At 46.7% G+C, this 70,839-nt stretch overlaps 1 protein-coding gene across 1 annotated transcript; it reads left to right on the top strand.

Moving 5' to 3' along the window:
- Window positions 1-36,643: 36,643 nt before the first annotated feature.
- DUSP10 (dual specificity phosphatase 10) lies at window positions 36,644-62,114 on the top strand. Its single transcript, XM_048298717.1, has 4 exons — window positions 36,644-36,746; window positions 38,326-39,171; window positions 56,421-56,798; window positions 59,879-62,114. The coding sequence occupies exons 2-4, from the start codon at window positions 38,370-38,372 to the stop codon at window positions 60,142-60,144; spliced, it is 1,446 nt and encodes a 481-aa protein (XP_048154674.1). The 5' UTR covers window positions 36,644-36,746; window positions 38,326-38,369; the 3' UTR covers window positions 60,145-62,114.
- The last annotated feature ends 8,725 nt before the right edge of the window (window positions 62,115-70,839 follow it).

Raw genomic sequence — 70,839 nt, 5'->3', positions numbered from 1 at the left:
CTCTTGAATGATTCCTGTGTGTGGAGAAAAAGTTGTCCAGAGTGTGATGAACTCATCACACTTGTCAAAATATAAGATCAGGAGGTGCCTTGGTTATTATGTAGTAGCCAAATAAATGTGGAATATAGCAGGTATTGAATCTAAACAGATACTGATTTTAGTGGGAAAAAGCCTATAATACAAACCATTGAATGAGGGCAGAGCTCAACCAAAAGTTGAGAAAATGTTTTTACTGACCTGTGTTGATCAGTCACTGGGAAAGATGTTAATGGCAGCAGTGGATCCTCATCTCTGGGTGTCCTTGTAACAAGACAGGCTCTCTTTTAGGAAACAAATACATAGAAATTGTTCACGTGGATTAATGGATTCAGCAGAAGAATAAATATCTGAGGCAGCAGCGACAGTTTATAAGCTGGTTTAAATGATCAGTGGTTTCATTAGTCTTCAGATCTGACAATGAGGAGCTAGGACCGTGAACAGTAGAGGACCAAGGCACCATTCTAGCTTGTCATGACATTACTTGTCATTACAACATCCGATGGCCAGCACACTGGAAAATAGAGCAATAGAAAAATATATTAAATATTTGCCTAAGACCAAAGATCAGGGATCAGTCCCCTGACTTTGGAGTCCTGTTTCCTTTGAAGGCTGGTAGAAGATGGGACCCAAGCTCTCATGTGGGAATGGGGTGCTGGCACCTGAGAGGTTGCAGGGGTGTCCCTGTGATCCAGAGCCTGATGTTGCCTGGTGCTGAGCAGTTTCATGTCAGTGTCACAGCAGGAAGTGCCATTTGCAGAGCACTGGGATCATACCTTGATTTTGTGTAGCCTCAGTGCACACCAGACATGCTTTTGCTGGTGAGCCTCCACAGTCTGATCACCTGCTTCCACCCCTGCTGGTTAAACAGCAGGTAGAAAAGCAGTCAAGGATAGACAGCAATGGGTGATGGAGATCTACCCACCGTGACCTTGAGACTTGCAGATGAGCTACTGCAAAGAGTCAGGGAAAGTGCTTCTGCCTCTTGGGGAAAGGGCAGAGATGGCATTGTTCTATGCCTCTTGATAACTTGCCAGTGAGTTTTATTAACATCAGTCTCACAATGAGGTCAATCAATCAATCAATTTCCATATTTGCAGCATATTTGCCAGAAATGCCTTAAAGCACTTTCCAAAATTACAGATGTCCCTGTGAAATCTTTACATAAACAAGAGGGCTTGTGAGGGGGGAATCAATGCAATTTTTATGTATGTATTGATATTTCATACTATACATTATCTAAATGGGTAGACAGATTTTATGTAATATATGTGACCTTATAAAAAGCATGCAGCTGTGATGCAGCCTTCTACTTGCCCTTTCTTTTCCACCTGCTGAAAGGTCATTGTGTAGTTGCTGAACTGCACAAATCACACTTCCTCCTGGCTGGAGAAAGCAGCGAAGCTCTTACCTCTCAAATGTCCTACTAATGATGCAGTAATACCACTATTAAGTCTTAAAAAATGCTCGTCAAATGGACAGACTGAGGCCTCAGATAATATGCCAAAGAAACCTCTATATTCAAATTATCTGTAGAGTGGTACCATGGTGGGTCTTTAACCAAGGCAACAGTATTTAGGGAAATAAGCCAACTGGGACTTGAAATAATTCAGATTTGTAAAAAATGGTGGACTCTCATACAGGAGTGAAACAAGCAACTAAAGAGCACTGGATTTGGGCACAGGATGATCCTGTTTCTTGTGAGGTCTCAGTAATATTTATCATTGTGCATATCCAGATTTCTGAAAGAGGAAGGAGATGATAACTGAGCCATATATAATAGTAACAGAGAGTTGCACAGTAAATTCTATGCTCAGTCAAGCATGGCTTAGTTTCTGTCTGAGTTTCATTTTCAGCAATTGCTAGACAGTCAAGATTGAACTCCAGACAACCAGAGGTAGGGCCTGGATTGCATCAAAAATTATGTGTTAGTCATGAGAATTACGGGGTGATCTATTATTAGAGCAACAGAAAATAGCCCTGTGAAGTAAAGGAGAGGCAGAGAAACAAGACCTGAGAGGGTCTCACTGTGTCAAAATTAAAGGAAAATAGAAAATTTTCCCTTGTGGCAAACATATTTTTAGGGACATGGCTTACTGGTGTACTTGGCAGTGTTAGGTTTATAGTTGGACTCGGTGATCTCAAAGGTCTTTTCCAGCCTAACTGATTCCATGATTTTATTCTGCAAAATGCCTCACAAATAGGAAGGCTCTGCTATATCCAGATATCTCTGGATTTCCTGCCTCCTCCTCTGGGTGGATGGCCCTGACCTTCCCCCTCTCCAGGTAGGTGAGCATGGATTTCTTCCCTACCCTTAGAGGCATCAACTCCCTTTGTTTGAGAGTACCTCCATAGCCTGCTGTTGCACCTGGCCTGGTGCCCTACTGATTTGGGGTCAGACCTTTACCTCTGGACTCGACTTTCCAGTTTGACCTCAGAACTGCCTTGTCACTTTGGACTGACTTGGTGGTCTGGACTTTCTGCAGATCCTGGTTACAACTCCTGAGTAGTTGCTCTCAGGGCTGGAGTGCCAGACATGTTTTCCTGTTGGCCTCAGAGGATGCATGGCTCACTGTGTGTGCAGGACCCTCCAGCACCATGCATGGACAACAGGAACAATGCATCAGGACGTGCTGGACTCACTCTCAAATCACCAGCTCTGCCAGCACTTGTGCTCTCACAGCTCAGCACAGGCTGCCCCCAGAGCTCCTTCCCAATCTATCTGTACCTCTCTGAAACTCCTCCCACTTACTAAAGTGAAACGTTTTGTTGGGATCTAGTTCAGGCCTGCAGCTCCACTGTTAAGTTCATTTTCATTGGAGGCCAGATAGAAAACCTTACCTTTGAGTTAAGCAGTCTAAGTGTGTAATCACACATTTGTGCTGCCAGGCATGACATTCCAAAACTGAAGGTTGACCTGGCACTATGAACTTCTCCAGTGTACCTTTGTAATGGGAAAGAGTGCACTCAGTTGGGGAGTTGCATGTTTGTGGTTTTTGGGGTGTTGTTTTTTGTTTTTCTTAAGTAGAAACAACTACAAAAATATTGTCCTTTCTTACTTGTGGAGACTTGTAAATAGATTTTTGACACCTTTTACCTTGGAGTGGGCCAGGAGTTGGCAGTCTGATATGGGTGCTGTTGTAATGGGTATCTGCTATGGACCTCCTGATTAGGAAGAAGTAATAGATAAGGCCTTCAGACAAATGAAAGCAGCCTCATGTTCACAGGCCCACATCCTCATGGGGGACCCACACAATAGCTGGTGGAAGGATAATACAGCAGGGCACAAGCAATCTAGGAAGCTTCTGTCCTGATGACAACCTTTCCAGCACAAGTAGTCAAGGACCCAACAGGGAAAGGTGATTTCCTGGACCTGCTGCAGACAAGGAAGAACTGGACTGGGATATAAGTCAAAGTCAGCCTTGGCTGCAGAACTATGAGATGGTGGAGTTCAGGACTCTGAGAGAAGGGAGCAGGGCAACAAGAAGCCCTGGATTTCTGGATAGCAGACTTCCACCTAAGAGACCTGCTTAGAAGAATCCCATAGGACATGGCCTGGAGAGACAAGGGGTTCAGAAGAGCTGGGCCATATTCAAGGATCACCTCCTCCAAGCTCAAGAAAGGACCATCCTGAAAAGTAGGAAAATGAGCAAAGGGCAGCAGATGTTGTCTTTGCTTCAGACTTGACCAGTAAATTAGCCTTTGGGAATCCCAGGCCCCTGAGGCTAGAAGAAAAGTCTGGAACAAGGAGGACTTGCCCTCAGTGAAGGAGGCTCCGGCTAGGGAGCACTGAACCACACTGGGCATGCACCCCTGAGACCTGAGGGAGCTGGCTGATGTCATTGCAAGGCCATTGATTATCTTTGACTATGTCAAATGGTCATTCTGACTGGGAGAGGTTCCTGAAGACTCTTTGGAGCTTCTGTATCAAGAAAGGCAGGAAGGACATCTGAGGGACTGCAGGCTGATCATCCTCACCTTGATGCCTGGGAAGGTGAAGGAGAAAGGCATTTCCTAACACATGAAGGGACAAGAAGGTCATTTGGAGCTGTCAGCATGGATTGATTTATAAAGATGAAATCACCCTTGAGCAACCACTTTGCCTTCTACAAGGTATCACTATGTTGGTGGACAAGGGGAAAGCAGTAAATGCTTGGGTTTCTTTTTTAACTGTGAGGGTACTTAAACACTGAGACAGGTTGCCCAGAAAGTTTATGGAGTCTCCATCCCTCAAGATATTCCAAACCTAACTGGACACAGTCTCAGGTAATCTGCTGTATCTGGCCCTGTTTGAGCTGGGGCCTTGGACTAGATGATCTCAAGAGGTCTCTTTTAGCTTTACCAATTCTGTGTGAATTTTTTCACCCTATGTAGATTTTGTAGCTGAAAAATATCTCAATCCGTATTGTGGCAGTCAGCAGCAACAATGAATTAAATAAAATAGGTTATTTTCTAAAGCTATGATACAAATTGCATTGAAGTCATTAAAAAAATCCCATTGATTTCAAAGGGCTTTGGCTTAGTTCCAATACTCCTTATTTAAATAACTATCTAAATGGCCTGATTTTCACAAATATAGGGAATGCAGCTGCTCCAGAGGGCTTCACTTGGCTTTGATCAGACTCTAATTAGTTGTACTTGTTTAAAATGTTTTTAAAAAGTTTGAAAATTTGGGGTTTTTTTTTTTTCTCCTCACAGTCAACAAATTCAGTAATTCCTGTAGGGGTATAGCTTAAACTTTCCCCAGAGCTCAACCTTTTATATAAAATAACTTCATACAAAATATTGCTACAAAATACAACCATGAGTATGAAAAATCAGCAGCATGGTAGAGTGACTGTTCTGTAATCATAGAAACAGGCCAAGTATTCTGGTGTATCAGGCTTGCAAGGGCAAAATTCTGGGGCAAAGAGTGTTGGAGGGGGTCATCCAACAATGTGTTCAGTGTCAGCTATCAAGAGATGGGAATGACTGGAGATTGGGAAAGAAGCATTGGATCCCTGTTTCTTACAAGTGACAACTGTGTGGGAGACTAATTCCAGTGACGGATGGTTTTGCCTTCTACTTAGTCAGGAGGTGCAGGATGTGTGAATGATGGTGTTTCTGAAAAAGATTGGTAATATAATATTCTAGACTGACTAGAGAGCTGAGATTTGTTATTGAAAAACTCAGATGGGAATGCTGAAACTGTTTTCTGAACACCGGGAAGTTGAGGTGCCAGAGGGAAAGTGATAGCAGTGACATTCTGCTGCAATGTTCATCAGCTACTGTCATGCTTTATTAAAACCAATGAATTAAATACCCTTAACAATTACACCAGTTATTAACAGCTTAGGAATGTGAAAATCTCATCCTTAAAGGTCACCTGGCCAGTGTTTCCTGTTCTGCTACCAAAATGGGTGTAATTTCTGTATAAATTACTTTATCTTTTCTACAGCTGAAATTATTTATCGGTTAAGTGATTATAATAAAAACCAGGCCTTTAGCTCACAGGGATATATTGTTATGAGCCATACTGTAGTTCCTAGTAAGAGGTCAACATTTTTCTTACATAACTACAAGATGTTATTACTTGGAGGTTTTTTTAATACGTTATAGACCTGTATTCTATTTCAAATTATTACCACACCTTAAGGTTGATACAGCCAGAGCCTCTTGTGCGGTGTTGATTCCTTCTTTGGAAGCAGGGGTAAGCATGGTTCCATCAATATTTCCTCCCTATCTGCTGCAAAAAGAATAAAAAAAGCTCTGATTGATGCATATGACTATGGGGAAAGACAAAGGAGGAATAATCCAGCCTGGTTAAGTGCAAACTAGAAATATCAAACCAGACAGCTAGCTAAGCAGACAGGCAGATAAAAAAGTTATGGATGACCACAGAAATACACTGAGAATTACACTTAGCTTAGCTGAGGAAAGACACTAAAGAAGTAATGTCCCTCTTGAAGATACCTGAATGTCTAGGCATGAGATAAAGGACAGAAAATGCATCTGCCCACTGCCAACCTTTTTTATTCTCCTCGTGAAAATTCAGGGTGTAAAGATAACCTTAAAATAGATACTTGTGGGTTTCTGCTGTAATAACAAGAAGTGGAAGTAATAGCAAATGCCAGAAGGGGAAAAGGTTTGTTCTTTAAATGGTCAAAGCAGACTGTGGTGTGACTGGAAGGGATCAGCCAGAAGGGTGGTGAGCAACAGTGAGTGCTTCCTTTTCCCCAGCCACCCCTGTCACTACAGAGCCATGCTGTTATCCCACAGCAGATAACTCATCTGAAACCCACCCTGAATCCATGTGCAGCAGTACATTGAAAATCCACGTGGTTTGTTGGTATAGCTTGAGAAATAACTTCTGAGCCTTCTCAAGAGAAAGCATATTATTCTGTGAAACAATTTGTTCTCGTTGAATTAAAAAAAAAAAATTCCAGCATTCATCATTTTTACCATTGTAAACTCCAATGAAGCTATACATGTTTCAAATTTACATGAATGTCAAAGAGGGAAAGATACATTTTTGGCTCACAGACTTTAAACTTGTTAAGAAGGCACAGATGCAATGACTGATAAAACCGAAGCCTACGCTTTCTTGCTTTGCTGTGGAAGAGAGGAAGTGGTTTTTCATCTAAAATGTGATACCACAAAGAACTAACTTTTTCCATGCCTGAATTGTACAGTGTTCTTTGTAGCTAGAGTCTTGGCACCTATGAAAATATGACTAATAAAAAGACTGCAGTTGAAGAGATATGTGCAAGATCCAGCTACTAAAATGAAGTAACCTTCATCTCGGTGTGGGCATTCCTCATCAGAGTGCTTCTAGGTTTCTTAAGATGGAGAAGATGGAGTGCTGTTCTGCCTCTCTACCTGGTTTAGCTGCTGCTGAGGGGCAGCTGCAGGATATGACTACATAAGGCAGCTGTCAATACCTTCAGCTGCCATGAACACCTGAATCCATGGGGTACCTGTCTGCTGCCGTAAATTTCCGTGCTTCCATTGTACCCACTCACCCCAATGGAACAGTTGGTTCTATGTGCTGGCCTCTCTTTTCAGGAGCACCTGGGATGTTTTATGGGATAAAGCTCTTGGATTTAAGGAGAAAGAGGATGCTGTGCCAGAAGTTTTTGCTATGATCCTGTACCTGAAGATAGTAGCTTATAGAGGAAAGTTTTCCAGAGAGGATGGACTCTCAGACGTGGCCTTCTTTCTGCCCTTTGGCTTTGGGAAGGGGTGGGGGTGCGTGTGATTTAGGGAGGGAACCACAGAGCTTGGGGTTGGGGGCTCTCTCTTAATTCCCAGAACCAGCAGGATTCACCTTGATTGCTTATAGCAATCCCCACCTGCTGTGTGCTCTTGCTTCTGATCCTCCTTGAGTGATACCTTCTTGCCACATGCTGTGATGGTCTGGAGAAGCTGAGCTTCTGCTCTGGCACAACCACTCAGAGGGCCTTGGCTGAAGAGGGGAGCAGAAATGCTCTGCAGGTGCCCCATGAGCCTGTCTGGAGCATCCTGCAGCTGCCTTTGGCCTCTGTGATTGGTTTTCTTTCACACAGAAACTAGGCTGTTGAGAGGGGAAAGGAGAGAAAATCGTACGTACCTGGGCCAATTCTAGCATGGAGGTGGGTGATATAGCAAAGCCTTGCAGTTTAGATGAGGCCAAAGGGTAGGTGATATTGAAGTCTTTTATTTAGTTACCGAAAACCTATTAAGTCTAATTTTAATTGTAGTAAGGCCTCATTCCACCAATTTGAAGGGATAAAAAGGTGCCTTTTAATGGCAGAAATTAGTTTCAATTTTAAAGCACTACTTTAATTTATGCTCCAGTGTTGAAGAGTGAAGAAGAATTATACTGGCTTCTTGTTACCTCTGCTTGATCTATTCAGACCATCTATGTTCATGTTATCATAACTGGGCAATGGCTGGAGAGCATTAGTGGATGCAGCATAACTATGGAGCTCACTTGAGGTTTCCAGAAGGTACCGGGGCTAGGATTTTGTCTCAGAACATAATTTAATTATTTTCTAATTGATGTTTTGAAAGAGAAAGTTTTGAAGATGCAAATGGAAACTTTCTAGAAGCAAAAATTCCCTGAAACCCCACACACCGTTTCTCAGGTTACCTATGTGGTTGCTTGTTCTTACACCAGCCTGCTGAAACAAGGCATGGTAAGAGCTCCCTCCCAGTTTCCCTTCACTACCCCAGCCCTTACAGGGGTCTGGTGATGGTTGGTATTTCAAAGTGCTTTAAGATCCTTGAAGAAAGGTGCCATAGAAATGATAGAACTCCGTGTATATTTATAGAGAGATCTTATTCCCAAGCCCCAGCTGCCCATCTAGAATGTAACAAAAAGTGATTTTCCCTCTGTGCCACTGGGCAGGGCTGGGAGAGCAGATAGAGTCATATTGCCACAGCTGTCTGTATGATTCAAAGAGCAATAAACCTCTTTACAAACAGCACAAAACCCCACCCCACCTCCTCCAGGTGCAGGGTTTGTGTGTGTAGGTGACTTGCTATGCTAGAGCCAGGTGGGAATGAAGGACTGCTGGCAGCTGGGTTGCAGCAGCCAGGTGTGTGATCTGTTCCTTAGTGATGTGCTGCAGTCTGCTTTGGCTTTGTCTCAGTGCTGGGGTGACCCCCACCTGGTGTGGTGGCATCTCTGGGTGTCACTAGCTGACACTGTAGCTGGCCTGCCAGATACTCAGGGGGTTCTTCCAGATGGGCAAAAATCCACATGGAGGTGCCACATACCCAAGATGTACCATGCTAGCTGGAAACAACCCACAGGAATGACCACTCTGGCCACAGAGTGAGCATGTGCATCAGACCTTTGTGTGCCAGAGAATGATCCTGAGGTGATGGGGAAAGACAAAACAGTGGGGGACAGCTTAATTGTATGGGTGCCTTTATTAGCCCTTCATCCCCATAATCAAGAGACCCAAGGGTATCTGCTGGTATTTGGCTTTGAGGAAGTTGGGGTAGTGGGATGCATAAACTGAGGACTAGGTTTCTTTCCACCAAACAGCCATGGAAAATGCGTGCTCCAAGGGCATAAAGGCTGTAAAATACAGTGATTTACATGCAGGAGGTTTCACATATCTCTGTCTCCCAGATTTCAGCTGACTATGTAATAGATAAGAGTGTAGGAAAGAGTCATCAGGCCTGGATTATCTTCAGGAAAGCATGAGCACAGATTTCGGAGATGGACTACACCCTGCACTATGGTTAACCACATCAACGAGCAAAAAGTCCCCTTGCTTATACTAACAGCAAGATCATGCTTAGCATCCTACTTGATAAAAGCATGTTTTGCTAAGCCTGTTTTCTGTTTCAGTTTTTTACAAAGGATGTCGGGCCTTGCATACATAGCTAAAGAAGTCCTGTACTGCTGCTGCTGTAGTCCTTGGCCCTTTCAAACCAGGGTAAAAAGCACAGTATGAACCCAAGTATCCTGGCGGGGGGGGGGCAGCTGCTGGGTCATGGTTTCTTCAAAGTGGGTGGCTCTGGGTGCTCTGATAATTTTTCTGTTTGCTGATTTTTGTGCCCTTGAACTTAAACATAATAGTCATTATAACATCTGGCATGTGTAATGTGCTGTACATAGAATGCAGGAATCATTTGGTTTTCTGCACTGGCAAGCAGCCTTCCCTTAGGATGGAGGGACTGTTATTTAACAGCCCATAGAAATACATATGGAAGCTGGAAAGGAAGTAAATATGAAACAGGAAGAAAAGCTTTTTCAAGAACTGAAGATGGAGGACTATTATTTAACACTCAGGGATGCTCTCTATCCCTCATGATGCTCCCGTGGGGTCTTCTGAATCTGGGCTAGCCTTTCTCTTCACTTAACAAAGGCTGGATGGGTTCTGATGCAGTGAGTCCCCGAGAGAGCTGACAAAGGCTTCCCAGGAGCGTCAAGGGGGAGATCGCAAAGCGGCGTTTTTAGTCTTGGCGCCTGATTTCATTCAAGCTGGCACCACACCTGTACAAGGGAAAGAAAATCAGCCAGGCAGCTAAACTTGTACTTCCTTCTGATAGAGCAATACATTTTGTTAGAAACAATCAGTCACTTATAATCCTTATACAACAGCTGCAGTTTCTCCTCTCAGCCTCACACACTGTGCCATTATAAATAGATTGTCATATTCCTTGCAGCACTAAATTGCTTTCTACATTCCCAGTCCCTGGGAGAACTGATTGACTTGGGAAACCTGCCATTTTGGTAGCCCTCCAGAAAAAGCGATTACTTATTTTTGCATCTGTTGCCAAACTCCTATAAGTATGTTACCATTAAAAAGTCGGTATTTAACCACAATTACCATAAGGGGGTATTTGATATGACAGTTGTTTCCTGCTGTGTTATGTTTCTCTGTACACAAAAAGTAAATGGGTGGTTTTAATTAGAGGAGGGGGCCTGCCTAGCTATATCTACACTGCTTTGAACACACAATACATTCTTGCTTCTTTAACCAATGCAGATTAAGGATTTAGAAGTGCGGCCCACAAAAAAACCCAAACAAAAATACACCTGTTGTAGGGAGCACACAAGCAAATAAATGTGAAGTGCTTAAGGGCGGTGCTTTAAGTGGAGTGGTCGTGTGGCTGTGGGATGCCAGAAGAATAACAATATTCCCAGCACTTGCCTGTCCTGTGGCCCAGTGCAGAAATGTAAGCACGGCAGTGTGCTGGGCACTCTGGAATCAGGGATGTGTCTCTGTGTTTAGCAAGATCTATTGCCATAACGACCTGATCCTACTTTGGTGAGTCAGTGAAAACCTCCCCACTGAAGTGAGTATGATACCATAACCCTTTAAAAGCCTTCCAAGACAAGACAAGGTGTCTCATGCTTAGCTCTGCAAAATAGGACATTTTGTGCTGCGTGGTTCTTAATGAGGCAATGTCTGTTGCATTTTAATAGCATTCTCTTAGGCATTGGCCCAGATTGGAGCTCCTTCAGTGGCTGTTTATACACTTAAAGTTGAGTGCTTATTGATTAAAACCCAAACACAGCCTCAGAAGCAGGGACCAGTCCAGCCTGACTAGGCTCCAGACTGATGCCCTCTCCATGCTTGTTTTCTCCCTCTTCCTGTCTAGTCCCATGAGCAGTGGATTTTTTACTGTGTGGTGACAGAGCTCCAGAGGGAGAGGTGCAGAGCTGTTCTTGTCTCTGTTTTGTTCTTCACCAACTCTCTTTCTAATCTGACTGCATTTGGCAATTAAATGCCCCATGATAAGGTATTAGGTGGGCTGAGGAAAGAGCTGAATCTCCCCTTCTAGGCCAGCTGCTATAAAAATACAATTCATACTCAAAGGCTTGGGGAGGAGGTGACATCCCCAAAGTGTCATTTTAAGAGTTGATGAGGATAGGAGAGGGCCCGCTGGACTCATCTTTCAAGAGACATGGAAGATGGAGGAGATATCTAGTTTACAGCTGAGGCTTAGGGTGGATATTAGCAGGTTCCTCTAGGGCAGCTGTCATCATGCAGAGACTTTCTGGTGAACCTGATGAGCTCATGATCCGACAGGGATTGGTGGCAGGTACAGACTCTGGTTTGGGTCATGGCTTTACACTTAGATGCTTCTCGTCTTCTGAAATGCTTTAATAAAGTGAAACCTAAGCCCAGAGACCTCAAAGTGCTTTTTTGCAATAGGTAAATGTAGCAATTTCATGATTTTGGATGAGGGCAGGATTTCTAAAGACAGCCATATGTCTACAATCATCTGCTGTCTGTTCTTCTGTGAGGGGTCCTGTTTGACATGTATTTTAATATTGGATTATAGACAACTGACTATTTCTTGATTGATGGTAGAGAAACATGGGGCAGAAATAATTTGCAATAGATACTCACAAAAAGGTACAGATATACAAAATTCTATTGCTTTGAATTGAGTAAGAATTTGAAGTTACTTACTAGGCTGCCTGAATACCATTTTACATCTGGTCTGTGGAGTGTTCTAGTAAGCTCAGCCTATTTAGACTGAGCAGATACTTATTGCATACTAATCAGAATACCTACTGATTTAGCACATCTAATGTTTTTCATCTAGCTAATAGGAATCTCTTCAGTTGTTCTTTTCCTCCATAAATCCTTCTAATGTCCAGTGATCTTTTTTAATATGCAAGTCCTTTCTCCTGAATGTGAAGAGCAAGATTAAATAGGATGCTTACAGTATCACTTATAAAGAAGTAGCTCTGTACTACTGAAAGCAGCTGGCTAGTAAATACTGTAAAATCAGCATCCTTTTGTACTTTCAACTAGAGCATCAGTGAGCTTCATGCCTTGCTGCACCATCAAATCCAGGTCTGGGATAATAAAAATGCAAAGATCCTAGAGTTTTTTTCCTAAAGCAAGGAAAAGAAGAGATCACAAACCATTATGGATCTACTGTACTTTCCCTGTACTACCTTATTGCTGAGCTGCAGTGCCTTATCAGCACTTCCTTCTGTCATTCCCTGTTGCCAGACCTCTACAAAATGCCTGCAAAGCCTTCAACGTGAAGTAGGAAAGATGATGCCTGTCTCCAAGTTATGAAGGTTGTTTACAATCCAAATATTTGAAGATGTTGCTAGTTATACGGTAACCAGAACCCGTGTAACTCAATGCTTTAATTAAAGGTTTCTGTTGACTGAAGCACAGATGATAGCTGATTTAAAAGCTGTTGCTGCAGCTAGGTTTTATCTACCTCTAAAGCTGACACCAGAAAACATGTAATTCAAAGCAAATTAAAAAAAAAAAAGTTGCTGGCTGGTTGCTGTGCAAATGTAGTCAGCTACGAGTAGTCTGGCAAAACAGGAAGAATATCTCTGATGGGGAAAACTGCACTCTCTGAGAAAGCCTCCAGTTTGCATTTTCTTCTATTTTGTGACTCTCTGGTTTTAATCTCTCGCAGGACCCTCTGCCCGCAGAAAATACCATGTGAACAACTTTCTATGGGCTCTTCACAGCTTCTTACCTCTTCTGTGGTTTGGCCAACATTGTTGCTATTGGTGTTGGAATTGGAAACTCAATTATTTGTGTAGTAGCAGGTAGTGAAGGACTCTGCTTGGCAGTGCAAAGGCATGAGCTCAAATCTTACCAGCTTCCTTGTTCCTCATAAATGTGAGCAGAAATCTTCCCTGAGGGAGATTTTAAGAAGGCATCAGCTGCTCTGGAGATGTATCCAAACCTCTGGACCTTTTTAGGTTTGCCCATCACTTCTTACAATTGGGAAAGAAATGCATGACTCTTTGAGGAAGGTATTTTAAGCTTATTTTCTTTAATCTTCTGGGTTCTGTGGTTGTGACTCCCCTGAGGTGATAAAGATATTTTTAAATGAATTCTCACTGCTTGAATAACAAGAAAATAACATCTTGGTTTTCAACTTCTGTATTGTCAGGGTTCATAACTTTGGGCACTCCTGAAGTGAAGCTGAAGTCGTTGGGCCATTTCAAGAGTCCTTTTGTATTTACACTAACAACAAACCTTCTCCCTCAAAGAACATTTGCCATACTTCAAATGTTTATTGTTCAGCTGGGCCAGTGAACAGCTGTATTGAGCAAAGCCCCATGTGACACCCATTGCATTCCTGGGTGATTATAGAGTACTGCCAGTGACTGTCTAATGTGTACGTTGTGGTAGAATCCGCACGGCCCAGAGCACAGCGAGGGGGGGGAAAAAACCCCTTGCAATCTGAGTGTGAAATTGTTACACAAGGATGTGAAAAGCAAGGAAGAGGTCATTGTACCCCTGGTGAAATGCCTTTTGTGCCTCCTTGTGCTGAATTTTTGCCTGTTTTTTGACAGGAGAGTGCTCAGCTCAGCCTGTGTGTTCGTGTGCCTCGGCACGGAGCCTTTGGAGCCGTTTTCCCCAGAGATGGCTCAGAGCTTTTCTCCAAACCACATTTGCATTGGAAAATGGAGTCTGTCAAAATATAACATGTTGTGGGCTCACACCAGCATTCAGGGCGTAGCAGGAGGGGATACATGGCTGCTTTGGGCATCTTCACTTTGTTCTGAGTGGTGCCAGACTGGATTGATGTGACAAGAGGAAGGCATTTTGTTTCAACCAGCAATTGCTTTTCACTTGGTCGATTTAAGTTGAAGGGAATGTTAGCATTAAAACCTAACAAAGGCAACAGCACTTCATATTGTAGAAGTGAGGTATTTCTGCACTTTGGAATTTATTTATTTTAAAATAATTTCAAGCTAACAGAAAAACTTAAAAATTGGACTTTTTAGGTTTATCATTACAGAGTTGGAAATGCTGGAGTTGAATGTGTCTCTGAGACTACATAATTTCTTGCTCTGACCTGTGCCAGATACCAGTGTCTGAAAAGTTAAATTTCCAGACCAAAAAGCTTAGGAGAATTTTATTCACTAATTCACTTATAAGCCTTTTAAAAATTTTTGCTGTGAGTAACACAGTTACTCAGCTTTCCTAATAGGAGAAAGTTTTTAAATCATCTGTGGTGCTTAGATTGCTGCCCTGCCATGAGCTACTGTCTTGCTAATGTCATCCAACAGGCACAAAGGAAGAATGAGCTACTGCAACTTGTTAATAAAAATAGTTTTAGTGCTTGGGATTGTTTCAAACATGTTCTGCTTGGATGGATTTTTGTGCTCAGAACAATGTTTTTCCTCACCCCCAAATCATCTAAAACAAAAGAAAGGGCCATGTAGCTGTTGATTGTCTTTTAGCAGTCCCCAAGTAAAGAAGGAAATTATATTCAGGCAGGCCTTTTAAATTGATTTGGAAGTCTCATCTGGACTTGCCTTGCATGAGAGCCCTCTACTTCACTAGCCCTCTGCTGTGTGCAAGCTGGCTCGACTCCTCAGCTTGGCAAATAATAATCTCAGACGTGGGTTAAACTGACAAGCGGCTGCTTAAAAAAAGCCTTTTTTAAATGGCTCTAAGAGAATTTCCAGCAAGTCCGCAAAAATGTTTCAGGAACATTGGATCTGAAATTAGCTCCTGCTGATTAACTTCCATGCAGCAGGCTATTGCGGGGCCACCTCGATTCTTCCTGTTAATAAGGCTTATTTAAGGGGCAGAATAATGATAGTCTTGCAGAACACCCGCTCTTGCAGGATTTTCGCTACAGTTTTGATGACTCAGAATTATCAGATGTGATTCTTTTGAATTACACGTGGCCAGTAACTGTTAACACTTTTGCAGGGTATTAAAAATTTGAGACTGTTTCATGGTAGCATTTTTGTTAGGAAATAGGAAATGAGGCTTTGCAGGCTGTGCAGAAATTTAGTGCAGGTTTTGGTTTCCTTTTTTTCTGATGCTATTTTCTACAAAATTAAATACTTCTTAAAAGGATGTTTTAGTTCATATAACAGTAGAAAAGATTTTCATTTGGAGGGAATAATTTCTCCAAACCCTCGATTAGGCTGTGCCCAATGAACTTAAAGAATTGATTTTGTTTGAGAGCGAGTACCCCAAGTCAGATTCTTTGGGACTCGCTTTCGTGAGATGGAGAAACAGGGAATGGAGCTGCTAACCATGGTACAGCCCACATCCCTGAACCCAAGAGGAATTAAAAACCCACTTTTTGTGTACAGCTCTTGGTCTCTGTCCGCTGCTACCTTGCTAAGAAACTTCTCTGAACTTTTACGTGCTACCCTGATTTAAGTGGAGGTCTGTTCAATGCCTCTCCCTCTTTTTCCCCCTTTTTCATCTGAAGTGCTGACTTTGGAGGACATTTTCTCTGAGATAGTGGGGAACAAGATACAATTTTTCCCTTGAATTCCTTCCCAATCCTGTTCCTATCCAGCCTCTATTAGCCCAGCAGGATCAAAGGGATGGCCATTTGTGTTTCCCAGTTGGGCAGGATGCAGCCCGGAACAGCAGGGACGTGATCGCCTGTGTAACTGGTGTTTCTGATGCAGAGCAGGGAGACAAGAGATGGAAAGGGCTGTGAGCTGAAAATTAAACTATGAGCCCACTGAAAGTTTAGAAGAAAGATTTCAAGCCTTTTGCTGACTCAGATGGTTTAGATATAAACGATCCATCAGACCTTTGAGTGAGGAAAATGCTGTTATTTGGAGAAAATGCTCCATTGCAATGGAGCCATGAGACTCTCAACCCTGGGGAAGGGAGCAGGGATGTGGATCTGTGGATCCATTGGGGTGCCCTGACACATCCTCCCCAAGGCTGCTTCAGGAGAGGCACAGCTGCAGTGGAGTCTCCACTCTGCACTGGACCTTGCCTCATGGATAGTGCAGCCTGCACTTTTTTTCTGTCTGTAATACTTGGGGGGAAGTGTGGTGCACTGATGGGAAGCACCTAAAAATGAGCAGGCTAAATCTATTTGGACCTGCAATGTATTTCAACTTTGACCTTTGATATCTCTGGCTGCCACTGTCTAGCGTCCTCTTTTATCAGAGACTTCCAGTCTCATGTCAATTTTAAGACGTGGGCTGAGGGCCTTGAGGAAATATTCGCTGGAGATTAGGAGGAGACTTTACTGAGCGCAGCAGAAGCACTCGCACAACAGTGGTTTTTGAAAAACCTTTCTCAGGGCAGTTGCAGCAAATCTGGAGCATGCCCTGATTTTGTTCACTTGAGATGCCAGCTGCAAGGCATGTTGTTCCATGTGAATTTTCCTTTGCGTTTAGCCCGCTAAAAATGTCCGCTCTGCGGCTGCTGGGGGCTTGGAATGAATTTGGGAACGCGTCCAAAAAATAGTGGGTGGGTGTGTTGCGTGGGTGAAGGGTAGTGGATGGAAATCCTCGTCAGATGAGGGGATGCAAAGAAACGACGATGCCAGTGCACACCCTGGCCAGAGCCAGGACAGAGGGAGGGAGAGAGGGAACATTTGTTTCCACAGGGGCCTCAAGATGCTGACCCAGATTTGTGATGCCACGGTGGTGCGGCTTTCGCAGCGCTGACTGCGCTGGCAGCAACTCAGCAGGAAATGGCTGGTGCAGCATGAACGTTCCATCACATCCCTTCCAGGGTGCTGAACCCACTACCTGGAAGTCTCTGAAACTTGATGGCTGGATTGGGAATTGCTTCCCTCTTCTTCCCCCCTTCCCCTCTGTAATTACTAAAACTGTAGAAAAGCCGAGTGGTGGGATCTGGTTGCAAAGTCAGCTGCATCTTTGAGGCAAGCCCTGCTGTGAGCAGGTGATTGCACCAGGTAACCCCTAGAGATGGTGGGCCCCCTCTTCATGCATAAGGTGACATTTTTTTAACCCTTTGTGCAGGGAGGTGTCAGCTCCCCTCGCTGCTGAGGTCCAACACATCGGAGCTGTGTGATGCCAGCCCCGTGTCTGCCCTCAGACATGCTCATCGTGCTTGCCAGTATTGGTTCCATTGAAGGGAAGCCCTCAGTTTATTGTGCCAAGCTCTTTTTTTTTTTTTTTTGTGCCAAGATCTCCTTGGCACAGGAGAGAGGGGTACTTGTCAGGCACTGCAGCTATCCCTGAGGTTTTCTGGTAGTTTTTAAAGCTGCTACAGTCCGTGAATGACCATAGCACTCACTTGGTGGCCACAGCTTTCAGGTCACCCAGGAGGGACTCAGTCACTCCAGGCCATGGAGTTCTGCTGGGCTGCTCCTTCCAGCCTGCCCAGTGGGATGAGGGAACAATCCTGCCAGCACTGTGCTGGATAAGGCCATTCTCCATAGTGGAACACTTAGTGTGGTCCCTGTTGTCAGGATATGCCCCCTTTGCCTGGTTTGGGCTGCAGCAGGGCTGGGAGCATGGGGAAGAGCTGGGTCCAATCTGTGTGATTCTCCCATTTGCTGTCTCTTCAGGTGAACTTTCCCCTACCCCTGGTAGGGGAAATGCCAATTGAGGCATGTCTAATTCTTCCCTGTCTTTCTCAGCCTGGACTTCTTTCCTTATTGGAGCAGCCAAAAATAACCTCTGCCTCCTGTCCAACTGTTGTTCATGCAAGATTGGCCTCCCAGCACCCGCATAGGAGAGTAAAGTGCTCAGCTGGGGTTTAGTCCATTGGCAAAAAAGGACAGTAGTGCAGTGAGCAGGGGATTTCCAGAGGCAAGGTTTGTCTGCAGCTACTGGGAATTTTCCAAGAAGGATGATCCAAAGTGGAAGCCTTGAGTAGTCCTCACTGCATGTGTTTGGGTAGGACGCATTTCATGGCTTATGTATCACAAGACACTGCAGGAAAATATTAGTGTTTCGGATTCAGTGGGTTTTTCTTTCTTCTCTTCTGCCATAGCTTTCTTCTTTTAATTGCCCTCTTATTTTGATTTGCTTCCTTGTGGTTACTAGCTAAGAGGGAGACTGAAGTACTGGTGTGGAAATGCCTGTGTGGAAACAGAGACCTTGATATGGGTAGATAGACAGGGGCCAGATCTTCAGCAGACGGTAGATGGGTGCAGGGGGGTCTGATGGACTCAGAGGTTGTTCCCCTACACAGGTGAACTTTCATAGAGGTGACTGTTCAGGCCAGGGCGGCTCAGGCACAGGGTGTCTCATGACCATGAGCACATCGGGGAGATGTGTGGGAGTGGCAGAGGTTTTACTGCAGCTGCGGCTCTGAGTAGAAGGGGGATGATGTGGCAAGAGCCTGCGTGATGCAAGTGCCGCACGTCTCTTGCATGTTTGCTGCATGAGGTATGAGAACGCACGGGGAAAATCCTTGAGCTTTGTAGGCAATTTTGTTCATATCATATGTTATTTTAGAAGGCTGTTCAGCCATCATCCTCCATCTCTCATTCATTCAGCAGGGCACTGCTTCTCCTGGCACACCAGCATGGAGGAGAATGGTAACAGGCCACACCTTAGGGCTAACGAAAGTCACTTGAAAGTCAGGATTAGAGCCAGGCTTTTGACATAGCTATCTCCCAGCATGACACTTAGGAAAATTTTCCTTCTGCCTTGTTCTTGCATGATGTTCAGCTCTTCCATTCAGCTGCAGACTGGTGGTAAATCTGCAGCATCTTCAGTAGGGCCAGGATGTTGATTTCACTGCCAGACCTGGAATAGAGATTCTTGAATGCTGGGCACCACTTATGCACCATTGAATAACCCTTGTAATGATTTCCCAGGGCTTTTCTTCTCAGAATTCACATAACCTGAGCATATATTAACTTTGCATGTGAGCTGGAGGCAATGGCTCTGTCGTCAACTTCAGCAGGCAAGCCTGGATAGACCAGTGCTGCTGTTATGCCCATCACTGCTGGCTGAAGATCTGCTCCATCCGTGGCAGTGGAAATAGCTGGGAGGGAAAACTCTTCCCTGGGGTCAGAGTCAAGGTATCATGACACTGAAGCAATATCAGAGTTCATCACTTGCTTCTCTGAGGCAGCAAAATGTTAAACATTCGGTCCACCAGAATGGCTCGAGGGATGTGCTTATATGGAGTGAAGCCTTCAACTGGCAGGTTGTTACTAATGGGTCTGGTAGCAATGGCAAAATACCTGCCCTTCTTCGGGATTATTAAAGGGATTTCTCGATAGCTTCCAGTATCCCTTTGTAAATAAGGGCATGAGCCTCAAGTGGCCTAAAAAGGCAAAACTCCCTTGGTGTCATTGCAGCCATTCTGCCCAACATGATGGGGGACATTGTCCTTATTGTTACTGTTGGCCTTTGTTAGTCATTTTTTCTGATTTCCACTCAGAATTACTCACACCAGTTTTTCAAATGGGATATTTGCGGTGACTAAGCAGGGTTGGATGAGTCTAGCACAGTTCATGGTATCTTATGCTAACATAAAATGTCATTTTTAATATACTGATTTATGAAAAGTATGAATACTGAGGGAGGATGGGTATTATATATGAGTATACTGTATACGGGATCTCTCCTTGTAGTATCAACTTTCAGGCAGTTGGTGGTGCTTCCTATTTTGTATGCAACCATATAGAATTGGATTTAATGCTCTATGGGGTGTCTCTGTTTGAGACAAGTTTAGGAGGAAATGTCCTGTAATGAACGTCCCCTTGTAAGAAGGCAGGTTTCAGCACTCTCTCCCCCACCAATATGAAAGGAATTTCTTGGGTGAAAGTGAAAAAACCTATTTATTTAGCAAGCAGAGTGCTGGCAGGGCACAGAAAAAATGAGTAATGTCAGATGATAAACCTCCTCTCTGGGGAGAAAGCTGGTGGATTCAGAGCTCCCTCTGTAGCTGGCTCGGCCCCTCCCGAGGCCTGAGGCCGGGATGCGGCGTCCCCACAACCTCCCTGCCAGTCCGCGGGGTCCGATGATGTGGTTCTCGGATCACAGCTAGGCCCAACAGCTCCAGAAGAAGCCACAGGAGCCACCAGAGGAAGAAGTTCCTAAAAGCAAGCAGGTGCTCCCTTGGCTCTGCAGCGGTGGGAGTGCGGGGGAGTGTGTGTGAGTCCTTGGACACAAACCGCGCTGAAGGATTCTCCGGTTTCCCCCCCACTCTTTCCTCGGACCCCGCTTAAAGCTGGGGGACCCATGTCTGGGCAATCAGCAGATGATAGGGGAATACAGTATTATCATAAAATTACCCCAAGACGTGGGGCTATGTAAAATGATGCACTAAGGGAACTGGGAGGTAAAAAGGCATTTAAATGTAGTATTTTGCTCCCAGTGTCTGTTCAGAAAGGAGCAGTCTGAGACATTTGCCAACACTTGCCCACAGCTGTCCCAAGAAATACTGTCCCTGGTCTTCCTACTGTGTGGTGGGTGTGCAGTACTGGCTGGTGACTGTGGTCCTCTGACACTGGAATATCAGCTTTACGCCCTTGTGGGAACAGCTTTCTGGTATCCATTTGCCTCTGCAGGCCTGCAAACCTGGGAAAAAGTCCGTCAGCAAAGAAAAAACCTAGGAACCCTTTGTTTTTCTGCCAAAAAAGAGGTATCTTCAGAGGAAAACAAAAACAAACTGGCTGGTTTAGTCAAGTAGATCTGAGATGAAAAGTCAAGAGCCCCATATCCTGCCTGTGAATTTATGCATAGCATGTGCTCAGGGGGTTATGGAGCTGCAGTATTGTACCAGCAGGAGCCTTGTTCTTGAAATCTCTCAAATCTCAGGGGGGAATGCAGTGTCCATAGGGAATGATTGTGTTTTATGGCACATCCACCCGACTGCTGATAAACTGTGGCACCACAAAACCCTTGGGTACATGTTATACCCTCCACTGGAGGTGGCATTTCAGCAAAACCTCTCTTCTTGCACCCAGCAAGGGTTATGGATAATTATCTTGGAAAAGAAAATCTCTCTGCAAGGTGGTGGTGACTTGGCAGGGTGTGAGCTGCATGCAGGTTGGAGGGTAGTCACTGAAAGTATTCACCACCTTTCTGGTGTAATTACCACCCCTGTGACAATTCTGATTTCTAAATGGTTAAAGCTTATGAGTCACCTTCTGTTTCCCTTTTCCATAGCTTGATAATGAATGTTTTCCCCTTAAAGTCTAGCCGTGACTGATCAACTCTAGTCATCACTGCTGTGAATGATTGCAAATTGTGCAATATTGTCCCTTGATGAAGATTTGTCCCTTGATGAAAAGGGGTGACCTCATCATTTAGGGCCCAGGGTGAATCTTCTCCCAGCCACTTTTCTTCATTAGCAGGGGTTAAAGTCACAGAGGAGGAGGAAGGCTCCTGTAATGGGAAAGATCAAACTTGAAGATTAGGGAATGGCTCACTGAAACTGCCTGAGATTGTCACAGCCCTTTTCACTCAGTAACTAGCACGTGAATCGGGGAAGTTAGCTCACCAAATTTTTATGTGCTTCTTGCAGTGTGGGAGTATCCAGAAAAATTAAGAGGCAGTGAATGTGTGGTGGAGTAATAACACTCTGTTTTACACAAGGAATAATTAACACGTGAAAATTCCTTTCAGAGAGAGTCTCGAGGTCAAGAGGCAGGAGAGAGGGATTAAGAAAGTGAACGAAGCACTTAGAAGGCTAATGAGACTGCTCCTAGCAGCTCTGTTAGAAGGAACCAGAAGCACTGAGGAGTCTCGCCTTCAGGAGCAGTTGCCAAGGCTTGGATCTTGTGGCTGTTCCTTGGTTGTCCACTGAGGGGTCCATTCAACCTTTTGCTGGATCTCTTTGCTGTCAGAGGCTCATAACGGAGTAGTCGCTCACTGGGGTTGTCCATAACACAAATTTGTTTGTGTAGCATGGAGAGAATCAGCCAAAAGCATTTTGTGTGTGTGTGTAAATGTGCCTATGCAGACAATGTAAATTGGAACTATTTAATAGTCAGAGTTCTTCAGACCTCACCAAGTTTTATGGCTGAAAAGTCTGAAGCCATGACATTGTTAAGGAGAAATGTTGCATTTATCCCCTTTTTGCTTGCAGTCTCCATTTTATATACTGACCTCAGCAGCTGTAGCAATGAAGACAGCAGTATCAAGGAAAAAAATCAAAACAAAGCCTCCTGGCTGCTTACACATGCATGTTCCCAAATCCTACACTGTGCTAGGTTTGAGTTTTGCAAAATCTTTTCTTTATAATGGGCTGAACAAGCAATTACATTAAAACAACCTCCTTTTCCTTTCCTCTTTCTCCTTTTCCCCACTCCCCACCCAAATGTGCACTGAGATCCTCACACCAAAGTTTGCTGTTTAAACTAAGATTTCCAAGCTCTTCCTGATATCTGTGTTTCTTTGGAATATCTTAGTGAAACGTACATGTCCTAATCCTCTGAGCAGTGGCTCGAGGTCCCTGGTGTTCCCCAGCAGGCCAGGCTGCAGGACCTTGAGCCAGCCAGGATGACAGAATGCTTGGAAGCCCCCATCACTCTCCTGAGCCCAAGCTGAAGTTTTATTTACACAGTTTGCCAGAAAAACGTTAGTCATGAATGAAATATCCATAAGATCACTGTCCTCCTAAGCTTTTATTTCATCTATTTTGAAAGGATGTATAATCTTGTAATACAATGCAGTCTTTTAAGACATGTTGTGGATGAGAGATGACTTGTATTTGCAGTGACAAATGGAACAGATGAAGAGACCTGTTGTTTATGGCCCATGGTGGCAGTTACATACATCCTTTGCCCAATGAAGCAATTCCTTATTTGTGTATTGAGCACTAATTGTTTGTGTTTGCTCCATGTTTAACACAGAGGACATTGCTCACTCCCCTGGCATCTACAATGAGTGCTAATCATGAGCAGTGTAGTCAGACTGTCACAGTGAGTAGTACACAAAGGGGTCCTGATTTTGTTTAACCTCGAGGTGGGAACATCACTATTACCTTCATCAGGAGCAGACTTTATTCCTGCTGGGTGCCCTGTGCTATCCTAGGTCCTCCTGGGAATGAAGGTGTGATTCAAGAGTTGGGAGGGGGCCAGCCAGAGAACAGGACAAATCTGGGATTCCTGGGAACTGCAGGACCCCTCTTCTCTTCTGGTCTCGATGCCCTGATGAGAGAGCAGTGGAAGGATGAGGGTAAAGGAGAAGCAGTGCTCTGGCTGTGCTTGGGATTAAAAATGTGTTCGCTGGCAGGGAAAGCTTTGGTGATTCATTATCAGAGCCTCCATGGGTCTCAAACAATTTTACTGCACATTTCTCAATCGCTGTTCTGCTTGTCCTGCAGATAACTAGGCAACAGGCAAAGACTTTAGAGAAAAAAAAAGTCAGAAGTCAGAAGCCACATCAGAGCAGCAGCTGGCAGAGCTGCTGCAGATAAGGCTTGAGACGATTTCCATTACTCTGTTGCTCGAGTGCTTACGGTTCAACCATTAAAATGAGTTCAGAACTAAAAACTGACATTGAGTTGCTCATCTCTAAAATTGAACACAGAAAGAAGGAATGTTTTTTATAGCAAAGATCTCTCATTCTTGGCAAAATTAGTAGTAAATAGACTTGCCCCTTCTGTTAGCTGCAGGCACAGATCTTCATGGAAAATTATCCAGGTGTGGACTCAGGGCTTTGTCCTCGAAACGTGCAGGCAGCTGTATAGCTGAGTGTGTAATGCACCCCAGAGCTTCTCCATGTATGCCAGTGAGAGCAGCACACAAGCACACACTGGTGGACTCAGCTGTGCATGCTGGTGCTTCTGGACACTCAGCTGGGCTGGGTTGTGACATTTGCTGGCCCCTGTCTGGCCATAATGCCAGAAAGAATATTTTTTTATTTGAAGGTGATGCAAACCCTGTTTTAATCTTTTACATTTTTATTTTTGGAACCTGTTTAGGTGATGAGCTCTGCCCTTAAAAGGTTAATGAAGGTCCAGTTCCCATCCCTTTCTGTCCTCCCAACAGTCCCAGAGCAGTCTTGCTACTGCTGGTAGTTGTGTTGTGAGGCTTCCCATGTGGTAAGGGAAGTACATCTTTGGTATAGAAGGGGAAAAGTCCCTTTGGATTGTTTATTTCTGAAGAGGTCATTCTACACTGTAGGAAGTAAAGGAATAGAGAAGATAAATCTTGAACATGCGTTGTGTCTCTACAGACACACAAGGATCTGGTAGCTGCTGTTGTCAATGCATGTGTCTGCTGCAATGCCTCTGGAAATACCTCTTGGAACAATTGTTTTTCCTTAGTGATTTTCTGTGGTGTTTCTGAAACACCAGATGTGCCTGATCACTGCATATGGGGTGGATTTTTGCCGGCCAAGCAGTGAAGCAAAATGGGAATGGGATGTGGAGGGCCACCAGGATGTTCAGGCTGAGAAAGTCGGGGCCGTTCAGTCTGGAGGAGAGAAGGTTGCATGGAGACCTCCTAGCAGCCTTCCAGTATCTGAAGGGGGGCTGTAGGGAAGCCACAGAGGGACTCTTTGTCAGGAAGTGTAGTGATTGGACAAGTGAGAATGGCTTCAAACTGAGAGAGGGTAGGTTTAGATGAGATATTAGGAAGAAATTCTTTACCATGTGGGTGGTGAGGCACTGGCACAGGTTGCCCAGAGAACCTGTGGACGTCCCGTCCTTGGAAGTGTTCGAGGCCAGGTTGGATGGGGCTCTGAGCAACCTGGTCTAGTGGAAGGTGTCCCTGCCCATGGCAGTGGATTGGAACTTGATATCTTTAATGTCCCTTCCAACCCAAACCATTCTATGATACCTTACACTAGATGCAGGGTGTAATCCCCTCTGTGAGGGTGGGTGTGGTGACTGCACATCAGGGAACATTAATCTCATAATGGCCACAGGCTCAGCACACCAGGCTGGGTCTGTTGTCCCACCTGAAGACCATAATCTACTCCCAGCTCCCACAGGGCCTGTGTGACCATGACTTAATTAACACTCATCAAGAAAGAATCTTTCACTTCATAATATCATCACTTTTTATTTTTACACTCCTTTGATTAAAACCTTGAGTAATTACACGCACTGTTGACTTTGGCATCTCCTCTTAGATCTCCAGGGGTAAGCAGTGGACAGGGTGGGGGGTGGGTGACTCAGAGCTCTGGAGTGATGTGGGGGTGGTGTCTAATTTAGGCAGAGACAGTTGGGTGCCTCATCTGGGTGGTTTGGCTGCCTCATCTGGATGGCATGGCTGCCTAGAAAGGAAGAGGACTAAAATCCTGAATGAAAATCCTGTGACAGGATTCGGAGCAGACCCATATGATATCTGGAATGACAGTGTTCACTATGGTATCATTGCATCTGATTGGGGGGGGAAAAAAATCTATGCTTTCTTGCTGGCCAGATAGGATAAGTCTGGAAATTAGGAAAACTAATCAGACTAATAGTAAATGTACACCCTCAGCTAGGAAAAATCCTTTTTATTTTCGAGGAAGTCTGCTTAATTTGCCTGATGCAGCATGAATGATTAGCACAGCCCAGAAATATTTGCACAGTGCTCTGTCCTGGTGTACAGGTGACTGTTTTACTTGCTTTTGCTATCAGAACCTTTCCCTTCTGCTAGGTTACAGCTACTTACACTGGCCTCCACAGCATTTTAAGGCTGAGTCACCATGTCATAAATAACATACAAAGTCCTCTAAGTTTTCTGTATCTTTATTATTATATCTGTATAATTAATGGCCTTATTTTGGAGAAGAAGGAGGGGAAGCAGTGTTCTTTGAGAATGTTTATAAAGGCAGAATTGATCAGTGTTTTAGGAGGAAGAGCAAAATTTGAACACAAGGGTGCAAAACACCAGCCGTTGTTTATGCCATCAGAGCCCGTCTTAGCGTGTTGTTGTTGATTCACATAGAACTGGAATTCTTATGGGTGTCCTGGCATGCTCTTAATGGTTTGGTCTTGGGGCTGCCCTGGATTCTTCTTTCTGGGATTGCTTCTCACCCGTTTATGTCCTAAACAGTCTGGGATTAAGTCACCTGGGATTAAGTCACCTCAGTTATCTGAGCTTCCAATGATCCCTCACTTTGGACAGGATCTTATCTCTCAGATGGTCACTTGGGAGCCTGTAGGGCCACTTTTGGAGTATGGCACCCTCTGACTGGATTGCAGAGTGCCAGGTCCTCTTTTCCTTGTCTCAGGCAGGCAGCACAGAAGACTGGTCAATGTGCTGACAATGCTCTCAGGATGGACAAGTTCCATTGCTATGACTCCACACAAAACTGCCTTTCAGTGATGAGGAAGGAGGCAATCCTGGGGGTCAGTGTGGTTGCTGTCATGGGGGTGGCATGGGCACCGCTGCCTCAGCCATGGAGGACTGGCACCACCACTGTTTTCATCTGTAGTGACTCATTCCAGGCAGATCTCAAAGGATGAGCCATGAGTTAGAGATCACCTGCAAAAGGCCACCGTGGTGAAGTGATGGAGCAGTAGGGTATCGCAGGATGATGATGCTCAGGGTAGTGACAGCCTGTTCCACTGCTGCCTGAATATGGCATGCACTGGTTGAGGTGCTGCTTTGAGACAGAGAAGGGGCTGTGATTAAAGCTTGCCCATCCAGCTCCTGACATCTGCTGTTTGCTGCTGAGCATAGAAATAAGGGCTGAGCTGACCAACCCCACCAGGAGACCCTGGTACACCAGCAGAGCTGTGTAACCCAAATCTGGGGCACGAACATCTCACTACGAGATGTCTTTCCAACACCCTGCACCTGCTGCAGGGAAAAGTGCCTCTGGGATCTGGAGCCAGGGCTACCGGTGCCTGCAGGGATTTTACAGCCAACTTAGGAGCAGCCATGTGGCTGCCTAGTGAGAATAGGATACTTTTAAAGACTGAAGGAGCTCATTAGAGGTCAGGAGAACTACAAGAAGCCTGGGCTAAGAAAAAGGACTGATCAGGTGGTGACTGCATGCCAAATTGCTTTCTGTAAGTAACAGGGGGAAAAATGATTATTGGTCCAACCAATGCATTAATCTCTCAAGGAGGTATCTAAGTACATGGTAGGTGTGGTGCTAATCCTCAGTGGGCTGGGGAAGCAAGCCCATAGTGTGTAATCTCCACTGCTGACATCTCTTGTGTGAGTCCCTGCACCATGGTTTCACAATCCATCAGCTGCAGGATCGTCAGCGTGGGAAAACAGAAGTCATGAGAAATGCCTGGGACATTAGTATTAAACCTAAAGAAACTTGGGTTTATATTTAGTACCTTGCTATATAAGAAAAGGGCACTGCGATTTCCTGTTAGGAACAGTCAGCCTAACCCAAACTGGGTAATCTCCCTGCTAAGTGAGAAAAAGCATTTTGCACAAGATCTGTATTTATGGCCAAGTACTGCTTGCTGTACTCTCAGAAGGGGACACAAGGAAGCCGGCTTCGTCTTCTGCCTCGATTACATCATGTTATTTTCCTTCTACCCAGAGGGGTAAAAGTCCCCTAGGAAGTCCCTCAATTTCATGAGTAAACCAAGCAGGCTTTGCCATAAAATATTTAACAATTGCAAGCATTGATTATACTGTCCCACTGCTGTCACTAATTTATGTGGTAGGAGTGTATCCGCCTGCTTAAAGTTTGCTTGCAAGCACGAATCACAGAGACAGGCTCATTTGGCAAGAGCCAAATTGATCTGTAGTCTTCTCTTACCCTCTTCAACCATCAGTGTCCTTCCCTCATCTCCTGGTGGCTTTGGTACATATGGACCCCACAAAGGAAGAGGGGCACCTAAACCATGGTGAGAGAACATGCTGTTCCCTTGGGACAACAACATTTTTAGAGGCTCAGCGAGGCCAGAGCACCACACTAAGATAAAAGTGGTGGTGACCTAGCAAGGAAAGAACTTTGCAGCAGCAACATGTGAGCCGGTGTCCCTCATTGCATCACCTCACCTGCAGGGATTAGCGGGGGCTTGGCCTCCTGTACCCACTCTGGCAAGTCTTGGCAGCCCCCTTGCCATCATGGTTGTTGGGCCAGAATTACGGGGGATCCCAGGCATGTTGTGGGACTCAGCTGGCAGCTGTAAGAGCAGAAGGAAGTGAGGAATGGCTTTCTGGTTGGAGGGAGGCTCTTTGGAGGCAGGAGATGGTTTTGATTAAAATCTCACCCCTTTCAAAGGGAAAATTTCTTTAATGAAAGCTGTGTAAACTCAAGTGGGCCTCACTAGCCTTTGGTACAATTGACTGGTGAGGGAAGCACCCTCTGCAGTTAAACTAGTTTGTCATATCAGCGTGAGGAAAATGGTGAGCGTAATTATTGCTCACTGCCTCAGGGAAGTGGAGCAGGAGGGAGAAAATCTCGTCCTGTGACCCAGAGCACTTTGCTCATTCACTAGTGAGTTGAAATTCTGGAGCCCATTAACATGAACTCCACTTTCCCTGTTGCCTGGCTTTGGCTGCATGGGGATGACTGCTGGTCCCGTGACTGTAGTGGGAGAAGTGGAATTTGTGAGACAGGCAGAAGGTGCTGAGAACTCTCTGCTGTACCTGCTTGCCCCATGCTGGTGATAAAGCAAGCTGCGGCTTGCACTGAGGTAGTCATAAGTAGAACAAGGTCAACTGCCTATTTCAGTCAACATGACAGAAATAGCGTTGATCTCAATAAGATCCCAGCTCTTTCTTCCTGTTAGCTCCTCAGTTCCAATTTTAGGATTGCTGTAATCAAGCTGAGGAAGAAGCCATTTATCCCATGGAGGGGAAGTTGCTTGAGGCCCAGGCTGGAAGAGAAGAGTTGCTTGAAAATATACTTTAAGAAATGTTTCTCTAACCCATGGGGAGGGCCTGTGTGGTTCAGGAGTTGTTCCCATCAGTGTAGCCATGTAGTCAGAAGAGGACCTGTTCTCCTTCCCTTCTGGCAGCAGCTGCACTGAAGGAGGGAGGTAGTTGGGCTGAGCCATCTAGTTAGCCAAGAACAAGTTTCCAGGTTTGCAAGTCTGCACATTTGTTAAACTGTTAAAATTTTGGCTTTGCATAGAGCCTCCCCTGCCTGCTGCCAAGGAATATTGATGCTCTTTTCACTGAAGGTGAGATGCTGACAGCTCTGTCTAATACAGACAGAAACGGGGTGAGGTGGAAAGTGGCACTGAATGCTAATCTAAATGCAGCAACTCACAGTACAAAGCATCCACCACAAACAAATGAGTGAGGATGTTCTCTTAGGACAAACATTTGGAGTGGTTTCATGAGAGTTCAATTAGTCTCCTCCAAGACACCTGCAAATGCCAAAGTGCAGTGCTGCTGACGACTGACTGAAGTGCTGTTCCTTGAAGCCTGCTTGTGTGGTCCTCCACCCCCTCATCTCCCCCGGGCTGGTGGGAGGGCTGGGAGCCCAGTGCCCTTCCACCTGGTTAATCGGGTGAGTGAGCCATGCCATTCATGCCCCGAGAGAAGCTGTGGAGGCTCAGGTGGTCTTTGAGCAAAGGAGAGGAGCTGATGATTTCCCTGCATGGGTGGTTGCCCGTGGGGCTCTTCTGCTCTGTGCCCCTTTGCTGTTTTGGCACAGAGCCTGGTACAAGGAGAGGCAGAGGAAGAGGGATCTGTGCCTCTTCTGCTGGTTCCTGTCTCAGTGGGCCAGCACAGGGCAGGCAGCGAGGCAGGAGCAGCAGCAGAGGTGATGCAGGCACAAAACACTGGGTTAAAAAGTTGTCTGTAAATCAGGGCAGCTAATGCCAGTTATCTGGGCTGTGACATGACCCCCGAAAGTCAGGTCACGTATGTCAGTAAGTGAGGCTGGTAAGAGCTCAGCTCTGCTATTGACACAAATCTGCTGTCTAGAAGGGCTTCATTTGCATTGCAATTTTTCACACCCTTGACCTTCAGAGCCTGGCTAGTGTTTGCAGGCAAGCAGGACAAAAACTGTAGTCCAGGTGGAAGGTCTGATGTGAAAGGTTGCTCTGGAGGATGAGAACCAGGAGCTGCCCTTCCCAAAGGAGGGCTGTACAGGGCTGTTGCTCAAGCAGCTACAGTGGCAGTTGAAACCAGCATCTCTGATGATCTGTTCTGGTGCACTTCCAAGTGCAGATAAGTCATAAAGGTCATATTCCTGTCCTGCTTCCCCTTTTGTTTCTGGAGGTAGAGGCAGAAATATGCGAGACAGAGTATTCTCACTGTTGTGGCCCAGGAGAGAGGAGCCACATTGGTCCATGAAGGAAAAAACAGGAGGGAGAGCACATCAAAGGTAAGAGTTGTCACTTTTAGCCGGCAGGGAGCCATCCTTCCTGGCATGAGAAGCAAAGGCTTTGTCACCTGGCTTTGCAGAGGGGCAGGAAAGCTTAGGCCTGCCCAGGACCACACCTACAGCATCTCTCACCTGGAGTCCTGACAGGACCCCCAGAAGTGCCCTGTCCCAGTGTGTCAGGCACAGCATGCCCTCCTCTGCCCCATGCATGTCTGCCTGCAGCTGCCAGGCTGCCAGGCCTGGACAATCGGATATTTGCCTCTGGGAAGGAGACCTTGTGCACGGAAGGCAGTGTTTGCTCTCACGGCATCGATCGGGTGGGTTGGGTGTGACAGGGAGTGGAATTTGGCCCAGCTGGCCATCAATAGCTCTGCAGCACTCTCAGCTCACAGCGATTGTCAGGGCAGTGACTGTCCATGCACTTATTTTCCAACAGAGCCAATCTGAATAATTCACCTTCTCTGATCTCCTTCTGAAGCCAGGAGGGACTAGCCTTTATGACCCCAAACTGCTGAACAGAGTTGTGGGAATGACTCCAACTGGACTTTTTCCAGCCCTCTTGCTCTGCTCCTCATCACCAGTGTCTTCCCCTTTGGCTCTTCTAAGGAGAGATAGAGTGAGGAATCTCACCCAAGCTCTAAGGAAAGGAAGTAAGACCATGTCCGGCCTGGAGGCAATTTATAAATAAAGACATTCAGAAAGCAGTTCCTTTTTTCTTTTCATACTCTTTTACTCCTTTCCTCTCAGGCCCTCATGTCCCCTCCTTGGCAGCACAGATATCCTGCTGACATGCTCCTGGCATTGCTTCATGCTGGTGGTGTGGGGGCTGCAGGAACACACCTGAAGACTTTTTGTGACCAGAGTCTCTTCTGCTCTCTATGGTACAAATACCCTGGGGAGACCAGTAACTGCCTGTTCACCCAAACAGATGCAGCTTAAATGGGAAAATCATAATGATAAAAGGACTGTTAAAAAAATAATAATTTCTGTCTGTCCTGCTGAGATTCCTGGCCAGGCTGCAGCCAGAGGTGATTAGAGAAGCTTAAATAAAAATGAGCAATTTGGACCCAGGCAGGTTTGAAAAACTAGCTGACTTTACTGAAGCAAACTCCTATTTAATCATTCCTCTGTTGCTTTAAAGGTGGCATATACAGCCAGGTAAGTGGAAATATGTTTGTTTTGAAGCCATGGGTAAATGTCATACAGAGGAATTAAAATGTCAATCCGTAGCTGCATTTGTTTAATGAAATTGTATAAACAAGTCTGTGAGCACATATCATCTCACTCCAGCATCTTAAAGGTGTTGAACCACTTCCCACTCCTCCCAATGTGCAGCCATCCCCACACTCTGCTGGCAGAAGGGTCACAGGGATGCTGATGGGGGTGCTGGAGGCAGACTCCCCCAGGTTGGCCTGTCCCCTGCTTCATCAAACTAACCCATCCCATCTGCAGCAGCTCAAGGTGTTTGCAGGGTGGTCTCTTGAGCTGTCATCTGCCACCAAGCAGGAGGAAGGCAGGGATGTCTGCAAGGGCTGTGGGGCGAGTATCTGACCACAGTCCCACAGCAGTGACCCAGAGTTGAACTGGAGCAGGCATGGTCAGGAGATGTGGGCTGATTTCACCTGTCTGATTGCCTACATTGTTGCTTTGTTTAAAGGATGCTGCTCACCACTATGACCTCCTTGCCCTAATTGTCCTGTGGTGTGCCCCAGGGAAGGGACACCTGTCATCACCTGTGCCTTACCAAACCCACACAGGCTGGTAACTGTGCAGCAAAAGCATCCATGTGGAGTTACAGTGCCAGAACTGTTGCGTTTCAGTTTCTCACTTAGGTCATTTTATAGCATCTTCCCCACTGGGGATAAGCCATAAAAAGCAAGCAGGAGTACAAGGATGCATCTTTGTTTACTACTGGCTCTCATTTTCCTTATAAATTCATTTTATGCACAGTTTTAAACCCACCCACTTGCTTAGAAGAGGAACTGTTTGTCTAAAACAGGTTGTTTCCTCTCGTACCAGACGATCACTAAAGAGGGAAGCTTGTATTTTACTAAGGTGCCTTTAAAACAGGCTTCCAAAAGAAAGGAAGAAGGGGATATCCTTTACTTGCAAAAGGCTAAGAGAAACTAAATCCAGTGGTTTCTCAGCTTTGCCTGCGTAGTGAACCGACATTTCTAACAAGGCCAAACAAAGGTGCCATGTGATGTATTAACACCTAACAAGAATCAAAGAGTGCTTAAAAAGCCAAATGGGCAAACTTAAGTAGTGAAGACACAGAAGTTCAGTCTGGCCCCCAAGGACATTTTCTTTTAGCCAGTTCATGTGTAGTGCAAGCTACAGGTTTGCAGTTGAAATACTCTGCTGGGTAGCACCTTTGTTTTCCCCAGGTTTCTCAATTTTCTTCTCCACCGTGTAAGCTGTGTCACTTTAGAGAAGTCACTCAGCCTCTTGCTTCCCGTTTCTGCTGGTAAAACTGGGAACTTGCATTGCTCTGTTCAAATGACAGTCTCAGGGGGGACAGGCATCTGTCCTTTGTTATCTTTACACACTGCCTGTTACTGTGAACTCCTGGCTTTGGTTGTTACTGTGCTCCTAAAATCAGAATAATGCTACCATAGAGAGCAGCCAACGTTGGAGTGCCCCATTCTGCAGTCCTATGTACAACAGGTGAAATCCTTTCCTCATGCATGACTCCAGAGATTTGAATGTTCAGGGGACAGGACAGCAGACCTTCTTCTCTGCTTAGGTGCAGGGCAGGTGCTGTACATGGCTGTGTTGAGGAAGGTAATTATGTTTTGGGTGTTTTTCTAATCCTAAACAAGATAAAATGTCCCTGATTGTAGAGTGGAAGAATGGTTGATGTGGAAGAAATCTTTCAATAAGAAGGAACTATTTAGTTTGAGAGCACTTAAGGGGTGTCTGTGTTGTTGGCGAGAATTTTTATGGCTTCTTTTTCACATCTGTTAAATATTCAGCATGTGTTTTTTGTGAGGTTGAACGGGTTTGATTGGATTTTACGCAATTAGTATACTGTGAGAGTTTGTGAGAATTTGCTTCAATTCTGAGATGATTTCTCTTTGTCTGCTTGTGGTTTTCTTCAAATGTCTGAGCAAGTGCACCATGGTGGCAAAAGCATTTGAGGAAAATAAATTTCAAAATCCCATGTGCTGCTACTGCTGGAAGTGGGAATTTAACTAAGATCTGCCAGCTCTCTAGTAAGAATTCTTGTGTGCTTTTCAGAAAATAGGAGTTTAGTTTTTAGGGAATAGATAAGTCTTGTCTGTTTTGGGTATTGAATTACAGAGAGCAAAAGCATTTAGAAAGCTGTTCATTGAATATGCTCAGAAAAAAAAAATCACAGCAGGCTGTGGTTTCTGAGAGCAGGAAAAAGGCCAATCTTATGTCATAGGCTAATAAAATGTATTACGCATGAAGTCAGTAAAAGTTGTGTCGGAAATCCTCTGAAACTGGGGTGGAATAGCAACTTACAGTTGACATTCTTAGAAAAATAAAACGTTATATAAAATATGAGACAAGATAACATTTGGCCTCTCTTTGTGTTGTAAGAAAACTTGGCAAAGGCTGAGTATCCTTCAGAAGGGAGCACTGCATGCTGTGAGTAAGCTCTGCACAGCTCTCCTGTGAGAAGAACTCCTCCATAAGCAAGTCACAAAACACTTCCGTGGTGCACATCATTAGTACCGTACTGACAGTCAGAAAGTTTGGTCAGAAAGTAAAAGGTTGCTAAATCAATGACTGCAAGTGCTTTCTAGCAAATATTTGCCTTAGGGGATGTCTAGCTTTGGGACATGCACAAACAGGAACACACTTTCCAGCTCCCCTCATTGGAAGGACCATTTCAGAAAGTGAGTTGAACACAAGCCCATGGGGAGCCCCTTCCCCAAGCCCAAGCGTGGCCTGAAAGGATGTTTTGAGGGAAGCACAAGCTACTCCTCCTCTGCAGTGAGCCCAGTGCCAACCTCACCAAGCCAGGGACAAGGAGGAAGAGAGCGCATGGAACTGCTACAGTGGTGTCTCACAGTGGCACCTCTGGGGAACTGACCAGTGTTTGTGGAGTCCGAGAGCAGTGCATTTCTCCATCAAGCTGTTTGCTCTCTCGCTGGGGAGGGCAGCTGTTCATGCAGCAAGTGCACAGCACTGTGTTAAAGCCTGGGTTGCATTTATGCTGGGTAGCATAGGGATTTATATTTTATAAGCCTCCAGACTGTGGTCTTTGCTCGGTGAAGCCATTCTGGGACTTAATTGCTCAAAGTCTTTCCCCACCTTTGGTCTCAGTGGGAGCAGATCACTGGAGGAGAAGCTGTTACAAGTGAGAGCCTTCCCCCACTTCCCCTTCCTTCCTGGCATGCAGGGGAACTGGTGCCCAGGTGTGATATCACAACACTGGAAACCAAAAGCTTGAGTTTGTGCTGGATGAGTTGCTGTCCTACAAGGAACATTAAGGGGAAAGCAACTGATTGTTTAAAGAATGGCTGTGAGGAAAAGGATTTCACTTGCTGTTTACCTTAGAACTATTAATCAAAAAAATCAAGTATTCAGTGCTTCTAAAATCTTGCTCTCTGTTTTCATGAGAGTTTTTTTACTCTGAGTAGCTGAATGATAATATTACTGCATTTTAAACGATTTTTTTTTTTTTTTTGCAGTAGACCCAGTTGGATCGGTAGTTACAGCTTGAAAATCCCAGTTGAAAAATTAATTATCCGCATACATCCCAGAACCAAGATCTTTGGGGGCTAATTTAGATTCAGTGTTATCATGCTGACATCTTCTTACCAACTCTAACTTCAGCTTTCCTCCTGTAGCTCAAAGGGTTTGCATTCCCAGTTGTAGGTGAAATGCTTCGGCACTGCCATGGTCAGGAAGGACATGGGAGGATGCTTCGTTCTGGAGGTGCCACTTTCCCTGTTTCTGACTTGCTGGATTGATACGTGATGGACTGGTACACGATGAGATGTGGTTGCTAAACCAGGAAATGTGAAAACAGATTGCACAGTGGGGAAGGAAGGGGTGCAGAAATCCCGTGCTGCTGCCAGGTACCCTCCTAGTGTGTGATGAGCTGATCCATGTGGCTTGAAAATCAATTCTCACCTTGTAGTGCTCAGGTAGCGAGGGTGAGAGTTCATTATTTTGCCCATGTCAGCCTCTGACAGAAAGGATGAAAGGGATTCATGCTTGTTCTTGTAACAGATCCCTAAAATGTTGTCCTCCAGCCTGTGCTGCTTTTCTTTTTACTTCGGGAGAGTCCAGTCTAACCTGAACATTCAGGATCTTTAATGGACAATGTGTCAGAAGCTGGATTTGATCTGAGTTTCCATAATGTGGAGAAACTAGATGCATCTTTAACCTGGGAGTCAGGCAGGCAGGGACCTCCAGCCCTGGCTGTGTCTGGGCAGTGTGGGGCACATCTCCTGCCCTCCCGGTGATTTACTGCTTTTGTGGGGGGAAGTTACTGGTATTCTACTTCCAAGTGTTTAGTGTGGGCTTGTTCGTATCTGCTCCAACTTCACCCTTCCTCCTCTAACTGAAACGGTTTGCGTTCCGGGTTGTAGGTGAAACTCTCCAGTGCTCCCAGGAGAGGTCAGGGAGGATGTGGTAGGATGTATCATGCTGGAGGTGCCACTTTCCCTGTCTCTGCCTTGCTGGATTGATACGTGATGGACTGACCCACGATGAGATGTGATGGCCGGGTTTTCTCCTCCCAAGTACCTCATGCGGGCTTGTTTGTGACAGGGGAGGACTGCTTGGAAAAGCACCTAAACAGCATCCTCTCGGTTTGGCGCCGCTCGCGCGCTGCCGAGCCGCTTGCGGCGGGGCCGGGGCGGACGGGCAGCACTGCCCGCTGCCCCCGCGCTCCGGGAGCGGGGCTGATGCGCTCCCTGGCCCCCGTAGCTGGTGTCGCTGCCCCGTTGCCGTGGGCCGGTCGGTGGCTTTTCCCGGCGCAGGGCCGGCCGCGGGACGCTCCCGGTGCCGCTCCCGGTGCCGCTCCCGGTGCCGCTCCCCGTCCTGCGGGGGGCGCTGCCGCGGGGCCGCCTCCGCCCGTCCGCGGGGAGCAGCCGCTGCCCCGGGGCGCGGGGCTGGCGCCGCGCCCTCCCCATTGGCTGCCGGTGACGTCACCGCCCCGCCCCCGTCCGGCCCCCGCGCGCCGATTGGCCGGCGCTGCCGCCCGTCGGCGCGGGCCCCGCCCCCGCCGGGCCGTACATTTACGCGGTAGCAAAAGAGAAAGTAACGAGGATGGTGCGGGCGGCGCGCGGGGCGCGGGGCGGGCGGCGCGCGGGGCAGCGGGCGCGACACGCACCGGCACCAGCGGCACCTCCCGCGGCGGCCGCCGCCACCTGCGCGCACCGGGCCGGAGCGCGACGCGCCGGTGAGTGCGGGGGAGCGGAGCCGAGCCGAGCCGTGCGGGGCACAGCGCGGAGCGGGGGCCCGCGGCTGCGGGAGCCCGCGCAGGGGCTGCCGCGGCGGTGAGCGCCGGCCCGGCCCGCCGCGCGATTGGCGGCGGCCCCGGCTCCCTGCGTTCGGTGGCAAAACTTCAGCTTCCCGCTTCTTGTGGGCTCTTTCGTTGTTTCCACTCTCTGGGGGAACTGGGTTGTCTCCCTCGTTTATTTAAAATTTTTAACTGCGTCAGGCGAAGACGCTCAGGGCGCCCTTATCCTAGTTTTTATCCTAAAGTAGGGCGAAGGAAGGGTTGGGAAAAGAGCGGGCTGGGAAAGCCTCCCGAGCGAGCCGCCGCTGGCCCCGCTCTGCCTGGCCGCGGCACCTCCGCCGTGCCCCGGGCGGGTCGCGGCACCGTTCCGCGCTCCGGAGGTGCCCGCGGGTTCGCTCCGTAAAGCGGTGGCTGCTGGGGATGGCAGTGCCCCCCGGCCACCCCCTATTCGGGATGGGCATCTCCGTGCCGCTTCCCAGCCGGCCCGGTGCAGAGCCGGCTGGGGCGGCAAACGGGAGCTGCGAGCGCTCGCCCCGCTCCGGGGGCTTGGTGGAGTTGGTGAAGTTGGTGCTGGGATGGGTCTTTCAGAGAGAGCTGCGGCTGCTCCCAAAGTAGCTGGTGAAGGGGACGCATTGTCAGGGCTGGCTTTGGGTGTTTTGCTTTTGTCGTCTTCCTCGTCTGCCGGGTAGAAATAGGGGGTTCTAATTCTGCGTGCTGCGTCTCAGCAAATGGAAAGGCAAAGGTTGGGCAGGCAGTGACCTTGGCTAGGGGGGGAGGGGACCACTCTTTGTAGAAGCTGTGAAATGTGGTGGGGAGCGGGGAACTTGCCTCACGGACTGCTGGAGAACAACAGCCTTCCCCAGCCTGGAGCTAGGGGCTTAACTGGGGCTGGATTCACCTCTAACAAGGGGAGGGAGGTGTAAGGTGCACACTTATAAGAATCTCCGGCACCTATTTTTTCCGTTTTCTTCTGGGTATTTTTTGTTTAGCCTTACGTGTTTAAGTTTGTAACTGTCTCAGAAAATTTATTCACAGGCTAATTTTATTCCAGCATGCTGGAAAAGTTGCATATCACCCCTGACACATTCAGCTATTCAGCTCTTACGCGTTCCTCCCTGTAGTAAAGTCAGCCCAGTAGTTGCTTCCTTTTCGGTGAGCAACGGGTGAGGGAACGTGCCTCTGTCATTGTCAGTGGTGAGCCTTGCAGCCTGGGGTTTCGGAATAGCTCAGCACCATCTGCATGTAGCTAAATGCCTCCTCCTGGGTGCCACTGCACAGTCCAGGCTGCTTGTGTGGATTCTGTGTGCCATGGGCGCACATGCAGATAGCTCAGGTATTCTCTGCAGGATTGGAAAGGCTTTTTAGCAACTACTGTGAGCTGGTGACTGTCAGAAGGGGTTGTTAGGTTGGGGATAATGGGTGTTGGCAAAATAAGTTGTTGGATCTGTAGGTTTATGTGGTTCCATGATCTGTTTTCATCACCTTTTTCCTTCTTTCCCTTCTGCTTTTTCTTTTTCAGGGTGATCTTGAGTTCTTCTTAACTTGCTAGTGCTCAGCCTCCTCATGCCTCCATCTCCTTTAGACGACAGGGTAGTAGTGGCACTTTCGAGGCCAGTGAGACCTCAGGATCTCAACCTGTGTTTAGACTCTAGCTTCCTTGAATCTGCCGCTTCTGCTGGTGAGAGCCACTCCAGTCTGCTTGGCGCAGCTGTCGTGTCCCTAAAGACTGCTAATCTCACGTATATGCCCTCATCCAACGGCTCTGCACGCTCCCTGAGTTGTGGATGCAGCAGTGCCAGTTGCTGCACTGTGGCAACGTACGACAAGGACACTCAGGCCCAAACTCAAGCGAGCACCAGCAGCACCCACGCCGGAGCCTCCCCTGCCTGCCCCGCCAACCAAATGGTCAACAGCAATGAGAACGCCGGCAGCCTGAGCCCGCTGGGCGGAGTGGGGAGCCCTGTCTCGGGCAGCGCCAAGCAACTCGCCAGCATCAAAATCATCTACCCCAATGATCTGGCCAAGAAGATGACCAAATGCAGCAAGAGCCACCAACAGAACCAAGGGCCTGTCATCATTGACTGCAGGCCTTTCATGGAGTATAATAAGAGCCACATTCAAGGGGCTGTCCACATTAACTGTTCTGACAAGATCAGCCGGAGAAGGCTCCAGCAGGGCAAGATCACGGTCTTGGACTTGATCTCCTGCCGGGAAGGCAAGGACTCCTTCAAGAGAATCTTTTCCAAAGAAATCATAGTTTATGATGAGAATACCAATGAGCCAAGCAGAGTAATGCCTTCCCAGCCACTCCACATAGTGCTGGAGTCACTCAAGCGAGAAGGCAAGGAGCCCCTAGTCCTAAAAGGTAATCCTCCTCATGTCCCACACATAGTATGTTGGTTTGCTTTGCAGCGTGTGCTCTCTGCTGTCAGCTTCACTGATGGTTGGACCTTGAAAACATCTGTTTATCTCTATGAAGGCCTGTGTGCCTCAGGTCACCAATGGCAAAGCAAATGCCTTCCATGGACAAATCATGGGGCTGGTAGCAGGGAGATGCTTGCTTTCCTCTGAATGTTGTCCTTGAGTAGCAGGAGGGGTGGGAAGTGGAAGGAGGAGGAAACATGCTTCCTGGTGTCCGTCTGTGCAGACAAAGAATTTCCCCCAGTGCTTATTCTGAGTATTTATAGCCCAAGGAGCAGAGGTCCAGGAGGAGATACTTCTCTTTTAGCTTGTCAGACTGACCTTTACTTAGCAGCCTTATTTTAGTCCATGTAAAACTGGACTCATAGGTGCTGGAGATGAACAGTAGGAGAGTAGAAGGAGGGGGGAGGAAAGATGAGGGAGGTCACTTGGTCTGAGGCATTGTGTCATGGACCAGTCAGCAAAACTTGAGGAGCAAGCCTTGTTCTGGTAATATGGGGTCAGAATAATGGACAGAGGGAGATTATTTGTTTAAAAAGTGATCTGAAAGTGTTGTGTTTATGTGTATGTGTGCTTATGTATGTATATGGCTTTCCTGCAAAGGCTCCTGTTTTAATATGGAATTTGGTTTATCCCTTAGTGCTTTGGTAGAGATGAGCCCCACCAATTAAGGCATCATCCAAGGACACTTCCCTTTCTTCACTTTATTCTCGAGATCCTATTTATAACAATGCTGCCCTCTAGATTAAATTTCCTTTCCCCTGGGTGTTTATGCCATTCAGAGGCATGGTTGGCAGAGACTGGCTATGGCACTGGGAAGCTATGGAAGGATTTGCTGCTTAGCTCATACTCTATGTGTTTAATTCTCTTAATTTTTCTGTGCAGCTGGCTACGTCCAACCTGCACAGTGTGGCAGGAGAATGGAGTGGGCTGGTACTTTTATCCCTTTTCCTCAGCTGACTTCCATAGCTTTGTAGGACCTAAAGATCCTGTGAGATATGTCGGTGTGTGTCTCTTGTGGAAGCTTAAAATTGCTGAACTGTCTCCTTGCTCCTGGCAAGAGTATGGTCATGCTGGGCTTGTTTTAATACTTGCTACAGGATCCCATTATGCTTTTATTGAGTCTCTGGGGTCATGGTGATGCCCTTCATCTGTGGACGAGGGAGATGAGGCACTTGGGCAGAGTGAGGTTGCCACTGGAGTCCTGCATTTCTGGTGGTAATCCTTCTGTACAGCCTCTGCAGCTGGATATGTGGTTGTAGTCTGCAAGCCTTCCTATCCTTAGAGAAGTGGTGTGCTGAAGGTGTTCTCTGTGTTTGTCTGAAAACGCTGCATCTTCTCTGAACCTCACACTGGTACTTTTTCAGTACCTGGAGTAAGACTGTGGCTGAGATGAAGCTGCAGAGCAGTAATTGGGCAGCGCTGAGCTCTTGGGCCCCGTGGGCAGGTTGTGGCAGCCCCTTCTCCCACCTTCCAGCTCTGTGTGCTGCACTGAGTTTAACCAAGTGCTTGTGGGAGTCCTTGGGCCATTTTTGGTTTTCAGACACTGAGAAATGTTACCTCAAAGCCCTGCTTAGCAGAAATCCCCTCCCCAAAGTGGCCTGTCAACAGATCTGGAAGTGTGCCAGAAGACAGCCTGAATCCTTTGCTTTTTGGATATAGTGATGAGCTGGGCTGGAGCAGACCTCACCTCGGGGAGCCTGTAGTGAGGAGCTCCCCCCATCACCGTAACTCTCCTCCCGTTCTTTGAAGTGGGGCTCCAGCTGGGGTCAGATGGAGTTGAGCATGGGATAAAGCAGCATTTAGGAAGGCTGTGGCTAAGTTTCCGAGCTGGGGGAGTGGCGCTGGAAGCACTCGTTATTTAGTTTCACTTGACAGATAGCGTTTTTTCCATCGTGCTTCAGGCGCATCCCCATCGCTGGGTGCAGGCACTAGAACGAAACTGGGGGTGGCCGGGGAGCCCTCTTTGCCTGCGTTCGTTCCTTTGAGTGATTTCTCTTGCTCTCTGCTGCCCGGCCCTAATTTATTGCCGGCCCATCTGATCCCCGGTGTTGTGTTTGCAAACACTGGTTGCTAGCCTGGCTGTCCAAGTTCCCGTCCCCCTGATCCGGTGCCACCTTCTCCATGTTTGGTGCTGCCTGCCAGCCCGCGGCCCCGCTGCCGATGTCGTGGCCCCGCTGTCACGTCGGGGGCTCAGTCCCATCGCCGAAGCCGGGGCTTGAGTTACAGCTCTGGCTGACAGCGCCTGGCCCCGCATGCGTGCGGGTTCGAGGTGCCCCCGGCTTTTTAAGCAGCACAGAAAGCCGGTGCTGTTTTCCAAGACAGGGCTGTGATCTATAGATAAATGTATGTATGGTGCACCTTATTAGGCGCGGGTTAAAAAGAGGTGGTCTGGTTTATTTTTAATGTAGCAGGCCAGTGTATAAGCTAGCACTGTGACAAGAGAGGTTTTCGGGTATGCTGTGGTGTGGAGGATTTTAAGACCTCTGTTCCACCCTTTCTATCCATTTCTATCCATCCTTCTTGCTGCTTCCTTTAATGTTTTTTGGTCATAAACATAACATATGCATAATTTTGATTTAAGCTCTTGAAAGGAAAGATTTGTTTATTTCTTTTGCCACAAGGCACAGCAACACTTGAGACAGGCATAAATCCTCTATTTTTACAAAAAATAAACCCATAAGAATCCTGTATTTCACAGTCCTGCTACATGGGCTGTAGCAGCCTGAGCTGTCAGGGCTGAAGCTGCTGCTCAGTCTGTTTATAAACAGAATAGAAAGAAGTCATGTTTCCCCCAACACCCCTAGACCATGGTATTCCATGTTTGCTGAAACCTAGAGGATGATTTTTTTTCTCTTTTTGTGGATGCTTTTTTTTAAAATGTATTTTTTTTTTTTCCTTAGCATTTGAAGGGAGAGGGGAAAAACCAGTGATATGAGCCCAGTGTCCCTTCTGCTTGAGGCCAATGTCAAAGCTAAATTTGGGGAGGGAGAGAGAGTGGTGCTGTGACCCTGGGCTGGGTCAGCAGCCCTGGCCCTCCTTGGTAAGGTTGTACCCCTTTCCCTCCTGCAAACCCAACAGTGAGGCATCTCTGCCTTCCCTGAGCACCTCTGCTCGTAGCAAAGTGTCCTGGAGTCTTGGGAGCTTGTGTGTTTGAGTTTGCTACTGGGACTTAAAAATGGAAAGTGGGAAATTCATTTGCATTCAGATGAAACCTGTTCTTTTTCCCTGACTGAAACATTTAGGCTTGGAGTTCAGCATTTTTTTTTCACAAGTTAAATTAAATGTACAAAGGAAACAAAAACGAAAAATTGAAGCATCTGTGCCAGCACATCTTGACAGCTTTTAACACAAGAGGAGTTGCCTTTGTCTCCCTGACCAGGGTCTAGTGGTACTGTCTCCATCCTGCCATTCTTCCACTTCCTTCAAGAGCCAGCAGCAGGAGCCTTGTGAACCTGCTCAGTTCTTGTGTTTAGTTTGTAAAGGCTTCTGTGTTTGACTTCAAGGAAGCAATGGAATTCAAAAGCAGAGGTGCAAAATATGATTTGGCTTTTTTGTTTTTTGGTTTTTTTTTTAATTCCCACTATGTGGTGTAAACTCATGGCTGGATTTCGGCAGAGGAGATGGGGAGGAACTGGCTGGTTCCTCCACAAAAACTGGTTCCTTCTCTGTTCTTGTTCACAGTCTGAGGAGCTTATTTATGCACTGGCTTTCAGTGTTCTCTTTGCTCATCTAACAGGGAAATAAACGAAGTGATTTGCTCTCGTTATAGTGGGGAGTGTAAGATCTGCCAACAAACCACTTCATGCTTTCTGCCATGGTCTAAGAATAGTTTCAGATCTCTTACCACACTAGAGTCACATATCAGCAAAGTTGAAACAACTACAGAGGGACTGAGATGCTTACAAAAGGAATAATTACTCGCTTTATGTGCTCCTATATTCATATAAATACTGTGATCAGCTGCCTTTGAAATACCTGACCTGGTCATAATCCGTACAAATACATTAATTATTACTGTCATTAATTATGTAATTTAACAGTGTCGGTGTTGCTTTAAACCCTAATTGGATTACAGTGCACAAGTGTATTTGAAAATAAAACTTGATTTAATGGTCAACAAGTCCAGCTGACCAACAAAACATGTGCCTGGCACTTATTTCCACCAGAGATCTCCGCTGAATAAGTATTAGGTCATGGCTGTAATAGGGAAGTGCGTAGTTTTAAAAACCCTGGACGTTTCACATGTGTTACTTAACATTTAAAAATAAAGTGTGTTCCCTCTGTGCTGCAGAGGAGAGCTGGCCCCATCAGTCACTGGGGGAGAAGTTTCTGCTGGCTCTGTCAGGGCTGAGATTTCACCATCAGTGTTCAGACTCTGATTGTTGGTGCTTAAAGTATCTTTCTACTGGAATAAATAAATAATCTTCTTGGCCGTCACACTTGAAAATTGGTTGTATGTGTCTGTAGCTTTTGCATGTAGATGAATTGGGACAATGGTGTGGCTGGAGACCATGGTCTTTACCATGTTTTGAGGGCATACTTCTGCAGAGGAGAGGTACCTCCAAACTTTGCCTGTTCAACAGTAGTGGTAAATGTGGCATTTTCTCCCAGATTATGGCATCTGAGAGTTTGCTGTCCTGGCTTGAATGGTGCCTACCACATTTTAACTGTCCTTGCGGGGAAGAGAGCAATGACACTGCCTCGGAAAGGGAGGAACAGGAAGGAGATTTTTTTTTTTTCCCCCCTATTTTTGGCTCCCCAGTTTCTCATACCCTTGGAGTTAAGAGGCAAACTTACATTAAGTAAACCTCTCTGAGGCTTGTAAAGAAAAATCTGGTTCCAGTTTTGTGTAAACTGGGGTAACATTCCCTGTGATTTTCCTGGTAGGTAGATGTTGGGTTATAATTAGCTGAATGCCTCATGTGCTGCCCTTACCCTTGCCCTGCCAGAGGTGAGAAATTCTGCTAGTGAAATCTTTCTAGGACAGTGTGCTGGTCTGTCTTCTAGATTTTTATTCTTGAGGTGAGCACCTTTCCACCTTTTGGAGAGGCTCAGGGTGGAAGGGTAGCTGTGTTTGAGGTTTGAGTGGTGTCTACATCTTAACTAATAGAGATGGACTATTTTTAAAACTTTTATTTTAGACCTATGCATGGGTGGTTTGCCTTCCAAAGTTTTTACTACACTCACGAGCACAGAAGTTTTTAGTGAGATTGCCTTGGCTTTATGATGCGTTTGAAGTGGGGACTCATCCCTTATCTTTAGGCTGTAACTCTGTACTCTGTGAAAAGCCCCATTATTTATGCAAGCAACTAAGCAACTCAAAAGTGAAGAAATGCCATAAGCATGAGCAGCATGCACACATCTCAACGTTTCCCTGTTTTGCAATTTCGGCAGCCAGGAGGGAAATGCCTCTCAAATATTCAGCATCAGCTTGCAGGGCTATAGAAGTCATGCTGTTTAAAGAAATAGATTGTGGTAATCTGAAGATAACCTAATGCATTGTTCCTCTGTGTGTGAGATAAGATTATATGTGGTGCTTTGGCCTTGTTGGGAAGTCCCTGGTGGGTCTGGGAGAGTGCTGGCTACAGAAATCGCAAGGCTGACCTGAATTATTGTGAGTGCTTGTTTTTCTGAAGCTTTGATTCTAAGTTCTCACCTGAATCCGTCTTTAGCAGTTTTTTAAACACCTCTGTACTGTAAAAGTTAATTTGCGGTTATCACAAAGGTGTTTGGTAAGCTGGGGCTTAAAGAAGAGCAGTGTATATATCATGGATGTCACCTTTCCCTGCCTCACCTAAAAGTTAAAGCTGGCGAAGAGTCACGTTGAGAGAGGATAGGATCAAGGTGCTGTGTTGGGCACTGCGTTTGCTTCAACTCCCTCTGGCAGGCCTTTCACCTGCTCTTGATCCATTGAATGTTGAGAGTGGTGAGAAAGCTGAAATGTTCACCAGTACCCTTGGGTTTGGCCACCAGTCCTGGCTGTGCCCGTCAGGATGCCCTGTGAGGAGGCAGAATGGGGACTGCAGTGGGCAGGAGGCACGGAGGGATTCAGGGGACCTGTTTCTGCAGCTGGAAAGTCCAGGGGTGCTCGTGCTCTCTGCACAGTGTGTTGGTCAATGCTCTGTGGTTCACTAGTGAAGCTTGGAGCTTTTGTTGTTTTGTTTTGACACCTTGTGACTTTTTAGTACTGGAAACTCTGTGCTTCAATTAATATCTATGGTGGAGGCAGCCTCACATCCGGGAGTACTCTGAAGGTTGTTTTTGGTTGTTTTTGCTGCTTTGAAAGATGTTGATTCCTCAGGTGCTTGTGTCCTAGCAGGACGTGGTCTCTGACCTAGTTCTGGAACTGTACAGCAGCATTTTGAGGTTGGAAGTAAAGGGGGAGAGATGGGAGAAGCAAGTCAGTCCACCATGTGGTGCAAAAAGAGAGTAACTGGACTAGAGGGATAACTGGGCCTAGATAGCAGGGCGGTCTCATGGCCAGGGGAGCTCTGACTAAGCCTGCATGACAGACTTTCCATGAGGCTTTAGGGAAGCTATTTTCATCTGATTGAGCTTTTTTTTGCTGTCCTTTGCACCGTTTGTAACATTGAGTTTATCTCTCTTGTTGCCACTGGTGTTGTGTAGTTGACCCAGGCTCATCCACAGTCACAGTGGTGGCCTGGGGCAACCCAGGTGCCTGCTGCAGAAAGTGGGAGATGGACTCAGGAACACCCTCATTCCTTGACAGTGCATTTTTGCTAAATTGTAGACTCTGATTTGCCTCCAGGTGTTTCTTGTGCTTTAAAAAAGTCGAGGTTCACCTTTGTGTGTTTCTTTGCTTGGGTGAGGGGATTGCCTTCTTTTTGAAGGACAGCTCTTTTCCCAGTAAAAATAATGAGATCCAGAAGGGGCACAAGCTTCTGATCTCCTGGAACATGGTTTCAGTGAGCCTGAGCCAGGAGAGTGTGTGCAGAGAGACCCAAACTGGTGAGTCTGCAGGGAGCAACTGGGACCTTGTAGGTCTAGGTGCCACCTAGCCCCTCTGACCTGAAGGAATGAGCTGCTGATTGCTGCTGCCTGGGGCAGTGCCACCCTTGTCTAGCTCAACTACACGAACAGCTCCTTCAGTGGGCGCTCCTGCGCTGGGCTGTCCCCACTGGAGGGTCTGGGGATAGTGGGGTCGGGAGGGAACTGTAAATCTGTCATCACCTGCTGCTGGAGGGACAGGAATGCTCCTACTGGGTGGGAGGGCTTGGGAGCCCCTGCTCCTGCCAGGGTTAAGTGGTGCTTCATGTGTATGCAACACCCTGCTTCCAAGATCAGGGCTTTGAAGGAGTAAGTTGGAAAAAATAAATTACGAGAATAATAATAGAGATGTGAACACATTGGCTCTAACTCTTTTACTATGCCTTAGCTTTAAAAAGTCTACAGCATGCCTGGATTAATTCCCACTTGATTCACTGCAACAGAGAAGAGCTGCTTCTAATTAAAGGTAATAAAAAGAAGAACAAATGTTACTCCTTGTCCACACATGAATTATCATATATTTTATTTTTTTTACAATGGCTTGAAGAGACTTGGAAAATAGAGGATAACTTGCAAGCTTCTGTCATATCAGTCGAATTTGTTCATTATGCCAAAGTGTGATATTAAGCCTTATGTAAGCAGTTGAACACTAATGTTTTAAAGCAAAAGCTGCTGTTGGAGCAGTTGACCAGCACTGGGTTGGTGATGGGCTCTTAATTTTTCTTGGTCTCTGTTAAGGTAATGGGAATCTGTCTGCCCAGTTGATGAGAGCTAAGAATAAGACTTCTGCTGCTGCTTAGAATTTGCTGGCATATTTTAGGTACAAAACCACTCTGATTGTTTAAAATGAAATTAATCTTAAATTCATAGGTGTTAGTCCAGCAAGGCAGAGCAACATCTCTGTTGAGGGATAACACAGTTCTTATGTTTCCTGGGCAATATTAGTGTTAACTCACCTGTGGAGACAAGGAGTTATTTTATTTGGACACAAGGGTTGATTTTCATCTGGCTGGAGGTATTCCTTGTTTCATTGCTGTTTAGCTCTGGATTCTGTAAGTGTGGCTTTTTCTTCTCCCCCTCTCCCCGCTTCCTTCTTGCCTTGACTCTGGAAAATATGGATGCAATCTGGGTCAACTTTCTCTTTCCCCATGGGGTTTTTGGGGGCTAGCCTTGGTTCCTTGACCATTAGGACTGGGATTTATGTGCCATCAGAGCTTGCCCTGAAGCTTGTGTCAAAGTGGGGACTGGCATGCACTATGCTAGTTCCAGTAGTTTGCTGCTTTTATTATGGACTGTGTGGCACTGGGCTATGTCAAGACAACACCCTTTATTTTCTCCATTTTTCTTTCATGTGCTTTGGAATACCGTGCTGGAAAATGTAAAATCAGAGCCGGATAGTATTATTTCTAGCTAGGAGGGTAGAAATTTTTCAGTCTAAAAAGGGTTTAAATTCATCAGGAATAGATGGTACTTCCAAATGGTGGTGTGGTATATCAGCACCCTGTTTTCCTTTCATATTAATGTGCATGGTGCTGGTGTTCCTGATGTAGAGGAGCAGCGGTTTGGACTGGAAAAGAGTCTGTGTTATCCTCAGGAGAAACAAAGCAGCCTGCTCTGTTGTTAGAAAGAAGCTGTCCTGGAGAGGTTGCCCTTAAAAGGGGAAAGAGAATAAATGGATGGCTGAAGCATGAAAATGTCAGTGTTCTCTAAAACAGATTAAACAGAAAGGTCCGCTCCTACGCATCCAGGATTACGGATGTCTGAGACAGTGCTGGGACCCTTCTCCCTCCTCAGACATGCTGAGCCACAGCTCCCTGCATCCTGCTCATGTGCTGGCTCTTTCCAGGCCACTTGCTTGAGATGCATATGGTGATGGCCAGGGAGGGAACTGGTAATAGTTTAAAAAACAAATGAAACTTGGTGTTCTGGGCAAATCTGCTCAGCTCTACCTCTGTCTGGGAAAACAGACCCATAGCTCTTTGTCAATATAAAACCATTTGTGGTATTTTATTGCATTAAAATAGTTTCTGTTCCCTCCCCCCTCACTTCCCCTGCCTCCGTTGTACATAGCTTTAGCATTTCTTGATGACCTTTTTGTTAATATGATTTCCAGTGGGAGCATTTCACAGTAGAAGTATGTATTCCTTCAGGGTTTACGCTGACATTTCCAGTGATTATTTAATTGGACTTCATGTTAGCCTGCATCCCCACGGGAACACATACTTGTGCCATGAGAAGTTGTAATGTGACTAATTTTGAGTTTCTGCTATAAACGCTTGCTCTCCAGGGAGGGTAAGTCCAATCCCCCTCGGTGGCTGCAGAGTCGTCACCATGATGTGTTTGGGTTGTGGGGTTTCTTGCCTTGTCCCTATTTACATTCTTGTGTTGTTTAGTCCTTGTACCGAAATTCAGAGCAGGCCTTCTCCTTCCTCTTTCACCTTCCTGACCGTTCCCCAAGGATAACGCAGTGCTTTGAAGGATGCTGGCTTATTTTCCTGTGAATACTTGAGTTTTTATTTTGAAGTAATCAGACTCAGCACTCTCATAGCATAGGGCAGATTTCCGGTTACAAGCTGGAACCACTGTCTTGAATGCTGATGAGTAGTCCAAAGGTTAGTAGCATCTCTTGGAAAAGCTGGCAGGTAAAGGGATGATATGGATGTGATGTGTGGGTTTGCATGGGTGTCCAGGGTCTGAGAAAAAAACCCTAAATTTAAGACAAAAAGGTATAAAGAAAAAAAAACAAAACTGAAATCCAAGAAAGGTTTTTTTAGTGACAGGTCAAGAAAAAAAATGGCTTCTTTCTAATTGGAATGAATTTGGATGATCTAGTAGTCATGAGAAGAGGAAAAGTGAAGGGGTGAGAGCTGGAAAAAAGCAAGTCATGTGTTGAGGTGTGAGAGGCTCCTGGGAGTGATGGTGTGGTTGAGAATGGGTGGTGGTGGGATGGGAGGAGCTGAGAGTGGAGCTGGGCAGAGCCAGCAGCTCTGGCACAGCCTGGCATGAGAAGAGGCTTTGGATGACCTCTCTCCTGCCTCTCTGGGATGTGTCCCTAGGACAGCCAGCTTTGCTGTGCCGGGTGTCAGAGGAAAAATATAAAAGTAGATGAGGCTGAGGACCTCAAAAGCCAGTGGGGAGAGGATGTGCTGCGGCAAGGGGTGTGAACCATAGTGAGATAAAATTAGAAATAACAAGCAAACGTGTGCGCACGTCCCTCGATGCTGAGGGGAAACCTTTCCTCTTCATCCGGCGTCATGCTCTTGACTTCTAAAGGGACCTCAAAGCCATTGTGTCAAGGATGTGCTTGTGACTCCTTTAAGCCAGAATTTGTGTACAAACTGGCCTCTCGGGATAGTTCCCACATGGAAAAAACCTGACCTTGCAAGTTCTTCGGAATGCAAAGTTTTGCCTTTATTTTGAAGTGCCGTTGGCAGCTCAGTTCAAGGGAGAGACTAGATTAGATTGAGTGTATCGAGGTGGAAGCTGTTCTTTGTGTGTGCTGTTTACTTTTACTTTTTTATGTTTGTTCAAAGCTTAATCTTCTGCAGCACGGCTGGTGCTGAATGCTGTGTGAGTGAAAGGGAAAGCCCCATGGCAGGGTTTCCTTGGAACATCCCACAGACAGGTGAGAAGTTCACTAATGTCACCTGGCTGAGTGTGGTCCAACAGGTCCCCAACCCCCTGGATAGAAGGGAGTTGCCCTTCCTGCTGTGTGGGCAAACACAGTATTTCCAGCCATGTCAAGGTTTCTGCAGCAGTGAGGGCAGCCTTGAGCACTGCTCTGGTGTAGCTGTGGTGAGGAGAAGGACATCTGCTTGGAGAGTAGGAACACTCCTACAATGATCTGCTTGGATTAGCTCCATTGGTCTAGCAGAAGTGTGGGAAGCAGAGCCCTGCTTGGACAAGGAGAGTGTGTGTCTTGTCAGGAGATCTGAGCATCCCTTCTTTCAGTGCTTCAGGATGAACAGAGCATAATCCCCAGGACGTACCAGGAACCATCTTTGCCGTGGCTAAAGTCTTGCCAGCAGCATTTGTGAGCAAGTGTGGTGGCTGCATCTTCTACTGCAAGGTGGCCTTGGCTCCTGTGCCCTATGGGTGCAACCCCAGTGCCTCCATGCCCTCCCTGACAGTGCCCTTGGAGCTCAGCAGACCTACACCTGCAGCTGTAGCCATGTTGGTGGTATGAAGGGATGGTCTAGGTGGTTGTCCATACCCTGGGAGTGGATTTGGCCTATAATGGCAGAATTTTGCTTCAACCTGTACAGCAGCATCTTCCTTGGTAGAAGGCCCATGGTACAGGAGCAGCCCAAACAGTGGCATTGCAGTGCTGGTGGCTCAGCACCACTGTGCCACCCTGCAGCAGGACCTCCAGACACTGGTGGCAGCGTGGTGGGGGGTGGCCATGGGACCTGGGCCCTTCTCCCCAGGAGGCTCAGGAAGGGGGAGAGCACTGGGTGTGCATCTGGACAATACCTAGCTTCTATTTTTACGTGCTGGAGTCACGTTTGCTTAACCTTGAGGCATCCTGTGCTTTTGAATCAACTTGACACAAAGTCATCTGTTCATTAATAACACAGGAGCAGTTTAATTGTTGTCTTAGTGGAAAAATACATGAGACTGTCATCAGCTGTTGCTTCTGGCAGTGCTTTTCTGCAGTAATGTAAATAAATGAGGTCACAGGTTTAAGGGAACAGGCTGTACTTGCACAAATTCAAAGCGTTGTCTTAAACAGATACGCACCAATTGTTTGAGGGTCTCCGTCCTGTGCCCCAAATGCTCTCGGTGACATTTCAGCCCTAAACTCACTCAAACACAGCCTCAGGGTTTGCTGTGGTGGTACTGACAGGGCACATGCTGAGTGGGTGTTTTAAAGCTTGGCTTCATTCCTGAGGGAGTAACGCTTCTGGTGGCCAGAACTGTGGTATCGCCAAATTCTCTGCTGCGCACCCCACAAGAGCCCAGCAACACGAGAGGAGGGGAAGTTACAGATCAAACATCTCTTCTGCTGATAGGTCCCAGTGTCCTGGGATTTCTGCTCTTGTTGTGCTTGTGTGTGTTGCTTTTCATTTTTTTTCTTTTTTTTTTTTCCTGAGATGGCTGTGTGGTATTGTAATCGAGGATGAGCAGATCCAGAAATCCGCCTGGACAGCTTTGAAAGCTGTATAAAAGGTCTGGTTGTCTCCCTGAGACCACGTGCTCTGTCTAAATGTGGCTCCCACATCTGCAGTCTGTCATGTATAAAAGTATGTTCCTGTTTGCAGTGGGAGCGGGAACACCCAGTACCTGCCACGCTCAGAACAAAGTATATCCACACCGATGAGGTAATGCAAAGGTGTTGCTTTGTGGTGGGGATATTTCACTGTAGCTGCCTCTCTCTAAGCTCTCCCACTGGAGAAGGAACAAGGTCATTTTCTCCCTTAACTGTGGGGTAAGAGCCTGTTTCCAGATAGGAAACACATTGCAAATATGCCAAAGCATATTGTAAACCTACATCCTAGTTTGCATATAGTCACAGAGCCAGAGAGCAGCAGTGGTGGCTGAAGGAGATGCCAAAGGAGAGACAGAGGAGGGCAGGTGTTACTGTACTCCTTGTACTTTTAAATTTGCAACATTCTTGAACAAACAACAGAAACCCCAAACTAAAAAGCTGCAATGGAACAAACAAACAACCTCCCCCAAACAAAATAAGCAAACAAATCCCCAACCAGCCAACCCACTTTCATAAATTTGTGCGGGGTAAGGTTTGTTCTTCTTGATTTCTTTGAGGATGATGCTATTGCAAGGTCACAGTTCTTCGTAAAAAGCTGGCTGCCTCATTCCTGCTGTATCTTTTGTGTCTGTTTTGCATCATATTTTCCCTCCTCTGTTGGCAAATGACAGACACTGTGTTAAGCATGACTTTTATGCCAGCACCATGCTGCTTGTCTTTTTTTATTTGTTCGGAGCTGCTTTGGCTGCTGTCCGGCTGCTCACCTGGTCTTGCAGTCCTGATGTGAGCCCAGGGCTCCTGGGTGGCTTTGGAGCTGGGAAACCTGTGTGCAGCTGCTGCCCGGGAGCTGCCTGGTGGGGGAGTCTGAGGAGCATTAAGTGAGATGTTTATGGGCAGATGGCTGCAGAGAACTTGAATGAATGAGAGGGAATAGCTGGAGCATGTACGGTGCTGACTTGAAACTTCCCAAAAGTTTTGAGGTCTCAGACACTCCAAAGTCTGGTGTCACTCACTAACTGTTCTGGCAGGGCAGGATGTTGGAAAATGTCATGCAGTTACAACTGCAAAAACGGTTCTGCAACCTGGGTCTTGCATCAGTAGTGAGCAAGAGCCCTTGGTGTTCTGTTGTATTCTGCTAAATACCAGGCAAGGCCATCTGCCAGCAAGGGTTCTGCTTCATGGATTGATTTCCTCATGGAAGAAATACCTCGGGTTCCTCAGAGTGCTGAGGGTCTTTGTATGTCCATCTCTGTTTTGGTTTGGGTAGGTTCAGCCCTCTGAAGGTCCGCCCAGCAGCCATTCTGGAACAGAGTAAAAGCACTTGGGATGTTCTCTGTGCCCATGCACAGGCTGCATGGCACTGGCTGGGTGTAATTCCCCACACTTTCCCCAAGCTTTGGTTATTGCAGCTCTGTGGAGTGTTTAAAGCCAGGAGAGATGGTGCAGGGAGGACATTCTGTTGAAGTGGACGCAAGTGGTTCATCTGCCTGCTGGCATTTTGGTTTGTCACTGAAGGTGGCTACACTCCTGAGTCCAGGCTCCATGGCTGTGGTTTTAACAGCACAGCCATGCGTTCCCATGGGCTTTCTTGGTGGATCAATGATATTGCCTCTCTACTTGGGTTGCCTCTGTCTGATGAAGGCTTTTCCCATATTGCAAATGGCATCTGAAAGTCTGCTTTTAAAATGCAGCTTCTGTGCTAGTGAGAGGCTTCTGCTAAGTTGTGCTTCTTGGTCACGGGTGCTGTTACTGCCCTCTGTAATGCTTCCTTCATTCCTCAGGTTTGGAAAGGTTTGGGCAGGGTCAGCCACAAAACAGCTTTTATTACAACCCTGAGTGGAATCTCTGCATCCATGCCTCAAGCTTCTTTGTGATCTGGAGTTGTGGTCAGTAGCAGTGATAGGTCTTGCACCTTACTGAGTTTAATGAATCAACTCTTAGACCAGGCCTGCAGGAGCTTTGTGTTGGCCTCCCCTCTGGGTACAGCCTCTTCTCTCCTACCTCTTCTACCATTCCTGCATGAAGGCTTTAAATGCTGAAATAGCAGCTGCTTGACAAGGGAATACAAATGCATTTGATTACCTTGTACGTTGTATTTACCTTCAGTAGGAGAGTCCATCCCTCTCTTTCTGACTGATCATTATTAACTTTGCTTGGACCTGTTTTGGGAGATAGTCTCAAACGTTAGAAAAGCCTGAGCATTATGCTTGCATGAGCTCCACTTAAATTACCCTAGCGCCTCATAAATCAGTTTGTGCAAGGATCGTGTGTGGTGAGAATGGAACAGCACTCAGGGGGTGTCTGGGTCCTGTTTTGGGACCTGCATGACTCATATGGCAGTACAGATCCAAGCTAAGCTCCTGCTGTTGGCTTAGGGTTCAGCTTTCCCTCCATGACTGCATCTTGCTGCACCCTTTCTGGGTACCAGTGTTCTTGTCCAGTCCTCCCTTGCTGACATCTCTGAGCCAGTTCAGGTTAGTAATCCTCTCACCAGTAACATGTTCTTCCAGGAGCATTTGCTCTGAGAGTTGCTTTAAATATTGCTTGAACTGATTTTTTAACTCTCCTCCCACATGTGGAGGTGAACAAGGAGAATGGGGGATGTGAACTGACATTAGGAATGGTGACACTGGCAAATGTCTGTAAAAAAATTGTGGCTGAAGGTATTATATGTTTGGCTACTCCACTTGTTTGGGCATCATCAACATGGTGTGTTTGGGGTTTCTTCCCATCCTGTGCCCTGATGCTCTGCTGTGTCTTACAAAGCAGCTGGTGAAGCAGGATGGTTTCTGCCACACCATCAGTGTGTCCCCACCTGAGTGATGAACCAATGGGATCCTACCTCCACCTGGGGCTGCTTGTTCCCAGAAGTCTGCAGCACAGGTGGACAATGAGTGTTGGCTCTGGGGTCACTAAAACAACTTTTTCAGGGGTTTTCTTGGAAATCCCAGCATGCTCTGGTTATTGTTTAAACAGCAATATTCAAGCTGAATGGGTTGCTTGCCCATGCAGAAAGATGGGAACATGGTTTAGGGTTTAGCCTTTAGCGTAGGCTAAAGGCTGGGGTTGTTGGTTTAGATGAGACCTCAAACATCTTCAGCTTGGGGACCTTCATCTTGTTTGTTTTCTTGGGTGGACTGAGAAAACTTTTCAGACCCGTTGAGGCCCAGTGGTGCAGCTGAGCTCAGATTTTTGCCCTTGCTCTTCTTTCTATCCTGTGTCCCTGTTGTAACAACTTTGACAATAGAGATCTTTAAGGCAAAACTGTTTGCTCTGTGTCCCGTAAACAGCAGAAATAGCTGAAGACACGCACACTTTTGAGGCAGGGGAAATATTCTGCACTCTGTAGGCATTTCAAGGATTTCTGGGAAATTACGTTACTAGCAGTGTGTGAAGGACACGAGTTTGGATGTGGAAAAGGGCACTTGCATTAGAGGGGCTCAGATGATTGTAACCTAGTCTGGGTGCCTCATGCTCATGGAATATAGCACAGGACACCGAAATGGCCCTGGGTGGGTCCCACCCCATGGGCAGGCACGTCACGGACACTCGAATTGGACATTTGAATTGCAGCACTCAGCAGGAGGCACTGAAACCCTTGCTGTGTCTGATCCAGGGCCTGAGTGGCAGCATGTTCTGCTTCACTTTAAAACTGTCACTAGATCACTGTGAAAGAGCATGGAAAAGACAAACAGCCTCTCATTTATTTTTTTATTTTTCTCTTTAAATAACATTATTGGGATGGCGACACTCCGCATTTATTTTGGCTAGTGTGGCACTTTCTAGTAACTTCAGAGTAGCTCTCCCCTCTCCTGGGTTTTTTTTGGCTTGCAGTTAACAAAGTGCAATTGAGCCTGAGCACTTGGCTCGTCTTGATGCCGAGCATGACTTCAAGTATCCTGGTACAACAGCAACGTGCATGAGGTGGGGGAGAATGCATCCCTGCATTTCTCCTCTTTCTGCCTTTCTCTTTCAGAGGAGCCACCTGTTAGCATTACATCAGCGGCTCCCAGGAACGCCACCGCCTCCTACCAAAGGCCTCGCACAAAGTAGTAGTTCGTGTATTGTTTGCACTCAAAGAGCTGATGTCATGCCAGCTGATGTCATTGTGTGCTCTGTGTGATCGCCATGGAAACGGGGCAGGTGGGGAGCCTGCCGCTGATGTCAGTGCAGAATGAGGTGTAGAAAGAAGGTCCACTTTGCTTGCTCCGGCTCTGCGAAGCCACCCTCCTCAAAAAAAAAAATTGAGGGGGAAGGGAAATGGTGCTTGAAAAAGCTGGCAATAGAGCAGGCAAGGCACGAGCTGAAAAAGTGACTTTTCTCTCCCCCCTCAGATCCATTTCCCCGTCCATATTAATGTCCTAAAAATAACTCTTGCCAGATATTTTCAGGTGGCCGGGGCAGCAAAAGGAGAGCTGTTTGCCACATGTTAGGCAAGCACCTCAGTCACTGTGAGGTTACAAGGAGTGGTTTTCTTTTGTTTGGGAGCACAAACGGGTACGAGCTGTTCCCTGGAGCGATGCCGGGGTGAGCTGCTCCTATCCTCCTCAGGCTGCTGGGTGGGGAATGCTCAAGCTGGGCTGCTAAAGGGCAGGTAAAGCTAAGACTGTCCCAGCTGGCTCGCTGCTCTGCTTTAGTGTGCTGATAGCCCCTTGGCCCCTGCCTTTAGTGATGTTTTCCTTCTTGGAAAAACACCTTCCTTGTTGCACAGGCTGGTAGGTGAGGCAGCCCAGCAGGCTGATGTTGCACAGAGGCTGTTTGTCTGTGAGCCCATTCCTTGGCACCGTCCGCCACACACGGGGAGGACAATGCCTGCTGCTGATTCATGCCACCCTTGCTGTTGACAGCCCAGTGACACTGCTACAGCGGTGGTGGGAACAGTAGAGCCAGCTCCAGCCCTTGTGGCCCCACTGTGTGCTCTGAAGAAACCTCGGGGTATCTAACCAAACCATCTGCTTGGTCTCTCTTCCCAGGAGGACTCAGCGGTTTCAAGCAGAACCACGAAAACCTCTGCGACAACTCCCTCCAGCTGCAGGAGTGCCCCGAGGGGGGAGGAGGGGGCGGCGCCTCCGCTGTGCCCCCCGTGCTACCTCAGTCCATCCCCACCACGCCAGACATCGAGAACGCTGAGCTCACCCCCATCCTGCCCTTCCTCTTCCTCGGAAACGAGCACGATGCTCAGGACTTGGAGAAAATGCAGAGGATGAACATCGGCTACGTCATCAACGTGACCACCCACCTGCCCCTGTACCATTACGAGAAAGGCATGTTCAACTACAAGCGGCTCCCGGCCACTGACAGCAACAAGCAGAATCTCAGGCAGTATTTTGAAGAGGCTTTTGAGTTCATTGGTAATTACCCTTGCCTGGAAATGCTCCAGTTCGGTTTTTTTTATTGTTATTATTTTTACCAGTTATAACCATTTAGAGTGGACTTTATGATTTGCCAACAACTCCGAAGGCTGGTTAAGGCCATGTTTCCTTTTGTTTGGGTTGTCAGAAATGCTGAGCACCTCATATTTCTGTCCTTTCTCATCTCTGGCAAATCCGGTTAAGTAGCCCAAGGTTACAGTTTTTATCCAGTGATAGTAACGCCTACCTCCAGGTTTCTAAATTCAGGAAACCCCACAAAACTGAGACTTTCGCCATCCCCTCTTTTTGATTCCTTTGCATTCCTAGTTTCCACACAGTGGCTTCCAGCCAGTTTCTCATAGTGACTATTCTTAATGGTGTCTCAGTCTTTGCTAATTTAATGAGAAAACTGCCAAACTTTCACACTTGGCTTGTTTCACCATTAGATTTATAGCTTTGGAGTGTACGTGTGGTTGAGTGGATAGTGATGAAAACTTGCATTAATAAGCCTCTAAACCCTTTAGGCTGTGTGAGAGAGTTCACCACAGACATGCGGCTTGTTGTGGAGATTGCTGAAGAAGTGACCCAGCAGCGTTGTTCTGGATCTCATTACGATCAACACAGCACTGCCCTCAGCCAAGTTTAGGGCCACACTCAGCTAGGCTAAAGCCAAATGGCCACCTTAAGCTGGGCTGGTCAGAGAGGACTTCAGCATGTGGTACTGAAAGCTTTTGAGGACCTTCCCTTGCCCCTTTGTTGATAAAAACCCTTGTCTTTGTGTACACTGCTTTTGTGGCATAGTAAAGGTGCTTCCCCAGCACAAGTATGTGTCCTGAGATGTTTTCAGAAATAGGCTGGGGGGACTGCTGACATAATATTCTCTTTTCTTGTGTTGAGGCTGAGCCAGTCCTGTTACCAGTACTTCAGGCTCAGTGGAGGAGTGCTAGACAAAGGAAGAAGTGTGCTTGTGTGCTGCACCGCAGTGCAGGTCCTTGACTGACCCCGTACTGGAGTGGGTGCAGAGCCATGTTCCTCCCTGCCCTCCTTTGTGCTGGCTCTGCACTCAGGTGCACTCGGGCTCGGCAAGGACTTGGCCTCAGCTGTGGGTCTGGGTGCCAGGGCAGGAGGGCCAGGCTCAGCATGTTGTTATGAGCCCATCTGCCCCTGCTGCGTGCCGGGCAGGGCTGGCAGCTCTGGAGCAGACGGCTCCTCAGCCTTGCCTGGCTGTGTCTGGCAGGGGGTCGTGGTGTGCTGATGCCTGTGCTCTGTAGCCACACTGCTTTGGTGGAGTGAGTAGAGAAATCACTGCTAATGCTGCAGTTCAGCTGGAGGGCAGGATTAAACCTTGAGTTTTACCACTGGGAGCCCTTGGGCTTGTCTTCTACAGTGTGAAGGATCAAAGGATCTCTACTTAAACTGAAATTTTCCCGTGTGTTGCTAACCCAGCCCCAGCTCTACCAGTAGTGCTGTCAGCTCCCCAAGCTGCCCTTTGCTGTGTGCCTGGGAAGGTGAACATCCTTGTTTAGGTGAAGGGCAGGGCAGAGGGAACCTTGCTTTGATCCTCTGGGAAAAAAGCTGCGTCAAGAAATCCATTAAAACCTTAGACTTTGAGTTCAACAAGATGGGGAGGTGCAATAGGCTAAGCTTAGGTAAAGAGACTGGGAAGCTCCACAGAGGTCCTTCTGAGGTAGAAGAGAGAGATCTCTGTTCCCCTCATCCTCGTGAACTGCAGGATTAGAGTTCTCAAAACCACTGAAAGATAGTGTTTGGCTTGTGACCTTACCACGAGCAGAGAAAGCAGCTCTGCTCTGGAAAGGTTTAGAAAGCGTTTCAAAACCCATTTTACTTTCCTTAATAATTACAGCTTGAGGGTCTGTCTTTGTTTTTAATAAACAAATATTTCTCCATTGAGAGTTTTTCTCCATATCAAATTTAACCAGCTGGGGAGGTAACCAGTCAAAGCTTTCCCTTCCTCAGGGTAAACTTTAAATTGCATTTGAGAAGATTTGGAAATGTTTAAACAGCAGATTGTTGGCCTGTGTTTCTTTAAATATGTCTTCAAAAAACCACAACCAATCCTAGGTTTAGCTAAGACTAAAGCCATAGGAAGTGAAATCATCAGAAACGCTCTGGGAATGTGTGTCAAAATGCGTTAGAGAGTTTCAGCTTTCTGAAATACTAACTGGCAAAAATGTCTAGAGGGAAGCTGGCTTCATTTATGCTTTCACAGTACAGGTTGAACATGTAGGGTGGGTTGAATTGTACTCGTGGTAGGGTTGGATTTGTGCCAAAACCTACAAACTAAATTCACACTCCTGTGGATTAAAACAAAAGAAGTCATTTGAAGTGTCACTTCCTAAAAGTTCTGTCTCCTGGTTTAAAAGCAAGCTGTGGCAGATGAGGATGGTATGGTAGTGACTCTCCTCTCTCATGTCCTGTTAGCATGTGGTTAGAAGGACTCTGTCCCCCCTAAATGTTGCCCAGGGTACCTCCAAGTGATGGATCTCGGTGGAGAAGGGGGTGTGTGTGTATCCAGCTCCTGCTTTTGCAGAGGCACCACAGCAGAGAGCTCCACTGAAGGTCATTTCAAGAGTCGTTTTGTAAAGCTTCAGAGAACAGGGTTTTGAAACAGATGTATTGTTTTGAATTGAATCTGAAAATACCTGGTTTTTAAAAGAGTGGTGCCCTGCTTTGGAAGACAGGGAGGTTGAGATGCTGACATGATGCGGTGGCATTGCAACTGAGGTGGAAATGGAGCCCGAGATTCCTCGTCATGGGCCTTGCCCTCCTCACAAAATGCTCCCTGGCAGTGCAGCAGCATCTCTCAATGCATGATTCCTCTAATAAAGAGATGAGAGTGGACGTGAGGATTTTCAGTGTCAGACTGGACTGGGGATTTCACATTCAGTAGCTCAGAAACCTCAGGGGAAGATGGGCTGGAGGGGAAGGGGAAGAGACGCTGCTGTGCTTGTAATCAAATCAAGGGACTTTTCACATTAAGTTACTCTTAATTGCACTGAGCTTGTTCTAATTTACAAACTAGCAAAAGTCTTACTTTCTTCTGTCTATCTCGTTTGCAGAGGAAGCTCATCAGTGTGGAAAAGGTCTCCTCATCCACTGCCAGGCCGGTGTCTCCCGATCTGCCACCATCGTTATTGCGTACTTAATGAAGCACACACGCATGACCATGACAGATGCCTATAAATTTGTCAAAGGCAAACGACCAATCATTTCCCCCAACCTTAACTTTATGGGGCAGTTACTGGAGTTCGAAGAAGACCTGAACAATGGAGTCACCCCTCGAATCCTCACACCAAAGCTGATCGGTGTCGAGACTGTCGTGTGACGGCCAAGCTGTGAGGGGGCGGAACCTGTTCTTCACCTGATTTGGGGCAGTGATGGGTGGGTTGTGGGGTTTTCTTTTTAGCTTTCAAAGGGGAGTTTTGTGGCAAACTTTTTGTGAATAAAAACCTTTTTTTGTAAGGAAAGGTTTTTAAAAGATCCGAGAACTTTGCTGCGTTTGGGATGCTGTTGTGATTTCCTTCTCAGACGCTGGCAGAGCAGGGAGGCTTCAGAGCAAAAGGAGTACTTTTTAGAATAAAAACAAGAAGAAGAAGAAGAAACGTTGGGCTTTTTTTCTTTTAATTTTCATTTTTCCCTCCTCTCCGGCTACTTGTAGAGTTTATGGCTAAGTAGTCTGTGCAGGTTCATAGACTGAAGAAACCTAAGTTGAAGATGAAACACAAATAGCCAAAACAAAGCAGAAAAAAAACCTCCCTGAAACAGAAGGGCCTTCGTTTTGCAAAGGCTTTGCTAAAGATAACCTGGCAAAATGCTCACCGATGCAAAGGAAATCAGAGCAGCTTAAAAGTCTGCAAGGCACTTTTCGCACTCCTGACTCAAACTAAAGAAGAAAACAAAGTTTATTTGGCGTGTTTCATGTTCCAGTTCTATTTTTCTATTTTGGGGTGTAAGGTTTTAACAGTAAGGGACTTCGATCATTCTATGCCATATGCCTTCACTGGCTTCTTGTGCAATAATAATTTGGGGTTTGTTTTGAGTGTTCAAACCAATTAAGAGTTGGCTGCCCACTAATAATAAGATAATAATTTTTAAAGTCTAATAGTGCAACAGCAGCCAGCTTGGTTCAGAAAGGATAAATGAGAGCAATTATTTCGTTCCTTTATATGATTTTGATCCTGGTTACAGTGCCGTAAACCTTGTTACATATGTATATCAGAATGTACAAAAATCTAGAACGAGCAAAGTTTATTTAAAAATATTTTTCGCACAAAATATTGGTGTGTTTCAGTTGTCTATGTAGAAGAAATTTGATTATAAAACAAAAAATCTTTTGGAAAGTGTGTGTCCTTTTATTTCTTTAGCCATTTTCCATTTTCTTTCTATGGGTTGGGGTTTTTGTTTTGTTTCCTTTGGTTTGTTTTTTTGTGGCATTGTACCTCTGCCATGGACAAAATTGATCTCTCTTGTTTGGCATCTCCCCTTTAGTGTTGCGTTCCTGTCCTCTGCTGGTGGAACATGTTTTCTTTACTTTCTGCTGTACTCTTGCATCTCTCTGTAACCAGATTTTTCTCTCTGGTTCGATTGAATTAGCACTATTGGTGAGGGCTCTTTGGAACAGACCTGTTATTTCTACAGCTCAGTAGCCATTTGGAAATATAAGAAATAAACAGTCTCCACTGATTCCCTTCCATATTCCTGTAGTTAACTTACCTTCTATGTTACAAAAATGTCCAGTTTTTAGAAATATGTTGGTCACGTGTGCTTTTCCCTGGTCTTTCTATAGCCCCCTTGTTCAGCACTTCCACAGTTCCTGGGAATCATCCTCCTGGGATTTTCCCTTCCCTCTTGCCCCTCCTTTTCCAGCTGTGTCAGTGTTGTGTGGTGTGTATTGTAGGGCTGACGTTTCTGCCTGACAGTGTCCCTTGGGCAGCTGACTTTTGCTTTCCTTGTTTGTATTCCCTTTTTTTTTAATTATATGGTATAATCTGATCTGTTCTGGACTGTTACCACCTCTAAAGTTTATTTGTATGAGCCTAAAATGAGTTAGAAAACATTTCTCATATGATTCTGTTGTGCAAACTGATCTGTCCCAGGAAGTCTGACAGCAGTGAAGGCTTTTCCTAGACGAAAACCTACATGGACTGAACCAAGTGTAAAACAGGACCTGTTGGAAAACTTAATGTATAATCACATTAGACATGTATATTTTTGTGGACATTTTACTTAAAATGTTGTTACTATACAGATATTTTCTTGAAACTTATCCCTTTATTAAATTATTTTTCTACTGGAGTTGATTTTTTAAAATTTATTTTCTTTTCTATGATTATTATTGGCCCTTTCATTGAAAACACCCTTGGCAGTGAGTGTTGTCCAGGCAGCAAAACCTCTTGGACTGTGACTGCTCCTGGAGCTAAGGAGAGAGTGGCTGGACAGAGAAGGTGCCATTTGCTGGTTGGGAGCCTTTGTGCTTTGGGAAAGAAGGAGTTCTCTTAGCAAAGCTGCTCTGCTTCCCTCCCTCCCAGCTTTTCTTGTGTGTGGGCCCAGCCTCTTCCAGCTGTTCTCCTTGAGCTGCAGGTGCCCCTTGTTTGGTAGGAGGGAGGAGGTTAGAAAACCCTTCTTGCCAGACGGCCAAAAGCAGCAGCAGCAGGGCTGAGAGCTGGCTGAAAAGTTGGTCTTTGCAGCCTGTTTGTGGCCAGAAACACTGTGTGATAGTGCTGATGCTCTGCTGGGGAAATGGGTTATTCACCAAAGGGAGCATGCAGGCTGCATACCTGGAGCCCAGCGTGAAGGGAAGGAGGACTTGATTCAAATTTGGTCTTCCATGTTACTGCTTTTCTTGTTCCTGTTGAACATCTTGAGAGGGAGGAAGGTTGTACTGCGCCAACACAACTCAGCATCCTCTCTGGTTCAGCCTTGGCTGCCACAGGCTGAGTACATTAGGATGAAGTTTGCAGCCATGTGAGTACTGGTGTTTAATTCTTACTTGAGCCAATGAGTTGCTCCTGCAGCCTTGAGTGAGTTACTGACAGCAGAGGATCTGATGTGTTTGCCTCAGTCAGGCTCAGCAATTTGGCTGCTGCTGCTCTGTGCATGGATGTGGAGCTGGAGTTTCTGCTGCAGGAACCCTGTCAGCCTGTGCTTGTCACTGAGGAGCAATGCTTGATTTTATTCTCCTGTGTGATGGTCTTGGAAATGATGGGGCAGAGCAGTTCAAGGCTGTGAGTGAGTGGAGTTTGCTGTGTGTTTGTTGATGGTGGAGATGAGATGATCAAACCCCTCCTTTGTGCACACCATTCCTTGGAGACACCCCCCAGGAGGGGACCTCTGGAGGGTTATGTCTCACTGAAGGCAATGCTGGGAAAGCTTGGGAATTGCTTCACCAGGGAGCAGGTAGGAGGGAAATGCTGGTTTTGTTAAGGCAGAATTTACTGAAGCTAGTAAATGATCACTTAGCATCTTTATGCTAGGGGCAGGAGAGATTCAGTGAGGGTTTGAGGAATCCTGCCTGTGTGCACTTTTTGCATCCTTTTCTGCTGCCCAGTATGATGCACAGTATGTGCCTGCATGGCAGTAGAAAGCCCCTGCCTGAGCACTCCATCCTCCTAGCCAGAAAAAAAAAAAAAAAAAAAAAAAATCTGCCCTCATTTCTGGGAGGGAGCAAGGCTGAAGGGATGGGGGCCAGAATTGTGATGGGTTTAAAAAGGTGGTGTTATTCCTGTGGCACAGGAACACCAGAAAGGTTCTTTATGACTTTAAGGACAGAATTGAGGCTTGATCACCCATCTCCTGCTCTTACTGCTGGCTGTAAAAACCCCCTCAGCCACTCCAAGATGAGGCATGGTTAAAAAAAATGGGAAAATCACTCAGTAGCCTTTTATTCACACATGGGTGGCAGTGAGATCAGGACCTGCTTTTCCCTGCTTGGCGTCAGCATTGTGCTCTTGTGTGAGGTGTGTGAAAATAGGCACAGTCCTGTAAAATTGATTGCCTCATAATTCATTTTCCATTTCTCCCCTGAGTTCTTGTTTCTGAGAATATCACCCAGGTCCTGTGAGTGGGTCCCTGAGAGCCACCTTGCAAAGCAAGGCAGGCAGCATGTTGGGAGCAAGTGCTGCTTCTGGTTGGGAATTTGCTTTCTCTTTACAAATGGTGACACAGCAGTGTGTGAGACCTGCTCTAAAGCTCTATTCAAGCTAAAACTGTTTGATTCATCCATCTTGCAAGCTATTCTGACTTTAGGGTTGGACTTCCAGAGCCAAGAGATTGTTTAACTTTCCATGCTAAGCAGCTCATACACTTTTTTCTTCTTGGTCACACTGGGGATAACTGAATCCCCCTTCTTGTTTTGGCAGATGATTTTCTGAGGCTTCCTATGGCTTTATCTTTCACAGATGTGGCAGCATCCTTTGGGAAAAGACAGATGGAAGGTTCCTCCCCTACCCTCTTGACAGATACAGACTCGGAGTGTTTTGAGCTGAAGCAGTCGTGTGGGAAGTGCAGTGGTGCCTTCTGGTCACAAGATCTGCCAAGGACTCCTTGCAGGGAGGTGTGTTCAAAAGCACAGGCAGGAGCTGACGAGACTGATCCACAAGGGGTGTGGGAAAAGGCAGATGGGGGGAGTGTTTTGGCCTCCAGTCCTGTTTAGCCATGATGAAGTTGGCTCCCGGCATGTGTACTACCAGCAGCAGGAAGGCCTCTGGGAACTGAAGATGCTGATTCAGTAGGGAGAACAAAAAAGCCTCTGGGAACTGAAGATGCTGATTCAGTAGGGAGGACAAAAATAAAGCCTGCTATCTCTTGGCTGAGCGAAGGAGGGAATCAAAGAGAGATAATAAGTAGCTGAGGGCTGGCTCATTAGCAGGTATCTGCTTTCCTGTGGCCTCTTTGTCTGCCGTTCCTGTAGGTACCACAGAGGAGTTACTGATGAGCAGGTTCCAAGTGGTTTGAGGCAGCCTGAGATCAGGAGCTGGTAATCAGAGCCATTTGTTTTCCCAGTGAGCGTGCAGCTGCTGGAAACAAAGTTCAGGTCCTGCTGTGTTCCCAGGAGTGATCCTGGGTGCTGCCAGCCCCCGTCATCCTCCCACTGCTGGGTGCAGTATTAATCTCTCTGCTTAGTCCAGTGTTCGTTTTGCTGAGGGTTCCTTTCCTCTGCTGTCTCCCTTCCTTCAGTTAGGCTCTTGTCCCAGTGGAGCATGAGCTGGAAGAGCAGGCTCCTTTCTTGTCATGCTTTAGCTGTCTTCTGCATCTTTTCCAGTCTTGTCATTCTTCTGACTGGAGGAAAGCAACTTAAAGTCAGTAATTTTTAAGGCATATTGCAGCAGGATGAATGTTTCCAATGACCCTGATGGGCTCCTGGTTAGATTTGGTTGTTATCAGGCAGCAAATCTTCTTGGGAGCCCAGAGCCCAAGATGTCCTGCAGCAATTCCAGCTTGCAACTGGTTCCTTGCTAGAAACAAAGGGCACTGTTGGGGTGGCAAAATTGCGTATTTCAGTCACCTGCTGAGCATCTCTAGTTGGTGCTACCCGGGTGGGGAAGCCTGTCATGTGAGCTGTGAGCTGGAGGGAGGAAAAGTAGCAGAACTTACCAAGGAGCAGCCACAAATCCTACTGCTCACTCAGTGACTGAACTGCCCTGCACTTGGCATCTTTATGGAGTCAGTATCCTGCAATATGTAGAGATGCATTCCCTGGCCTTGGAAGATATCTGAGGTCCTGTTGAATTTGGCTGGAACCAGTCTGGCTTAAACCCTGCCCCGTGAGATGCCCATCTGTTCAGTGTCTTCCTGGGCTGTGCCCAGGAATTTGTCAGACTGAGCAGAGAGCCTGTGAGCTCCTGCTTCAGGGCTGGGTTCATTTCAGTGGCAAGGAAAAATGACCTAAAGGTTTATTCCTGAGGATAAGGATGGCTGTATCTTGGAGGGGAAGAGTTCGGCACAGTACAGAAACTCTTGAAAAAACCTTCATTTGAATCAGAGAGTAAAATTAAAAATGTAACAAACTATTTCTGTTAGATAAATCGATAAACCAGAGGTTAAATATAATTTGACTCGTATGCCTTGTCTTCACACTTTTGTACCTTAGTTTCTTTGATTGTCTATATATAAGAAGTGACATTGGAGAGCATGGGTTTATCCTGAAGTTTTATTTGTCATGGAGAGATGAAGGAGCTGTCTGGCACTTGCGAGTTTCATATCAAGTTGCGCTTCTGGCAGACGGCAGTGGAGCATTGAAAGAAGATCACATTGTAGAGCAGCACAGTAAGTTGCTATAAGGATGGGCAGAGGTTTGTCTGGGATGCAGGGACTCTGGATAGAGGGGCTGCTGGGTTGTAGGATCTTTCTCTGGTCCACGACACATGCAGGTACAAAATGTCTAGTCAGAGGGTTGGCAGCAGCTTCAATGAGGGCACGTTCAGGTTGGTTGTTAAAATCCAGTGGGGTGATGGAAGAGGAGGCTGGTGTGAAAAACTGAGATACTGGCAGCTGGCTGGGGAGCTGTTTGTGTTTTCAGAGGTCTGAACAAGGTCTGGCAGTTCTGAACCAAGCTTTGCCCTGCTAGCATCCATTTGGAAGCTCTTTTCAAGGCATCTAGCTTTGATGCAGTGTTGTGCATCTGCCTCTATGCTTTGCTCTGTCTTGTAACCCTTCAACACCTGGGACTGAACTTTTGCAGTTACTGACAGCAGCTGGTAGGGACTGGTTTCCAGTGTGAGGCAAGCAGGTGCCGAGGGGCACACTGATGGTTTATGCCTCTTCTCCAAATCCTCCTCAGTTTTCAGCTGTGCTCCCTGAGTGGTGAGGGCTGTGGTGACCATCGGGCCAGGGTGTGGAGTCCAGCTGTTGCTGGATAGCAATCTAGGGTGAAACCCCACTGTGCTGGGGTCTGTGACAGCATCTGGGAGGGAAACTCTGGTGCCCTGGGTGAGCTGTTCCTTCCAGCTGACTTGGCTGAACTCTCATGTGTGTAGCAACAGTAACAATCTTAGAAAGTTTGAGGAGTCCAGTTCCTACTCTGAATTTTGAAGTATGAGGATTTGATGGACAGTCACAAATATGTAACCTTTGTCAGGGAATTTAGGCAGATAAGAAGTTTACAGCTCTGTGGGATGTGTATGAAAACAGTATGTTGTATTTAAGAGAGGATTCGGTTTATTTGGAAGTCCTCTCTGCCTCGAAGTATCACCCACACTTGTAAATAACAACATGGAAGCAGGAGGCAAGACATCGTCCTTTAGACAGGTGTTGTCTCTCCCATTCTGCAGCTGGGGTGGGTGAGAGTGATGTCCATGGTCACAGGCCAGAGTGGGAAACAGAGCCCAGGAGCTGGAATTCCTCTTCCTTGACTAATGTCACAATGCCATTTCTTAAACCTTCATTTGGTTGCTGATAAATGTGGTGATCAGCTACAGCTTCAGACACTGAGGGCCTTCTCCTTACAGCTGGAGCAAATTAGGTGCTCATTGTGTCCAGCTGTCCTGTGAGCACTGAAAATGCCAGAGCGATTTTAGCTGACACAAAGTGACACAGAAGGCTTGTTAGTGCCATCACCCAAACCCCTTTCTCTGCTGTACAAGCATTAGCAAGTGGTCCTCCACACCTTAGCTCCAGGGGCAGAGCAACGTGTACATATGGCTGTTCCCCTCCTATATTTAACAAAGCCGTGATTACATGCCGATATAGAAGGGGCTGATAAGCTGTTTGAGTGCTCAGCAGAGAAATGTCACCAAAATAGTTGTAGTGTTGTTTCTAATTGCAATGGATGAGCAGCCTGGCTCATTAATCCTCCCTATCAGCAGCACATAGCCTGTCTGCACCAGAATAGCCCTGATCTCAGCAAACCTGCATCCAGCCCTGGCCTTCTGTTTTCGACGTATTTGGAAAAGACCAGCTTCCAGCACAGCCCCGAAGGGACTTCCACTTGGCTGGGTTGACCATCCACGGCAGAGACGACCCAGGGTGTGAGGGGTTCTGCGGCGTTTCGGGAGGCTGCCAGGGTGCACACACATGTCTGTGTAACCCTGACCTTAGGCTGAGCAAGAGTGCTGTTTTGGCAGGTGCTGTAGTGCAGGCACTCAGAGAATCATGGAATTGTTAAGGTTGGATAAGTCCTCTAAGACCAAGTCTGACCATCGACCACCACTGGCAAGGGATGAACCATTGCACCAGCATCTCCCATGGCTGAGAGGGTGGTGGGGCTGCTGCCTGTGCAGCAAAAGCACCCGTGTGGTGGGAGCTGCTCTCCCTCACCCCACTGAACAGAGCTGGCATGGCTTTACACTGTCACAGCCTCTGCTTTAGAGCCAGGGGATGCAATTCAGAGAGAACTCTTGGGCAAAGGGCCCATGCTATTGTGTTTCTCCCTTCTCTTTTCCCCCTTTTCTGTTGGACACCTGCACAGAGCTCTCTCAGGGGCTTTAATGAGTGCTGTTGACAAGCCAGGTTTGTGTTTTCTTGCTGTCCTCAGTGACTTCAGTCTAAACCGTTCTTGCAGAAATTTTCTCCAGAGAGATGTGTGAGCTCCTCTTGAAAACTGCACCTGAGTCTTTAGCAGCACTCAGTTCTGTTGCAATCATCCTGAAATCCTTGTGGTAGGAGCCTGGAGTCAGGAACTACACAGAGCAGAAAGGGAAATCTGGGGTGTGACAGTGGCTCAGGAAACATTACTGCATCAGGATGCAGAGCTCTGCCCACCTGGCGTGGCAGGAGGGAGGAAGGTCATGCAGAGCAGGGCAAGCACAGGTGTGATGGCACCACTGCTTTGGCTGCTAAATGGGGATTTAGTCTTCTGCAGCCGTGTAGTGTGCAGGTCACCAAGTGTTATGCAGGCAGGAGGTTTGCTCTGGGGACAGGCTAATTATGCCTGTTGAAGGCTAGGAGCTTTTTCCTCATCCTTTTTCTTCATTTTAACTATGCATGTTGTGTTGGCTGTGAAGGCTGCAGAGTGGGCAGCATCCTACAGCACACTGCTGAGGTGGGAATGGGTCAGCTGAATGCTGGCAGCTGCCTGGGGCCACTTGGTCAGTGCCAGCCCATCTCGAGGTGGGCACCTGCAGAGCTGAGCCCTTCTCCACTCACCACCTTGCAAAGAGCATCTTGCAAGCTGTCCAGCCCAGGGTATGCTCAACCTCATGCCCTCCCAGCTGAATTCCTGGGGTGGCTGGGCTGGATGTGGCTGGAAAAACCATTGGGGAATTGAGTAAATAAACTCTTGCTACCTTTGTCCCCCTTTTGCTGGGATGACCACACATTGAACATGATGAAGCAGAGGAACCACGGCTCAGTGCAATCTGTCAGAGTAAAGGTCATGTATGGGGAAACTGGGCAAACGGATTTCTGGATCATCCTAACATCCCAAGGAAGTTTAGTATTTTTGCTTCTTCAGCCTCTCCTATTCTACATTTCTGTCTGCCGGGTGCCTCCAGTAGCATTCCAGGCACGTGGTGTACACCCACAGAATAAAGATGGTTTGCCTACTGAAATTCTCCTTTGTGTTTCAGCTGGAAACAGTGTTTCTCTTTGCTTCCTTTTTCACCCCTAGGGTGAAAAAAAAATCAGGCTTTTAATGATTGAAGGGTGAAAAAGATATAACCACCTTGCTGAAAAGTAAGGGAGATGTTGAGAAGCAAAGGATGGCATGTACAGGGAAAATTGGGCACAGAAGTGAGAGTCCCCCCTCACATGGATTTGAGGGACAATGACAGGTCTCCGCCAAGTGCTAGGGATTTGGGAACACCACGTTTGGCAGTTCATAGCAGGACCTCTTGACAGGGGATAGAAATAGGTCCTGGGAGCTGGGCTGGAGAAAACCCCACTCCTTTTGCTTCACCCATTTGTTTATGATGTTGGCCTGATTCAGAGAGATGGAAAGAGTGACCAGATAGACAGGGAGGTTCTGCGTGGCCAAAAGTCCACCTTAGTCCCTGCTCTGGTCTCTGGGGACAGCTGGGCTGAGATCAGACACCTGCAGAAGGAGGTGGAGTCATTGTGTGCCCATCCAAGGGTCTGAGAACCTGTCGGATCCCCAGCTTCCCAGGGTAGGCGTGGGGCCAGCTGCCTGAAAGCTGGTTGGGTCCAATTGGCATCCTAATGCTGGGAGACAAGGCTGGATGCCCAGATATCGGCAGCTTTTCCCACCTGAGGTCCTTCTTGTCTTCCCTGCAGCCCTTTTGCCATAAAGGTTAAATTCTGTTTCCTCACGGAGGGTGCTTGGGCACTTTGTCATCACCCTACTGGCTCTGTCTCACTGTGGCTTCCTTGCACTTATCATGAGAAGGCTCAGCTTTCAGCTCCTTGTAATTTGTCTGAACCTGAGCTATTTGAGGCTAAAATTTTCCATGCTGGGTAGGTGCCAAGGCGGAGCACCCCTTTATGAACATCTGAAGCTCATTTAATCTATTTCCATTGTATTTGTAGGTAATTCTCTTTTAACTTTAACTGGTGAGAATGCTTGGAATAAGATGTTCTGATTTTATTCATGAGGAAGATTAAAATAATTTAAATTTCATTAGGAAAACTATTAATTTCATTAACAGCAAGACATTGCATAGAATGCATAATTCTCCTAAGGCTTTTGTTTAGAAAACAATTGAAAAGAAACCTTTTGATAAGGTCAGAGTGTGTCACTTTGACCTTTTTGGTGATGAAGCCGCTCAATTGCTTGCCCCAAAAAAGGGCTTCATCTTCTGAATGCTCATCAAAAATGAAAAGAAGTTGCTGGTTGAAAGAAGTGCTTTGACTTTCCTCAAAACATTGTGGTCATCTGTGAAGGAACCATCTCTTAAATGGCTTGATGTAGGTAGTTTTTGAAAAGATTGTGTTTCTTCTGAAAAGGAATGTCAATATTTCCTGGTGGATAATAATCCCAAATAGTAAATGTGAGAGAGAGGAGAGCTTTGTCTGCCTGACTTGGTTGTTTCACAGTCTTTGAAGCCCCCTGAGGGTGTGGAGGTGCCTCGCCAGGGGCTTATGTGGGTGGCCAGCAGGAGCACCGGGGCACAGCCCCTGCCTCCACTGC

Source organism: Corvus hawaiiensis, chromosome 3, assembly GCF_020740725.1.
Source record: "Corvus hawaiiensis isolate bCorHaw1 chromosome 3, bCorHaw1.pri.cur, whole genome shotgun sequence".
In the NCBI taxonomy this organism is placed as follows: Eukaryota; Metazoa; Chordata; class Aves; order Passeriformes; family Corvidae; genus Corvus; species Corvus hawaiiensis.
The sequence above is the reverse complement of the archived record's forward strand: the minus strand, read 5'-3'. Positions and strand labels throughout refer to the sequence as shown.

Coding starts and splice junctions, on each gene's coding strand:
- DUSP10 (XM_048298717.1), top strand. CDS start 38,370: ATGCCTCCATCTCCTTTAGACGACAGGGTAGTAGTGGCACTTTCGAGG. Junction 39,172..56,420: donor GGAGCCCCTAGTCCTAAAAG/GTAATCCTCCTC, acceptor CTCTCTTCCCAG/GAGGACTCAGCGGTTTCAAG. Junction 56,799..59,878: donor AGAGGCTTTTGAGTTCATTG/GTAATTACCCTT, acceptor TCTCGTTTGCAG/AGGAAGCTCATCAGTGTGGA.